This window comes from Pogoniulus pusillus, chromosome Z (genome assembly GCF_015220805.1).
Source record: "Pogoniulus pusillus isolate bPogPus1 chromosome Z, bPogPus1.pri, whole genome shotgun sequence".
Classification (NCBI taxonomy): Eukaryota; Metazoa; Chordata; class Aves; order Piciformes; family Lybiidae; genus Pogoniulus; species Pogoniulus pusillus.
Window position 1 is genome coordinate 11523918 of NC_087309.1, and position 58348 is coordinate 11582265.

At 42.1% G+C, this 58348-nt stretch overlaps 1 protein-coding gene and 1 long non-coding RNA gene across 4 annotated transcripts; both read left to right on the forward strand.

Annotated features, from left to right (window-relative positions):
* The first annotated feature begins 307 nt into the window (after nt 1–307).
* On the forward strand, nt 308–1586 carry LOC135173576 (uncharacterized). The gene is made up of 3 exons (XR_010301381.1): nt 308–359; nt 570–599; nt 1386–1586. It is a non-coding gene; the product is annotated as an uncharacterized LOC135173576 (long non-coding RNA).
* Nucleotides 1587–3530: 1944 nt separating this feature from the next.
* On the forward strand, nt 3531–38976 carry MTMR12 (myotubularin related protein 12). Of its 3 annotated transcripts, none has more exons than XM_064139949.1 (17): nt 3531–3777; nt 11626–11680; nt 14094–14233; nt 16005–16077; nt 17600–17730; nt 18395–18488; nt 21572–21695; nt 22802–22877; nt 25760–25866; nt 27933–28057; nt 29995–30073; nt 31631–31701; nt 33088–33260; nt 33931–34098; nt 34984–35145; nt 36094–36472; nt 36556–38976. In XM_064139949.1, exons 1-17 carry the CDS (start codon nt 3718–3720, stop codon nt 36585–36587), a joined length of 2049 nt encoding a protein of 682 aa, XP_063996019.1. In that variant the 5' UTR covers nt 3531–3717; the 3' UTR covers nt 36588–38976. The 3 variants fall into 3 exon arrangements, with proteins under 3 accessions (XP_063996019.1, XP_063996018.1, XP_063996017.1); XM_064139948.1 differs by having other exon boundaries at nt 36094–36444; XM_064139947.1 differs by having other exon boundaries at nt 3533–3777; nt 36094–38976.
* Nucleotides 38977–58348: the final 19372 nt, after the last annotated feature.

Consider the following 58348-nt stretch of genomic DNA (forward strand, 5'->3'; position numbering starts at 1 on the left):
AGGCTATGATCAGTGATCTTTGCCAACTTTGCCAGATATTGTGTAGGATAATGCCTTATCCAGGCTATTCACTTCCCAGAACCAAGACAACCCTGATAAGGGGAACTGCCATAAATGAAAATATGATTTACATTTTGTAGTTAAGAGGGCCCCTGAAAGAAAAGTGATAAGAAAACTGCAAACAGCTCTTTCGTGGCTCCCCTTCCTCAGCTGTTCACACCAAGCCTGGGCACAGCTGACTATTCAACCCAAAGAATTACTCAAATTAATGGCATGTAAGTTTTTTAAACAAAGCAGACTCTGTTCACGAGAAGAGCAAAGCTGGTCTGTGAGTTTCCCTCCTGCAGATATCTTTAAAGGTAAATACTGTGACTATATTTTTAGAACAAATGCAAAATACCAGGATAAAATGGGAGCAGTGAAATGACTTAAGTTCTGCACCCACCACAGGCAAGCTAAGAAGTTTTACTGCTCTCACATTTGTATGACTGCCATTGACATACATGTAAAATTGGGGGAAAAAAAATTGAACTACATGATTTTATATGGTCACTTTTTTTCTTTTTTAGGACAAGAAGTCTTTTTCAGCATGGAATCAGGTCACTTCTCCCCCCTTTTTTACTCCTTTCCTTTTCTCCTTTCTTTTCTTTGATGAAAAGTGTTTTTCAGCATGGAACAAGACTTCCCATTTAGAAGTAACATGGGGAGACAGATCCTGTTAAGACACCACCCCAGGAACTGAAACTTCTTGTAGAAACTTTTTATTTAAAACCTCTTCACAAGTGATGAGAACAATCTCAAATGAAACAACACTGACTCATTTCTTCATGGAGAGGGGCTGATTCAGAAAAACACTACGGAGTAGAAATGCTGGAGGAGAGGGCACATTAAAAATACAGGAAAGTTACCACAAACACAAAAATGAAAGGTAGTAGATGTCTACAGGGGGAGTGTAAAGATGCAGTGGGGGTGGAGAACACTCAGCAAAGCCAGCTTCAGCCTAGCCAAGGTGATTTTCCCATATGTGCTTAGCACAGAGAGTCTCTCAAAGCTACTTCTGAACAAAGAGTTTATTTGGGTGCCCCCATTACCTTCAGGAGTCTATTTCCTTCAACTGTCTGTAGGGAGAATCTACGGAGGTTATGTGGCTGGGATGAAGATGCCTTTGGTCAGTACTCTTCACAGAAGAGTTTAAAAGAGATCTTAAACGGGAAATGGAGAAGAATTGCACAGAAATCTTTCTGGGGAAAGTCAACGAAATCCCCGGTGCAGAGTAAACTATTAGGGTTCAGTGTCTGGGTAGCAGCTTGCCTTTTCAAATGCAAATGTACTTTTGTGAGGTAAATTAACTTGCATGTGTGGTAGCTTTATTTTGTCCGTTCCAGAAAAAACGAACACACTGATGAAGTGGAGATCCAAATCCAGCCCTCAAATTCCAGGAAAAAGTCTTCAAATTCCTTCTGCAACGGTTTCAGCCCAACACATTTGGCAGCTCGGAGAGCAAACCCTATGAAGTATTCCCTGTTCGTTACCAGGAACAGAACAAGAGACACTGGTTACATTCTGAGCTTTTGGATGTAGGGTTTGGGGGGTTGAGGTTTTTTTGTTGTTGTTTTTGTTGTGTGTTTGTGTGTTTGTTTGTTTAATGAGATGTTGAAGAATGAATTCCCATGTGCTATGTGGGAATTAGAGCTCCGTTTGCATTTCCCACCAGAGTTAAGACTTTGGCTTGGTGTCAAAACATCCCTTCCTCTCTGTTACGTGCTGTGTCAGTAAGTAGCTGCTTTTTGCTTTAGCCTGATGTGAACTTCAGAGCTTGCTTGGAGGTAAACCTGTTGCTGCCACTGTAAAATCAGATGCCTTGAAATGTTTAATCTCTGTAGTGCTATTATCTTTCTTTGTGTATTTTAAAGCACTGGAAATCGTGGAGGCAGTGTACCAATTTCCCCCTCACCCTAGATTTATCCCAGTGTAATCTCATGGGCTGTATTTTCGACCTGCACAGCTGAGGTCAAATGCAATGGTAAAGGATTCATGTGGAAGCAGCTGTGGAGCGAAACGTGAGAGCTCTTCTGCATGGGATCCCACAGTAATGCAGCCTTTGTTATAAAACTACTACTGAAACCAAATTTCTGATGTTTTTTGGTGTCTTTGTGGTTGGATTTTTTTTCCAAACAAAAGGTGATTAAAAAAAATAATTTCTTGAGCTTCAGACTGAAAATAGGGTAATTTCTTTATTTCTAGAATAAGACAGTCACTCAATTTTACTTTTATAAATTCTGTCTTGTGTCTCTAAGTACCCCTTTTTCTTTCTCCTTCAGTTTTTCTAGTTCTGAGTCTGGAGCAAGTAAAATAAAGCATTGCAACAAACAAAGAGGGAGCAATAAGAAAAGTGCTTATCGTTAGAATTTGAAGGAGCTGTTGGTTTTCATGTCCTCTGGTGCATTAAAGTCTGAAGAAAGTGGGTGTGGGTTTGTTTTTTTTCTTGCGAAAATAAAGTCTACTCTGTATGCAAATTGTTTCCTGGGATACCATTCCTCATTAAAATTGCTGTGTAGCCCTGCTGCATTGCCACAGGCTGCTCACAGTATTTGCATTGTTCTGTATCCGCATAAAAGCTAAGCTTTTAAAAGTAGCCTAGGTACCTGGTAAACCTGGTGTTTATTTACAGCTCTTGATTATACAGTGTCCAAAGACGACATTCCAGGGAGGCCACTGCTGTAACACTTTAATAGACAGTGGGCAGAGAGGATTTCTTGCGGTTTAGCAGCAGTGAGATTTTGGAAGATTTAAAGGTTCATTTCATGGAGCGCTTCTTTTGTGACATTTTCCTTGCACCCCTCCTGCCATAAGTGAACTCAATACTTTGTCTAGATTTTACTGGAAGCTGAATTTTCTCCTGAGCGTGCAAGGACACAATGCAGACATTTTTTGCCGCCGACTAAGACAGAGTGTGGTGGTCGAGTTAGAGAGACAAGCAGCTTGACCAAAGAACAGAGAAAAATGGGCTAAATGGGCTGTATTTGCAATTGATATAAAAAAGACATGTTTACCCTGAAGTGGAAAAGTTCATAGGGACCTCAGTTAGCTCAAGCTGCGCGTCACCCACTGAAAGGCAAGCCATTCCGGAGCACACACTTGCATCCAGCAGAGCGCAAAGTGGCGGACATGCTGGGGGATGTGGCTGCATCCGCATCGACACCGACACCTGTGTGCTGCCGCCACCCTGCGTGGGTACGAAGTACTGAAAAGCAAGTGGTCGTCACCGGCACGGCCACGGACATGGGCGCAGCAGCAGCACCCCTGCATCACAGTCCCTGTCCTTGGGCCGGGCTGGGCGTGACACGCCGCCTGCTGGGCACAGGGAACAGCGCCCCCCACCGGCCGGGGCCGCTCCAACATCGGCCTCCCGCTCCTCCCGCCACCGCCCCGCCCTCTCTAGTCACGCCCCCTGGCGGCCGAAAAGAGGAGGTGCGCCGCTGAGTGAAGGCGGCCGTGCCCAGTGAGGGGGGCGCGGCGGGGAGGCGGCACTCCAGAAATGGCCGGCGGCGGGGCGGAGTCAATTGCGTGCGCCGGATACTGGGTCCCGCGCTGCAGCTGTTGCCGCCGCCGGCAACCCCTAGCCGCCGCCCACCTGAGGAGGAGCCCCGGGAAGTGTTGCTGTTGCCGGTCGCTGCAGCCGCGGGCTCCAGGTGCAGACGGGAGCCGGCCAGAACCATGTTGGGCAGCGGCGCCAAGGCGACCAAGCCCTCCTTCGTGTCCTACATCAGCCCGGAGGTGCGGGTCTGGCGGGGCGGGCGCGGCCGCCCGGTGAGAGGGGGCGGTGGCGGCCCCGGAGGGGACCTGTGGGGGACGTAGGCGGGGGAGCTGTCAGGCTGCCGTAGCCCTGGACCTTAGGGTGGCGGGGAGCCCTCCGGCGGGCCCGGTTTGAAGTCTCGTCAAGGTGGCGGGGAGCCCTTCGGCGGGCCCAGTTGGACATCTCAACAGGGCGGCGGGAGCCGCCAGGCTCGACGAGGAGAGGATGTACGGGTTTCTCCCCTGCTGCCTTTTTCCTTGTCCCTCTCTCGGGTTTCGCAGCAGTTCTCCGCGGGGAGTTGTGAGGAGCTTCGTGGCGCGGCAGTGGGACGGGGTCGAATTGGTGGCTGCAGCAGGGCTGGTGCGAGTGTTGCTAGGTGCACTGTGTTGCGGACATGTCTGGTGTCTCGGAAGGTGCATCTCTACAAACGAGAAATGCGTCTTGCTTGTTGCTTCTCGAGAAAGCTTTTAAAATGTGGTTGGCTGGTCAGTTTTAAGCTCTTTCTTTCCCTGGTAATTCATTGGAAATGTGTTTGGGGGTTGTTGTCGTTTGCGGGTTTCTTGGTTTGGTTGGCTGGTTTGAGGTGTTTTGTTGGGCTTTGGTTGTTTGGGGGTTTTTTTTGTTGTTGTTGTTGTAAGCGACGACCAGGTAGTGACTGTGACTCTTCATCTTGTTAGTCAGAACCTTCCGAACTTGTTTTTCTTAATGTCCCTTATTATCGCTCCACTTTCAGCGTGTGTGCTCTGCCTTTGTAAGCTCTGCCTTGAGAGAGCTCGAACTCTGGTTTGAGTTCTGTCGCTGTGAATCCCTGGTTCGATTTCATTAGCGGCTAGATGTGTGTTTCTTTCCTATTGTTCTTCCTCTTGTCCTTTTACTTATTTATTGATACTTACATTGGCATTTTGAAGGGGCTTTAGACTCAGTTTAGGTCGTGTTGTTAGCAGATGGTACTAGGTCAGTATTGTTATTCAGTATTCCTTCATTCTTATTCCTTGTATTACATTGGGTTTCTAGGAAGACCAGTCTTGAAAGCTAGCCACTTGTTTTTTACTTCTCCATAGTTCTTGGCAATCTGTGTCAAACTACTTCTTATTTGTTTAGCTTTCCTGAGAGCTTCTTAAGGAAGAGATTCCTCCCCCCCCCCCCCCCCCCCCCCCCCCATCTTGCTAATTAGTACAGAGTTCATCACTGATGGGACTGGAGAGCCTGCTGGTTTTACCCTTCACTGAATTTGAAACAACGATGCAGCGTTATCGTGGCTTGTAGCAAGTTTGATTTTATGTGTTCTTCAGACCTGGTGACTTATTTCATGAGTTTACTTTAACTTTTGTTTTTCTTCTTCCTTGTATTTCACAGTGAAAATGGATGTAAATGGTAGATGCAAATGTTTCTTGTTCAGCAAGCTTAACACTGTGTGCAGTCAGCCTTTCACCTTATGAAAGTTTGTTGCACAAATACATAAAAAAGGGTGTGTTCAAGGGACTGAAATTTGTGAAGGTAAGAACTTCACTTGTTGAACTTAGTGAAAGGTACTTCACCACTTAAATGAGGACACTGGATGATTAAAACTCACTAGGAAAAGATGGCCAGTGGGAGGAGGTACAATATATGTAGTGCAGATATCAAATAATGAGGAATACTTTGAAGAGTTATATTATTGTAGGTATAATAATGTCATTGTGAAGGCTGCAGGGGCATTTAATATTGGAAAATGAGGCTCATAATAAAGTATCCTGATGCAATAGTTTGAAGTCATTCACTCTTTATGCATTCATCCTGCTTTTAACTATCTCCTTTGTGCACTTAAATTTGAGAATTTAATGGACTCTTCGAAGAAGCTCCAGAATGTAGACCTGACTTCTGCCATGGAATTGATGTCTCTTTTACACCTTCAAAAGCTCAGTGAAACAGAGCTGATTCCAGTAACAAGTAAAGCAAGTGTATCTCCTTGCTCTGATGGACGTTGCTCTCCTTTTGACAGACTCTGATTGCCTTAATAGGATGATTGCATGGAAAGATGAAGACTTTTGTGGGTTTCATGAGAATTTAAAAAAAAAAAAAAAAAAAAAAAACAAAAAACTTTAGAAATATGTTGAAACCTGTGAGGCTGTTTGGGGATCTGGAAGGAGCATGTTGATTAAATATCCTAAAATAAACAGAAGTGAGCATCTCCCAGGGAAACACATTCTGCATAAAACTGAGAAAAACAGCTTTCTGAGCACAAATTTCCTGTACATGTTAACTCCTATGTAGCTGAGTTTTATAATTTGAGCTAGAGAGGCAGACCGGTAGAAGTACTTCATGCCTTTTACGCAGGACTTAGTTTGGTCAACCACAGCAATGTGCTCTTGTGGCCAAGAGTGCCAATGCAGTTCTGGGATGTATTAAAAGGGTTATGGCCAGCAGATCTAGAGAGGTTCTCCTGATCCTCTACTTGGTATTGCAGATGCATCCTCACTGGGACAATGTCCAGCTCTGGGCTGCAGAGTTCAAGAAGGACATAGACTTGCCTGAGAGAGTCCAGTGCAGCACCACGAAGATGATTAAGGGAATGGAACATCTCTCTTACAAGGAGAGACTGAAGGAGTTGGGGCTCTCTAGCTTGGAGGGAGGAGACTGAGGGGACACCATATTCATGTTTATAAATATGTAAAGGGTGAATGCCAGAAGGATGAAGCCAGGCTCTGCTTGGATGCCCAATGGCAGGACAAGGGACAATGAATGGAAGTTGACATATAGGAAGTCTCATGTATACTTGAGGATGAATTTTTTCCCTATGAGGGTGGCATAACACTGGCACAGGCTGCCCAGGGAGGTTGTGAAGTCTCCCTCTCTGTAGATATTCAAAACCTGCCTTGGTGCGTTCCTGTGTGATCTGGTATAGGTGATCCTGTTCTGGTAGGGTGTTGGACTGGATGAGCTTTTGAGGTCCCTTTCATCCCCTAACATTCTATGGTCCTGTGACTCTTTCATCAAGACAGTGTACCTACCAAATACTTTGGGAAGTGTGCAGGTGATGGGTATGTTTGGTGTGATCTCAAAAGATTGCAAAGGGTCACTTAAGGACTTCATAGGCTCAGTGTTACATTTAGATAGCTCTTGAGTTAATGGTGGACTTGCTGGTGAGCTTACAGAGCCTTGCCTTCTATCAGTTTATGCTTATGAATTGCAGCAAGATTTTCTGTCAGTCACTGCCATACAGTGCACTATAGTGGTTGTCCTTCTCACTTGCAGTCTCCAGATTCCTTGGGCTTGTCTTTGTTAACCTGGAAAATTGTTTGCTGCTGCTACTTCTAGGTTAGGGAAACCTTATAATAAGAAAACACAAGCTCCAGAGTTGAGTTTTGTTTAGCCCATCCTCAGATACCTAGGTGATACAGTAGATAATGTTCAGCACATGAAATGCAGTTACCTTTAAACTGCTCTTGGGGTTTGTTTGAATATGAAAGGAAACAGGAACTCTATTCATGTTAATATATGGTAAGATGAAAGTAAGGAATGAACAGAAAATCCTGTTTATTAAAGGGTGAGAAGTATTTTCTGCTGTGAAACCCCAGAATATCTGGAGAAGCAGTGTTTTTGACATCTGACTAAATATAACTCTGTTATGCTCTGGTATATGGAACCATAGATCAATCAGTGGTCTGTTGAGAGCAAGACTGTAGGATGTTGATATTAATGACACACATCCCTTCAGGACAGACTTGGCTACCCTGCAGGAAGTGGGGTGAATACAAGGGTATAAAGTCAATGTTTTGACATGTCTCATCTTAGATGAGGGATATTTGTCTGTGGAAACCTAGAAACCAGAATTGGTGAATTACTTCATGATTTCTAATGCTAGCATTTAAAAACTGAAAACATGTACAAGGTTAACAAGCTGAATCATGTCTTCCTTTAAAAATCCTAATTTAAAAAAAAGTCACTATGAGACTTGCTTTTTGTGTGTGCATTCTTGAAAGTTAAATCCTTACTTGTAATTCTTGGAGGATATCAGTTCTTGTACTAGCTCTTGAAATAATTTGTTCTGCTTTATGATGTTCCTTCCTTAAATCTAGAGTGCATGTCAGGCTGCTGGGCAGTAAGTGTAACTTTCATACTTCTTGTTCTTTTTCTGTCAGATAGTGCACTGCTGTTAGCTCATAACCAGTATATGTGTTGCTTTTATATCTTGTAACAGTGTTCTGTTTTCTGTGGTGATGGCTTTTAAAATAGCATGCCACTCCTAAACCAGAGTGGTGACACTGAAGGGGGGTATAAGCAATAGGAGTTATCAAAGCAGACAGCTGGGCTCTGGACTGACAAGGGGGAAGCAGAGTGGTGATGTCAGAGGACATGGGGAGGACAATGTAAGGAAAGAGGAAAGGATAAAAGATGAAACGGACATGGGAAACATGCACTATAATCTAATGGGCTATTGGATAAATGGAGCCATGAAAGGAAGGAAAATGAGTAGTTGGAGATTTTCAGCACTTTTTAAAGCTAAGTACTAAGTATCTCCTAGATTTTGTGGCATACACCATGGGGTTAGGCTACATTTGACCACAAAATAGTCTTTCAGAACATACCAAATATGTATTGTGATTAATTTCTGAGTACAAAGTATATGCTAAGCATGTGCACAGGTGTTTCCTCTTCTGCATGAAATTCCAGTGAAACTGTTAAGTTTGATGTACTTAGGAATATTGCTGAAGTGCACAACTAACTTGAAAGTATTTCAGAGCACAGTCTGACTTTTACAACTGATAAAGATAAATGTGCAGTTAAGAAAGCCCTCTCAGCTGTTGCTTAATCTTCTAGTAAAGTGTAAGTAAATTAGGGAAAAACAATATTTTCACAGCAGGCCTCACCTTGATGTAAAGCTTCCCTGTGCAGAGATTACTTGTGGAAAACTACCTACCGACGTTAAAATACCCGATGTTCTCACAGCACTATTTGCTGTCAGCTTTTAAAGAACATATGTATCAGCCAGTGCTCTTGAATCTAACTAACAATGTTTTCCTTTGTTGGAATTGCCTCTAGCACAAATGTCCAGCTATGGAACATTACTACGGGCTGAAATGGGTTCAGAGTTTACAGGATATCATTACACCAGCAGTCTGTGTGTGTGGCTTCTCTGCTGAGAACGATGAGCAACATCTAGTACTGATAGACTTAAATACATAATTTGTAAAACTGATTTTAAAAAATCCAAATTATCTGAAATCTGGCATGCAGGGAATGTTACTGACTTTTTACTTTTCTCTCTGGAGTTCTTTGCTTGTAGTAAGAGGCAAGGAATTACTGTCAGTTGAGGTGAGCTGGTGGAAAGGGACAGACTTGCTGCTGCTACTTTTCCTCTGTTTCTGTGCTCACCTGACCTGTTGATGATCCGGTTCTGCTAACAACAGGCAAAACCAGGAACAAAACCAAAGCATCACAAGTGCAGACTTCCCAGCTAATCTTATGAACCAAATTATTTCAGCAGGTACTTTGACAAGCCCAGGGATAAAAGGGGTGGGTAGGTGAGTATGAACTGTGATTGATTAATGAGGTATTCTGGAGCGTGCATTTCAGTGTCAGCACACTCCTAAGTTATTCCCAAGATCTGTGTTGCCCCAAAATTGGAAGTTGCAATGATGTGGAGAGCTTAGCAAAACTTAGAGATTCCTATACAACTCGAGCTGACTGAGAGAAGAACCTTTTCTTTGTGAAGATCTTTGACTTCTCTCTTAAAAATGGAGGTACAAGATGTGGCATTAGTAAAATCTAATGTGTTTTGTTTCCTCTCTTTGCAAATTAGCATAGCAGCACAGATTCTTCAACAATATTCACATCTTACGTTCTAGATATAACTTGTATCTGTGTGTATGATGTATCTTTAAACTGTTTGTTATTTTATTATGGAAATATGGAAGGTTTCAAATAGACTTCTCCTACTCCTCTGGAGGCTCAGCTCTTGGAAGGTGTTGTATGTTAAAGTAATTATGCCTGTATTTCATGTCTGTGGGTTTTTGTCAACAAAGTGAAACTAAGTTTTACAAGCTGATCTCGGTGTTTAACTGGGGACTCTGTTCTGATGTGATGTTATTAAATTAAAATCATAACTCCTTTCAGAATAGATCCAATTTTACTTTTAACCAGACCACTATTTCAAAATTATTTGCCTCTGTGAGTACTGTTATAAAAGCTTCATTGCTTTTTTAATAAATGAGTGTAAATTCCAAGAACTTCTTTAGGCTCAAATATGGTTTGGTTTGTTCAGCTCATTTTGGGGTTGTTTTTTTCAGGGGAAGGGGGCAGGGTGGTGGTGTTTGGTTGGTTTTGTTAGGGTTTTTTGGCTGGTGTAGGGATGTTTTTTTCTGTTTTGGTTTGGAGTTTTTGGTTGGATTCTTTTTTTTTTCCTTTTCTTGGGTATTGCCTGCCAGCATTTGCAGCAACTAATACTCCTGCCAATAAGTACAAACATTCAAGCAGTCTGTATATGTAGATAATAGTTATTACATGCCTTATGTCTCCCAAAGTAAGCTACTGGAAAAAGCACCTAGTTTGTGTACTTCAGCAGTGATGGCTGAAGAAGCAACATTGGGAAAAAAGTATTTATTTCTTTGAATCATGTTTATACACTAACAATTTAGCTGACAAATGTGAAATTCAGTTTAAAATTGGTTTGTACAAGTCCACAATTGCACAAAGACAGCAAACAGTTTTGTTTTCTGCATTAGCTGCCAGCTATTCTTAGAGATTTCTTTCCTCACACCAGCTCCACGTGTATTTTGTAACCTTTGCCACTTTTCACCCTGTCTAGAATATCTCTGTTGTTCTCATGGCATGGTTTCCTAGTGGTTTTAGTTTTGCTGTGCAGCCTTCAAGCTGTGTTTTCGGTCTTCTGAGTGCTGAGAGCAAGCGTTTAAATAAATGGCAGAAGGGAGTTATTTTTATGTTCTCAAAGGCTTTTGTTCCTCTGTATTTACTCCAGAAAAACAGTTGTTGCTTATTTCTCCTTTTGATTGCTTGCCTTGATTTGCAATATCTGACTGTGGATGCTGATGACAAACTAAAATTAGCTTGCATGCTGCTGTTGCCACGGAAGGGGGGGGGTGTTTCCAGTTAACTAATAGTTTTCCAGAAAGATTCCAATGCATGCAGAGTGGTTCAGACTTCGAGGAGGAAGTGGTGAACTGGCTGAGCAGGAAGGGTGTAGCATGTCCTCTTAGTTCAGGCTTTGACTGGAGATTTAGTGCAACTATCAGTGCCTCAAGGCTAGGACAAGCAACACTGAGAATTTAACGGGTTTGTTTTGTGCAATTTGTGTCCAAACTAAAGGATATCCTGTGACTGGTTTTACCTTTTGGCTGAGATTCTGAAGTCCTGTGTAAGTCACTCTGGCATTCTGATTGCTGTAATGCGTGTAAGAAAATTAGAAACAGACAGTGAAGGATGAAGCTTGAAAAACTGAAGAGAACATTAGAAACAAATATTAAATCCTGTGTGGAAATGCTTGTGAATGAACTGTGGAAGATGGTGTTGTAATACTAAGCTTGTGCTTAACTATTTATATGTGCTCAGATAACGTAGTCTTTATTTGTACTATGTCTCTCTGTTTCGTGTTCACAAATGCATATAACTAACCTTGTGACTGTCAAAGCACTGACAGTTATTTAGGCAGTGGACTACTGAGCTTTGGCAGAAGCACATTGCAAGCGTGGTCACCTTAATTTAGGATTTTTTTTTCTTTAATTTGCCTCTCTGCTAGAACTTGAGGAATTTAAGAGGGAGGATGTTATTATTTACTTCATGTGTTGAAGGTGTGATCTTTGCAAAGTAGTAATTGCTCTTTCTCTCTTTAGGAAATACACATAAAGAAACCCACAGAAAAGGAAGTAAATCTACACTTATTGCCAGGTAACTGTTGTGTATCATTTTGTTGAAATTAAATAATAAACAATTAGTCATGTAAACAATATTTAAATATTCACATCTGTAACATGCACTCATGTGACATCAGTGTCCCAAGCAGTAAGATAGAAGGGTTGGTGTAATAACCAAATCTAGTTGAAATACTTAAAATATCTGTCTGCATGGGTTGTTGAAAAACTCTACAGAAAAAAATGTTTTCAAAGAATTAAGTATCTTCAGGTAAGCTGCATCTGAAGAACTGTCTGTACTTCAGTTTTGCCCTTTTACCTTTTAAAGATAAAATTGGGTTGTGTTGGAAATGAAACTAACTTGATCTCCTTTTATGATCAGGTTACCTGCCTGGTGAATGTGGGGCAGGCTGTGGATGTAGTCTACCTGGACTTCAGCAAAGCCTTTGACACTGTCTGCCACAACAGGCTCCTAGCCAAGCTGGCAGCTCGTGGCTTAGACAGATTCACTCTGTGCTGGGTCAAGAACTGGCTGGATGGCAGAGCCCAGAGAGTGGTGGTGAATGGTGCCACATCCAGTTGGCAGCTGTCACTAGTGGTGTTCCCCAGGGATCAGTGCTGGGCCCAGTCCTGTTCAATATCTTTATTGATGATCTGGGTGAGGGGATTGAGTCCAGCATCAGTAAGTTTGCAGATGACACCAAGCTAGGAGCAGGTGTTGATCTGTTGGAAGGTAGGGGAGCCCTGCAGAGGGACCTGGACAGGCTGGATGGGTGGGCAGAGGCCAATGGGATGAGATTTAACAAGGCCAAGTGCAGGGTTCTGCACTTTGGCCACAACAACCCCAAGCAGCGCTACAGGCTGGGGACTGAGTGGCTGGAGAGCAGCCAGGCAGAAAGGAACCTGGGGATAATGGTAGATAGAAGCTGAAGATGAGGCAGCAGTGTGCCCAGGTGGCCAAGAGAGCCAATGGCATCCTGGCCTGCATCAGGAACAGTGTGGCCAGTAGGATGAGGGAGGTTATTCCCCTGTACTCAGCACTGGTCAGGCCACACCTTGAGTGCTGTGTCCAGTTCTGAGCTCCTCAATTCAAGAGAGATGTTGAGGTACTGGAATGTGTCCAGAGAAGGGCAACAAGGCTGGTGAGGGTCCTTGAACACAAACCCTATGAGGAGAGGCAGAGGGAGCTGGGGTTGTTTAGCCTGGAGAAGAGGAGGCTCAGGGGTGACCTCATTGCTGTCTACAACTACCTGAAGGGACATTGTAGCCAGGTGTGGGTTGGTCTCTTCTGCCTGGCAACCAGCAATAGAACAAGGGGACACAGTCTCAAGTTGTGCCGGGATAGGTCTAGGCTGGATGTTAGGAGGAAGTTGTTGGCAGAGAGATTGATTGGCATTGGAATGGTCTGCCCAGGGAGGTCTTGGAGGCACCATCCCTGGAGGTGTTCAAGCAAAGTCTGGCTGAAGCACTTAGTGGCATGGTCTAGTTGATTGGCTAGGGCTGGGTGCTAGGTTGGACTGGCTGAGCTTGGAGGTCTCTTCCAACTTTTTTGATTCTATGATTGCAGACTAAAGTCCAAGAACTAGTGGATACCTACTATTTAGTTGTTTTGCATTTACTATGAGTTACTAAGGCCTTTTGATGCCTCATTCATGTTAAGATTTTTCTTCTTATTATTTGCTATTCTTTATGAATCTTGGGGGAGATTTTTTTAAGGTGATGTTACTGAAATAAAATATGAGAATCAAGTTTAGAATAAACTACTGTTCTGTTCCTTTTTTTCTACCTTATAGGGAAGGCCAAGGAGCTGGCTAGTTATGCCTCTTAAAACCTCTTCTTACTTTCTCAAACTCAAAGTTCAATTCCTCCTAATTTTAGGATTAAATCTTCATTATTATTTATACAAACTTGTGTTTGAGAGTTTTAAAATAGCCCTGGAACCTGTGAAATAAGAAGCATCTCCAGCCAAAGCTATGGAAGATTGGTGAATTTGCAATAGTCACTTCAAAGGTTTCAATACTCCTAGAGTTTAGCAGGAAGGAAAATTGGAAGTTTTCAGGTTGCCTATTTAATGTGTAAACTATTCTTCTCTAGACTTTGGTTTTTTTTTTTCCTAGTACATGCTTCAATAACTGCTCCTTGTGATGCTGTACATTGTTGTTCGGTCACCTGGAGTAGGTCATGGTATGAGTGCATCTGCTTACAGAAGTCCTAAGTGACTGTGGTTGAATAGTGTTCATCCATCTTAAGTAATGTTAGTAACCTGCAAGGTACTCAATGTATCAGTTCCAGGAACTTCCCCTAAGTCTTTTTGCATATCAATAGTAATATATCTTCAAGCATACACTTGAACAAACTCTTGGGAAGTTAATGCTGTCTTTAATGTAACAGCTGAAATAATTCAGTTATGAATGTCAGTTATGTTGCAAGTCAGTGTTTCTTTTACACAGGTGAACTGCTGCTTTGTGAGGCAAGCACGGTATACAAATACATACAAGAAGATGGGTCAGATCGTGGCACCTATGGGAAACTTGTATGCACAAACTTCAAGATTGCTTTCCTTGATGATGATTCTGCTACAAATGAAAATGTAGGACGATAAATTTTCTCATTATGACCAAACAGACTCTGAAGACATGTAGTACTGTCTCTAAGTAATCCTGTCTTTCCCTTTATATAAGGATACAGAATGAATATGGATTTATACAAGTTTTTATGGGTGAAGACTAGCTTAAATCAGTCTTCATATGGTCTCTGTAGATCTGTCCTCATGCTCTAATGATTAAGTGAAAAAACCATGTAAATCTCTCTGTGGATACATGCATTAGACATAATTTATCTCTTCTGAGCTAGTAATTTTGTGAAAAATGTATTGTTTTGAAAATTAAATCAGCAGTTTTCTTTAAACCTCATTTGTGAGTGCTTCTCTAGTAGCACTTGCAGAAGTACAAATGTCAAATGTACTTCTAATGTTGAGTAACACGTGTCTGACCTACCTTTGGGCTTCATCTGCAGAACTGCTTCAGGGCTGCACAAGACTGATCTAGATAATTGTTTGTGTGGCTTAGTAGTGCTCTGAATTATATAATTTGAAATCAGGTGTTGACTACAAAGATTTAAAAATTTGGTTTAAAAGATTTTTAAAACTGGCAAATGTTAAAAAAAGCTTAGAAGTCCCCAAATCCTACAAATTATTTAAATCTTGTTTCCTTTGCTCAAAGTGAGCTGTCAGAGGGAAATGGTAATGCCACACTTTTTGAATATGCTTAAATATCCAAAACAGTCTGGTCTATTTAGGTGATAAAAAGGAAGTAGTCTAGTGTATATGGCTCTTAAATTCAAGCTGATCTCGACAGTGGAGAAGAATAGGATTTGACACATGTTCATTGTATTTAGAAGTTCCTTTAGCTAAAATTTTAGGGAGTTCAGATGTTCAGCTAAGGCTTCTGCAGCCAAATATGGGTGTTTGGGCCTTCTAGAATTAACTGAGACAAAACTGTGGAGCCCTTTCTACAGATCACTTAAGGTTTATGCTGAAGTTGATAGTGATCAAGCTAACTTTTGTTCCACCACTAACTTTAAATCTTGGGTTTATGGCATGCCAAGTCATCTGTATTTCTCTTAACAAAAGTTCAGTATCAGCCACCTGATTCAGACAGCTGCAAATCTGGAAATAATTTGAATGAGGTTAACTGTCCATAGCTGTCTTCATGTAGAATTTGATTTGTTTGTGTAGTGTACATCAGCCTTCTATTAATATTTAATGTAACAATGTTTAGTTGTTGCATCACTCAGATGTCATTTCTAACTCAAATCATGGAATGATAAAACTGGAGAGAGCCCAAAATCACTTCAACTTTGGCAGAACAGCAGATAAGCGAATTGGATTGCGTGTCTTTATTTTACCCAGAGATAAATCTGGCTCTTCATGCTGGAATATTCTTGAGATACTTACTGTTTTAAGAGACCTTCTATTTCTTGCCAGGTTCCCATAGCAAGGAAACTTGTCATAAAAAGGCTTGGATTACACCAAGTTGCTGTATTTCCTGTTTACTGTGATGATTCTCGTTTGAAAAGTGACTGTAAACAGAAGTGCATGCTTTGAAGCTATCTGAAAAGTAAAACTCTGTTTCAAGCTTGGCAGAGACTTACTTAAAACTGTACTTGCAGTTTGTATGCTGTGCATGTTTGATTTGCATTGATCCAGTTTGCTAACTGTTCTTTTTGTGTTTTGCCTTACACAGCTTATGAAAAGTAATGCTGATATTAGAATATGTCCCAAATACATTCTTCACTTGTGAGAAGGTGCTGCTGCTTAGCAGTGTGACTTTTCTAAATTGGGTTTTTTTTCCTTCTTTCAGGAGCCACAATTTAAGAATAAGATTGTAGGAGAAAATGACATAACCCTGCAATGTGTAGATCAAATCTATGGAGGTAGGTCAGCTTCCTCCTCTTGGTTTGACATGCCTCATGCTTCTAATCATGCTATACTGCTGGTGCTCTTTGTATGCATAATCCCTTTCAGAAAACTGAGAGTTGGCACTTGCAGACTTCTTTTTTTCCTGGGCTATTTTAACCCTAGTTTCCAGTTATATTTAAAGATAAAATAAGAGATCTATCAGAACTGAGTCCACAGAACCACAGAATTGTTTGAGTTGGAAGAGACCTCTGAGATCATCCAGTCCAACCATCAGCTCAACACCGTGATGGCCACTAAACCATGGCCCCAAGTACCATGGGCACAGGTTTCTTGAGCACCTCCAGGGATGGGGACTCCACCACCTCCCTGGGCAGCCTGTGCCAATCTCTGACCACTCTCCAACCTAACCCTACCCTGGCACAGTTTCAGGCCATTTCCTCTTCTCCTATTACCCGATGCTGTAGAGAGGAGCCCAACCCCCAGTTCACTGCAGCCTCCTCTCAGGGAGCTGTAGAGAGAAATGAGGTCTCCAACCCCCAACTCACTGCAGCCTCCTCTTATCCCTCAAGTTCACCAAAGCTACATACTAGTTATTTGTCTTTCTTGGACAAACAAAACAATTCCATCAGAATGGATTTAAAACACAGAAGTGTACTGTGAAAAGTTTGATTGCTGCACAGGGTTCTTCCAGTGTATCAACTATTTCTGTAAATATCCATGTATTTGCTTCATTTCAGCAATAGCACTGCAGAGCAGTACACGTGTCAAATTCCTTAACAGTAGCTTTTTGTCTAAGGAAACTTTGGTTTCTGAGATGTGTGGTGTCTTCAAAATGTGAAAGGAGATAGAAAACAAGGTTTTAATTTACAAGGAAATCAGTAAGTGTGTTGCAAAGGGCATTACAGCTATACCTGAGTTACTGAAAACAAGTAAACAAGAACGAGGCTGGTAATTTGTAAATAGTAGGAAAGGCTTTATTTGCAATCCTCACTTTGGTCTGCTGTTAATGTATTCAGAACACTTATGAATGGTGATGTGGGTTCATGAAGGAGTGGATGAGGGGCAGGTTATGAGACGCTATTTTGTTTCATGTAAAATGGCGTAGCTAGCAGTACTTGAAGTTGTAAAATGATATGTCCTCAAACAGAAGTGAACAAGGACTCTCTTGGGGAACTTTTGGTGATTAAAAATTGAGGTGTGTTATTTTTAGAAACTTAGAATGATCTCAGTTGTTTGGGGGCTTTCCCTCAGGCAAAATTACTGAAGTATTTTCTATGTCCTCCTCAAAACTTTTAAGTAACTATGCAGTCAGACTGCAAACAGAAACAATCACTGATTAGCTGGCTTCAAGTTTGATTTCCACTTTGCAGGAAGTAGTTGTGCTTGCCAGTCTGTTGCAGAATGCTTGTTCTGAGTTGCTAAAACTTCAACTTGAATGAGCTTCTTGATAATTTTCTGAAGTCAGGAAGGCATAGCTTTTAACTGTGATGGCAAAGTTCTTTGTGATATGTACTTAAAATGTTTTAAATTCTGCAGTTTATGATGAGAAAAAGAAGCTTCTAACTGGACAACTGAGAAAATACCCAGAAAAGCTAATTATCTACTGTAAAGATCTTAGAGTATTTCATTTCTGCCTGAGGTACACAAAAGAAGAGGAAGTGAAGAGAGTAAGTATAGTAACTTAATTTTCTTTTTTTAACTTAGTGTTGAGTGTTTGGTTGTGGGCATGAGGAAAGAATGAAACTGATCCTGAGAGACCTCTTAAACTTGAAGCGTTTCATGATCATTCCAAATGATCAGAAGCAGACAACTTGATTTCTAGCTAAACTTACTCATTCAACCTGAGTTATTTGTAGCAGTTCAAAGATCCAGTGCATTTGCACTTCTTTAGAAACTGGGGCTTTAGAGTACTAAATGAAATTGCCTTCAGGAAAACTTGTAAAGCTTTTCAGTTTGCAGTATATAATTTTATTACATTTTAGAGCCCTGCCTTTTTCATATGGAAGCAGTTATTTTCCTGGTTATGTGAGTTCTCTTGACAGGTTAATCTGAACTCCAAACTCCAAGTCTGTTACTTTTGCTTAAATAATAAGAGTAATTTTTAAAGGTGAACAACTGTAATATTTCTCATTAAGCCAAATAGGTACAGTATCTTGCAGGCAATAGATAAAGCTTTCTAAAAATCAGTTTTTATCTGCTGGGAACTCATTGAGCAGTTCTGTTTAAAGCATGAGTGGAGGGTTTAAAATAATATGTGAGGTGGTTTGGTTTTTTTTTTTGCACTGACAGTTTTAAGCTGTGTCTGAGTGTTGATTTTTGGTCCTTTCCTAGATCGTCAGTGGTATAGTCCATCACAGCCAGACTCCTAAGCTGCTTAAACGCTTGTTTCTGTTTTCTTATGCATCAGCTGCCCCAAACAACACAGGTAAGTATTTTTCTACTTTTCATTTGCAGTTGTTGCCTATTGTTAGTTCCTTAAGCAGTTTGGCATGCATAGTAGCTGAGTTCATGCTCTGCATATGACTCTGCACCACTAGCAGAGAGCATCAGAGGATCATTGTTTTTGCTTGCTATACATTGTTAAGATTTGTTACTGAAAGCCTCCGAATTGTCTGCTTTTGGTCTGTGTTCTTCAATATAGTTGCAGAGACACTTTCCAAGCAAGAGTGGGATCACCACATTGAAAACTTGCTGTGATCAAGATGTGCAAACACTTTTTTTTCATAGGAAAACTAAAGAGGGTAGATTAAGACTATGTAAAAGGAGGATATTTTTTACAATGAGAGTTGTGAAACACTGCCCCAGATTGCCCAGAGAGGTGATAAATGCCATTCCAGGACAGGCTGGACAGGGTGTTGAGCAATCTGGTCTAGTTGAAAGTGTCCCCACTAACTGCAAGGGGATTTGACTGGATGACCACTAAAGGTCCTTTCCAAGCTAAATCACTTCATGATTCTGTGAGCTTCTGACTAGAGTGCTTTCATCTAGAAGATATTTGGCTTATTTTTATAAATGTATTTTTTTCTGTACCATTGCAGTGAACCACACTTCCTGCTCTTAATTCTTTAATTATCACATTTTCAGTGGCCTCTGACAAACTATTTCCCTTTTTGCTCTTCCTTGCAAGCCATCTGCTTCTCCTAGGCAACTGCATAGGTTTGCATAGTGAAACTCCCATAGACATGTGACTTCCTCTTATAGCTAATTTTTAACATAATCTTCCCATTCAGTCAAACCTGGCTGAATAATATAGTGAGATGCAAATTAAAGATGAAGTTGTCAGTGCACTTTCTTGCGGTTCAGACTTCAACTGAAGTAACAACACTGTTCTGAATTGGGAACTTGATTCTTAGTGCACCAGGAAGTCCTGTTCCTTCTATGAAAGGAAGTTTTGATGTACCAAAGGTATTGATTGGACTCTTATGAAAATGTCAAGGAATTGCACAGTCATTAAGTTTAAAAGAAATCTCTGGATATCTACTTATGTTCCTATCCATCTTTCCTTGTTTAGAGTAGAGTTAACTGCAGCAAGTTTACTAGGGTCATGTCCACATGGATTTTTAATATTGTTGATATCTTAGACTCCACATCCTTTTGGACAGCCTGTTGTGTTATTTGACCATCCTTCTAGTGAAAAAAGTGAAAATTTTACATGGGGATTTCTGTGCCTTTTGTCATGTTCCTGGGTACCACTGAGTCTGGATTTATCTTGTTTGCTTCTCCATCATCTTCTGCCAGTCAGCTGTTTATATACTCAAGAAAGATGTCTTACCCCTCTGCACCCATGCCAAGCCTTCTTCAAACTGAATGACCCTAGCTCTCAGGCTCTTCTCATACCAGGAGCTTGCTTCAAGCCCTTTAATGATCTTAATGGTCCTTTGCTGGACTTGGTCCAGCAAGCCAGTGCCTGTCTTGTATTGCAAAGCCCACCACTGGATTCAGCACTCCAGGCATGGCCTCTTTGCAGTGCTGAGATAAGAATACCTCACAATGATTTGTTCAACTTGTAGGCAATAGCTTTTCCTCACATAGTCCAAGAATACCTTGACCACTCACTACAAAGATACAGGCTGTTCCTGCAGCCTGCATTTGTAGCTGGTGTTCAGTTTGAACTATAAACATCAGAAAGACTAAAGTTTTCCAGGTAGGCACTAAGCAAATACTGTAGGATCTATGTCTTCATAGCATCATTGAAATGTTGTGCCAGAATTCTTTTAATATTTAATAGCAATCTTCTATAATTAATGCCTAGGTTTCATTGTTTGGTATACTGCTTACAGGACAGATCAAGTAGTCTTCAGAAACTGGAGTTTATGCCTCATGGTCCAATACTCCTAAAATCTTAACTTGTCCCTTTGAGCTTGCTAATAATGTTCCATTTCCAGGTGTAAATTTTTCATCTGCCACGTTTTCTTACAGTGGAGAGTTTCAGCTTGCCATTGTATCTTCTGTGAAAATTGTCTGTTTGGTGTTCCAGTGTTAGCTCATGTTGCATGGTGCTTAATTATAATGGATGCCCCAAATGGTTGTCATTACTCCATAAATTGTATGATTGCTAGCCAGAATCTGAGGCTAAATCAGCCTGCTCTCATAACTGTTGCTGAGGTGGCTAAATAGAAATATGGGAAGAGTTCCCACCTGAAACAATTGAGACTGAATAGCTGCAATCAGGTTCCTGCTGTAATCTTGTGCTTGAAATGTTCTACTCAGTGCAAAATTCCTGTCTATGATAAAAGAATGAACTTTAATATCTGAATTGCAGAAAGGCTTTGGGTAAGATTGTTAATTGTACATTTTAGGCCTGTATTGACAGATTTGCAGAATGGTTTGGGTTGGAAAGGGCCTTAAAGATCATTCAGTTCCAACCCCCAGGCAGGGACACCTCTGATTAGAACAGGTTACTCAAGGCCTCATCCAAGCTGGCCTTGGGCACCTCCAGGGAGGGGGCATCCACAACCTTCCTGGGCATCCTGTTCCAGTGTCTCACTGCAAAGAATTTCTTCCTAAGCTCTAGTCTCAATCTGCTCTCTTCCAGCTTCAATCCATTGCCCCTCATCATGTCACTCCAAGTGCTTGGGAAAAGTCCCTCCTAGATGCCAGTCAGCTACACTAGTATCAAATGGAAGTTCCATAAGAGCTGCTTAGTTTCTGTAGGAGAAACTATTCTTAAAGTGGAGGTGGTGGAGGCACCGTCCCTGGGGGTCTTCAAGAAAAGACTGGATGAGGCACTTAGTGCCATGGTCTAGTTGACTGGATAGGGCTGGGTGATAGGTTGGACTGGATGATCTTGGAGGTCTCTTCCAACCTGGTTGATTCTATGATTCTAAAGCAATATTTGGCAGAAGTTGTGCTGTTAAATATCAGATGGAAACAGTGTGGTATACAACAGCATTTTATTTTCTACTTGGGACTTTGCTTGCTTACCTCTAATGAAAAGTAACCACTTTTCCATGCTTTCATGTTAGAGTTTCTCTGTCTTTAAGTTCAGTATTTATTCATATCTGACAGATGGAAGAAACCAAACTGTGATGTTTGATACTCTTGAAGACTGGCGTTATGAATTGGAGCGGACCAAAGGGAATGTGAAATACAAAGCAGTGACTACCAATGAAGGTTACAGAGTGTCTGAAAAGTAAGCTTGCCCTGATTAATAGTGAACTTCAGTAGGAGTCTCGCTAAGATTTGCAGAAATCAGTGCAACCTTTTATTGGTCAGTATTTTTCAGTTGTAACATACTAGGGTGTTTTAGGATCTGGCTTCCACTTTGATGTATCAGGTACTTTGGTAATCTTACACAACCCTTTTTTAAGCAGGGTAACTTCAGCATTGTGTCGGACTACTTGGGACCTTGGTTAGTCAAGCTTTGACTATAGGGGTAGAAATGGAATAGAAAGTATGTAGGTCTGGTACCTAACACATTTGTCAGACTTTCTGGTTAGGATGACACTTTTTCAATCCTGTACCTTTATTTGATGATGTTACAAGCTTTGGAGATGTTCTGTTTTAGCTGGTGGACTGAGTGGAGAGAGTAGTTGGTTTAAAGTGTTATCTGCAAAACGTGCTGATTAAAATTTAATCTGTTGCCTTCAGTGGAAGGTTAGAGATCTGTAGTTGTGCCAGTCTAAGTAGCATCTGTTGGTGAATCCTTTATGATGTACGTAAGGCCTCGTGTTCTGCTATTATTTAATGGTCAAATCCCAACATGCTTCACAAACCTTAGGAACAAAGATGAATTTTCTGTGGAGTCTTAACTATTTTTCTACAACTTTACTGAGAGACCCAAGCTGAGGTTGCTTGCCTTTGTTGTTTCTGTGGGACCTGAACATAAATGGTGTTGGTTGATTCTGGAGATTCTTAACATATTAAACTACTAGTCCGATTCCAGAATGTAATTTAATACTACAAGGATATTTTCTGGAACAGTATGAGAGCCATGACAATCTTAATCAGCCTTAAATGTTACAGTCAAATATAGGACTTGGTTAAACACTTGGGGAGGCAGGAGAATGTTGCAATGAAAATAATAGAGAGCTCAACACTGGAAGAAAATACCTTAGGCAGCTGAAAATAAAGGGATAGTGTGGAGGACAATGTAACTCAGTAGGAAAAGTTATTGTAGCGGTAAGAGTGAATATATTATTAGCATGTGGTCTAAAACTCTTGCCATGATGAAAAGTTGCTGGGAGATTGATCTTTGTTAGGGTTTTAAGTGCAAGATTTTTTTTTTTATTATCCTAGGCTGCCTCTGTATTTCGTTGTTCCCATATGCATTTCTGAAGAGAGCATCTTGAAGTATGAAGGCAGAGGCATTCCTGTAAGTATATGTGCATGGCTGAGGGTGAGGAATCTTATTGCAAAAACAATTTCAACTAGCATTTCAGGTGTTACTGCATATTATTTTTTTAGAACCTTTTTAATGGTTCATGTGTATACCTAGTTATCTACAGAAGAGGAAACAGATGTTGGAAGCAGTGCTTACAGCATTCCGTGTTCCCTAAACAGTGTAGAGCAAAAGCAAACTGTTTGTGTATGGGTCACAGTCTCCATTTACTTAATATTGGAAATCTAATGTCCTGCAGTCTACATATATTACTAGTCATCTACCCAGCCTGTTTTCTATCTGTTGGCCTGTTTTTGATGCCAGCCTGTACTGATTGGCATCTAGCTGGAGCAGGATGTAGCGCTTGAAACACTGTTTTGATACAGAGGTGAAGACAGGTGTAGAGGTGTACAGGTACAGCTCAGTATCTCCATTTACTTAGCATGACTGCTGGTAAATAGTATGGCTGTGATGGTGCAGTGATTTTACAAAGCCACGTAGCCTAGCTGGAAAAACTAGTTCCACCAGTTTCAACAGAAATTGGAGTTAAATGTATTGGATTGTGCTTTGTAGGAAACCTGGCTTTGGCTTCCTACTTCATACCAGAGTTTATGAACCTCTAATGCAGAGTAGATTAAAAACAAGTAGCAAAAAACTCACTTACAAGGTCTTAGTTGCTGCGATTCCATCAGTTTACCAAGGAAAATCATGTTCATTTCATGGTCCTAAATTAAACACTCTGTAGGAAAGATAATGCTCTACCGTCCTGCCTAACTTCACAGTCCAAAAGGACAAATTAAAAATAGTTCACTTTTTTCTCAGCCAGACAAACAATTTGCAGTGGCTGTTACACAAAATAAACATCCTGTTTCTGTTGCTTTTAATTGCGTCTTCCATTCATAGAACACTTTGGATTGGAAAGGACCTTTAAAGTTTGTCACCTGAAGTGAGCAGGGACATCTTTGACTAGACCAAGTTGTTCTGAGCTGTATCCAAACTGGCCTGGAATGCTTCCAGGGGTGGGGCTTCTACCACTTCTTTGGACACCCTCATAGTAAAGTACCTGTTCTTAATATCCAATCCAAATCTGCTCTTCTCCACTTTCCAGCATTGCCCCTTGTCCTGTCACCACAGGCCTTTATAATCAGTCTCTCTCCACCCTTCTTGGGAGGTGCTGGAAGGCTATTAGGTCTACCTAGAGCCTCCTCTTCTCCAGGCTGAACAACCCCAGCTGCCTCAGCTTGTCAAAGCAGAGATACTTCAACCCCCTGACCACTCTGATATGAATCAAGAACTGTCTGGAGGACTGGGCCCAGAGAGTGGTGGTGAATGGTGCCACATCCAGTTGGCAGCCAGTCACTAGTGGTGTTCCCCAAGGATCAGTGCTGGGCCCAGTCCTGTTCAATATCTTTATTGATGACCTGGACAAGGGCATTGAGTCCAGCATCAGTAAGTTTGCAGATGACACCAAGCTAGGAGCAGGTGTGGATCTGTTGGAAGGTAGGAGAGCCCTGCAGAGGGACCTGGACAGGCTGGATGGGTGGGCAGAGGCCAATGGGATGAGATTTAACAAGGCCAAGTGCAGAGTTCTGCACTTTGGCCACAACAACCCCAAGCAGTGCTACAGGCTGGGGACTGAGTGGCTGGAGAGCAGCCAGGAGGAAAGGGACCTGGGGGTACTGATAGATAGTAGGCTAAAGATGAGGCAGCAGTGTGCCCAGGTGGCCAAGAGAGCCAATGGCATCCTGGCCTGCATCAGGAACAGTGTGGCCAGTAGGACAAGGGAGGTTATTCTTCCCCTGTACTCAGCACTGGTCAGACCACACCTTGAGTCCTGTGTCCAGTTCTGGGCCCTTCAATTCAAGAAGGATGTTGAGGTGCTGGAGCATGTCCAGAGAAGGGCAACAAAGCTGGTGAGGGGCCTGGAGCACAAACCCTATGAGGAGAGGCTGAGGGAGCTGGGCCTGTTTAGCCTGGAGAAGAGGAGGCTCAGGGGTGATCTTATTACTGTCTACAACTACCTGAAGGGGCATTGTAGCCAGGTGGGGGGTGGCCTCTTCTCCCAGGCAACCAGCAGTAGAACAAGGGGACACAGTCTCAAGTTGTGCCAGGGTAGGTATAGGCTGGATATTAGGAGGAAGTTCTTCCCAGAGAGAGTGATTGGCATTGGAATGGTCTGCCCAGGGAGGTGGTGGAGGCACCATCCCTGGAGGTGTTCAAGCAAAGCCTGGCTGAGGCACTTAGTGCCATGGTCTAGTTGATTGGCTAGGGCTGGGTGCTAGGTTGGACTGGATGATCTTGGAGGTCTCTTCCAACCTGGTTGATTCTATGGTTTTTGTTGCCCTCCTCTCAACCTGCTCTATCTAGTCCATGTCCTTCCTGTATTGAGGGCTCCAGACCTGAACACAGTACTCCAGTTGAGGTCTTGCCCGAGCAGACTCTGCTGTGAGATCTTAGGGCTGAACTGCAAGAAACACTGCTGTATTTGTATAGAGAAACTGATGGCCAATATGTAGGAGCTCTCTTACAAGAGCTGTGTTGTTGTGGATTATCTTTTGACATAATTTAACCATAATTTTGATCAATTTGGTTTTTTTTAACATATGAGTGCAGTCAAGAAAGCAGTGTTCTGATGCAATCTGAAATTTTGTTTCTTTGTACCTGTAGAGAGCTTAACCTGAAACTTGCAAGTGATAATACAGTGTACATGTGGTTTTGGTGAAGATGAAGGTTTTTGCATCTACTGGTGGGTTTGAGTACACCAAAAATTCAGTGAAGCACAGCATACAGCAATTTCTTGTAATTGTTCAGTCACTTAAGCACTTCATGTGGGGCTGTTTAATAATTTTTATCCCCTGATAAATGTCTTTTTGCAGATCTGGTGTTGGTCTTGCCACAGTGGTGCTGCTCTTCTCAAAATGTCTGCATTTCCCAAAGAACAGGATGACAGCACTTCACAAATGCAAAAAGCCTTCTTGGATGGGTCAGTAATAGCTATTCTGTCCACAACACTTTGCTTGGTATGGACCTTGCTTCTCTTTTTCCATATATGCTATATCTTTAAGCTTGCACGCCTCAGGAAACAAGTTCTAGATCTAAAAGTAGTTTTCTGTAGCGAAATGGGGTTAAGCCTTTGGCCTGCATTGGTATGTTGTGCAGGACTCAACATTGCTAAAGGCTTATGTGTAGAAGTACGTCCATATAAGATAAATCTCTCTACAAACTGTTAGGTAAAGCAGCACCAAAGCCTCCAGGTCTTAAGTACGGTTGAAGTATCATTAGCAATTAGCGATGGACTCAGTCATTTCAGTGAATGAGAGAGATCTAGGATCCATCTCTAAATATGGATTTGCAAGCTGAACCCTGCCATCTGAGAATTAGTTTTGTGTTCTTCAGTAGTTCTATGTAGAATTATTTAAGATGAGTGAGACAGTCTGGCAGTTCACTATGGCCATTGTCAGGTTGTCTCAGCTGAGATAGTGAGAATTATTAGCTCGGCAGTGTGAAAAATGCCAAAGTTAATCTAAAAGGAAGACCACAGCTCTCTGGCTGAGAGTTACAGCAATGACTGACTTCTTGTTCTTTTTTTCTAGCTTTTTTAACGTGTTGGGTCACCTGGAGAGAACATCTCTCTTAGTAACAAGATATTAGATCAGTCTAGTACGTACAGTTTGTACTGCTTTGCTGCAAGCTCTTATCTCCTCATAGATGGAGAACCTGTTAACCATACAGAACTAACAGAAAGTATCTCAATTAGGTTCTTAAAGCCTCTTTTATGTATAAAATTAATTATACCTTCTTGAGGAAGGCTTTTGACCGTACCTGCAGGTTCTTTAATGCTTCTCCCCTGAAATGGGGAAGTGTACATGACTTACAATTCTTCTTCATGCTATTTCATAATGTGAAAGCAAAACTAACAGCAAGTGCTAACAAGGCATCAAATGACATTTTGGTGCCTTCTGTGGGGCAGTCTGGACTTGGTGCATTGTTGGTTTTCTTTGGTATGCAGTGCTGGTGATTAACCACTAATACTGAAAAAAATACTACTACTGTTTGTCCATAAGGGTGTGTTAAGGTGCCATTGTAATAGTCTGAACATAACCACACAGCAGATGTGTACAGTTAAGATCATTTACTGAAAAAAAATGTTCCTAGCCAGATCTTCTAGCATTAGCTACATCAGTTTAGAAGATATATGATAATTGACAAATGATTGCCTTCCCTCAGCTCTTGTATCTGATACACCTTCTGGTAGGCCTAGTAACCTGCATTTCTGATGTGGATGCCAGTACTTCTCTTTAAAGCAAGCTTATGTGCTGCAATGTGCAGGAAACAAAGCACTCTGTGTCTGGACAAGTGCCTGCAACGCTTCACTTTTGAAGTAGCTAGAGCACATTTTCCCAGATATTGACAATAAAATGGCAGCATGACAACAGAGGTACTTACTAAGCTGTTGTTTCTCAGAGCTCTGAAGCCTGAATGAGAGGATGTTCTGGATCCAAGCCAAATCTTCATCTAGCCTGGTATTTTTTCCTTTTCTCCAAGGGGGAAAAAATCATGTAGATGAGACAGGTATACTGTCTTGTTGGAGTGCAAATTGTTTCCTCTTTCTTTTACCTGTGTTCCATTAGCAGACCTGGCAGTTAAAGTATCAGGATGTAATCTGGTACAAGTCAAGAAAAGTTGTAAGTGCTTGCTGGGAGATTTGTGTGCTTCTATCCATCTCTTCTTTCTGGATTCACATCTATGTAGCCCACTGGTAAAGTAATTTTGTTGTCTAATGAAACAATACTAAAGAAGCAATAGTAAACTCGAGTAATACTTGTAATGTAATTGTGGAAGTGCATGAGTATAATTTTATCCAGCAGTGAAGAGCAGCCAAGCTTCCAGCCTGTACTTAAAATGCATGGAGGCCACTAGCTTTCTAGGGTCTTTCAGTATTACAGCTGTTTCCTAAACCATGCCTCTTAACTGTCTTCAGTGATAATACCTGGTGTGTCATTTGACTTGAGAGGCAAAAGCCATTAATCTCTTAATGGTTTGATTTAGAATCTATAAGACAATTAGCAAACCTCCTTATGAACTTCTGAAGACAGAGGACTTGTCAAGCAGCCTTCCATCTTTGCAAGATATTCAGACTGCATATACAAGATTTAAACAGCTGTTTTTGATAGGTAAGTTAAACTTGTTAAAGTAGACTTTATCTTCATAGTAACTGATGCAAAGCATAACAATGCTGTCTGATGAATGTGGTCCTTGTCTTATTAGGTGTCTTGCTTCTGAAAGTGGTTAAAAGCAGACTTTCAAATGTGCAACTGAAGAGCGTTTATGACTGACACATTAACAGTCTTTTATATTTCTTAGGCCTACTGCCTCTTGCCAAGCAGTCACAGATTAAAGAGTGACTATGGAGTTTCAGTATTAGTTTGAATCTGCTGGCTGGGTTGAAATTCATTGGAGAGATTTCAGTTTTCCATGGTCTATTGAAATTCAATAGAAAATATTAACCTTTTAAGCCTTTGTGCTATATCAAGAGCTGAGTCTAAATGCTGATTAATTTCTTCCCTAGATTTTGCTACAAGATAGTCCCATCTCAAAATAGTGAGATTGTTAAAAATTGAGTCACTGTAGCTGTGGGGCTGAACGTGGTTACTGTCCACTTGAAAGGAGTAAAAGGGAGTCACGTGACAGTATAGACTTTCAGACATCTTCCTATACTGTTTTGCTACCATGAAACACAGGAGATGTCTGATGGCATGAAAAACCTCACACTGCAATATTCCATTGAACCATTTCAGACAGTCATTCCTCAAGATAATGAGGGTAAATGTTGCAATAACCTCTGTCTAGTGACATGCTGATCACTAGGGCAGCTCACCTGTGACACTGGATGTTGGGCATAGTCCAACTGATCGTCAGTGAGGAGCTGTATAGTTTAAGTGAATGTGAAGATGTTAAAGAAGGTTGGAGAAAACTGCATCTAATGAGAACAGAACTGACTTGGGAGCTTTGAAGATACTTTCTAATACTTTTATGGAGAACCAGTTTCTATGGGCAGGAGGAACTGAATCAGGAAAAGACATTTGATGTTGCTTTTAACATACAGTGAGCAGAATAAGGGGCATGAGCAGGCATGGAGGGAGAATAGCTGCAGGAATAAAACGGATCTGTCTGTGCACTTGAGAATCTGCTGCATGCAGCAGAAAACAAGACACAAGTGAGTATGTGTTGGAATTAAATGTTGGAAGCATATGGAGAGACTTTGAGAAAAGTTACAGAAAAATGAAGAACTGAAGCTATTTGGGGGAGGATAGAGGAGGAAATTATGATTTTCTCAGTTGTTGTGTTGTTTTTCAGTAGTAGAACTGTTAGATATCCTAGGCTCCAAGGTTTGCCTTTTGCAGGAAGGGTAGTCTGTTCTAGTTTTAAGTGACTGTATTAGCTTATGAGACCTTTCCAGCTTCTGAATACTGTCTTTGTTGGAAGTAAAAGCAGTAGAGATTTAGGTTCCGTTTTAAAAAGCTACAGAAAGCCAAGTGAAATTCCTGAAAGTTTAATGACTTTGTGGTATTGTATATGGCTTCCCTCTTTATCTTAGCTATGTGTCTTTGGTTGTGGTGAAAACTGTTTTTGAAACCTTTCAGGCAGTCTTAATTAACATTCCATAAATATGTGTAACTGTGAAAACCCATTCCTGTTTTCTAGCTGTAATGGTAGTGGCTATCAAAATCAGTCTACTTCTGTTAAGCTTTATATAGAATATGCTTTGGAGTGCAGGCAACTGGAGCTCGAAAGAACATCACCTCAAATTAAAATTATTTTCCATTTTTGTCAACAGATTTACTATTTAGTTTGGTTGCTGTTAACCTACAGCATACTTTTGCTACGAGCCTATGGTGCTATAAAACTTTACTGGTGTGTGTAGGACTATTTCACTTCCTCATTCAGGTACAGGGTGTTGACTTTCTAACAGTGCTTAGGATTTACTGACTCCATACTGTTGGCTGTTTTATAACAGCTCATAACTGAAAAGTAATACAATGGATGGCTGTTAATTAGCAAATAGCACAAATATGTGAACAAAAATCTTTTTGTGTGTGTGTTTTTGCAGATAACAGCACAGACTTCTGGGCAACCGATGTGAAATGGTTTTCATTACTGGAGAGCACAAACTGGCTAGAGATAATCAGGTTTGGTATATCTGTAACTATCTGAGTTTCAAATTGTTAAATGTTTGTAGTAGGTTTTCTAGCTGGTTTCTTGAAATGTGGCATTTGTCACCTACAGTAAGTAGCCAAGAAAGTTCAGAAAGATTTGTTGTCCCACTTGTGTATCCACTTGTGTTTCAACAACTTGAGACCAGTGTTTCTACAGTGCAGGCTTGTGTTCAGCTTCCCATGTTAAAGGATATGAGAAGCAGCAGATGATTCCAATTAGAACTCTTCCAGCAAACCCATTAAAACTGTAGATTCAGTAATTTCCCTCCTGCACTTAGTCACCTTCTTCACGAACTGGAGAGTCTTACTTGTTTGTTGCATGAAACTTTAATTCCATACTTCTGAGTAGTCTTGCCATTCTTCTCTACTTCTGTGCTATGTGTTAGGATGGGATGAACTACAGTAATGGAGATGTTATCCCACCATAGATTTATAAAATCACATTTATTCTCAATTTTGTGCCCTCCCGCTCCTGATTGTTCCTGAGACTTTTTTCTTCCTTCAGTAGTCCACAGTAAGTGTCAGAGTAGTGTTGACTAACTTTAGTGGAATGTTGAGGAGTTTTGGTTTTAGTGTTCCTTTGTGCTATCTCTGTTTGCCAGTTTATTCTGCGATCAGCTTGTCACCATGAAGGTCATCTCTATTCTTTCCAGTATTAACAATCAAGAATTCAAATATATGTTGAATGACAGGTTCTAGTGAAGATCATACGCTGAGAAATGCTTTGACATAACCAAGATCACAAGCACTTTAAAGTAAATGCCAGCGCAAGTTCCTATCCTTTGTTCTGAGACTGATCATTTCCATGCTTGCTTCCTGGATCAGTCTGTACTTGGCATTCCTATTAACTGAAAGAGCCATCTCAGCTATTCCAGATGCAAGAACAATGAATCTGACAACTCCACACTCAGGAAATAAACTGTCAGATTCTGTTAGTGACCTGAGTAGTTGCAAGAATCATAATTTGCATGGCAACTTCTGCTGAAAATAACCAGCTTTATGAAGAGAGGTCTAGAAACCAGCAATGTTACATCTGGTCTTATGTGAACTCTTAATTCCACTACATTTTTCTTGTACAATGAAAAGTTCATAGTAAAATTTGTCTGCGTATTTACAAGGTCTGATTGCTGATTCTTCCCTCATCCTAAGAACAGATTATAAGAGAAATGTGGTGTGCAGTAGATTAGAACATGTGTGGCAATTTTGACACTTTCTGGGATAAACATTTGGCTCTTAGCAATTGTAATACTTCACTGTGGGTGTGGTGGCTCCTGTTGATCCAGAATAAAGTACTGTGTTGCAAGTGCACAAAGACAAAAACTGGAAATGCATGACCAGTGGCCAAGTAAAAATGTCTTGAACATTTGCTCTTTAGGTTAAGCACTTCTTCATTTATACAATGAGTGTGACTGTTGTTTTAAAGGACCAGTCAAGTTTCAGTAGTAGGATATTCTAACCCCTTTTAGAAGAAACTCATGTAAGAAACTTCATAGTAAAAATGGTCTCTTATCGTTTTGTGTACCACAACAGGCGAGTCTTGAAGAAAGCAATAGAAGTTGCAGAGTGTCTGGAAAGACAGCATACAAATGTTCTCCTTATAGGTAAGGATTTAGTGAGATTATCCTCTACGTTTTAAATAACTTCTGAACATCTCTAGATGTAGTTTGTGTTGTAAGTCTATGCTGAAGGCTGGTAGTTTATATAGAGTACTCAAAGTACCCATCAGTCTTACCTTCCTGGAATGACAGGACAAGGGGCAATGGGTGGAAATTGAGGGATAGGAAGCTTCATGTACACATGAGGAAAAAATTTCGTCACCGTGAGGGTGCCAGAACACTGGCACAGGCTGCCAAGGGAGACTGTGGAGTCTCCCTCTCTGGAAATATTCAAGACCCACCTGGATGCAGTCCAATGTGATCTGATATAGGTTGTCCTGACTTGGCAGGGGGGTTGGACTAGATGATCTGTTGAGGTCCCTTGTAGCCCATAACATTCTTTGTTTCTGTGAAATGCTTCCTGTAGTTAAAAAAAAAACTAACAATAACAACAGCAAAGACCACAACAACAAAAACCCAAACACACACACACACACACACACACACACACACACACACACCAAACAAAACCCTCACAAAACTAAACAAATACCAACTGACCAACCGACATCCCAATCAAAACATAGCATAATTCTGGGCCAAGAGAAGTATTTTGTGAATGAGAAAGCTGCTGACCAGCAGGAGAATCATGCTACCTCTTGTTTGTTCATTCTTGTTTTCTAACTTATTAAAGGTCTTGCAGATCTATTGTTGTACTTCAAGGGGACGGGAGGCACACCTGCACAAAGGACATGGAGCATAAAACTTTCTGAAAGGCCTTTTTTGTGGTCTAGATACACACTATGTGTTCTCTTAAATACATGAAAGCATATGCTTGTGTACATTTTGAGCAGTATGGTTTCCTAGTCTGAGCAATCACATGGAAAACCAAACTCGGTGGTAACCATTAAGCTACTTTTGGAGTAGTAATTTAGCTGCATTTTTTTCACACACATATTTGAGAGGTGTTTGTAGAAGGCATCTGAAGGGTGAAGAGAGCATGCTGCATGAAGAGGCAATTTTACCCTGTGAAAAGATGCATGCAAGATAGGTGAGGTAAGGGCAGATTAGCTGGCCTGATACCATAAGGCAATATGTGCATTGCAGGAACCTGAAGGACAAGGACATCAAAGTTACAGTAATAAAAGGCTAGCTTTTGCAAGCTTGATTGTGAAAGTATTAGTATAGAAGAAGCCTTAACCTTTTTTTACTAAAAATCCATATTATAAATATGGATTAATTTCTCTCTGATGCCATAACACCTGCAAGAGATTGTGTGCTTTTCTGCTCTTGCAATACTACTTGTTTGTGAAGCTAGCAATATTTTGCCTTTTTTTAACCTATATTTTAAGAATGACTTAGCAGATGAATTTATTCTGTTCTCTTCTGTAGAAGAGAGTGCTACTGATCTGTGCTGTGTAATCTCTAGCCTGGTTCAAGTGATGATGGATTCATACAGCAGAACAAAATCAGGGTTTCAGAGCCTTATTCAGAAGGAGTGGGTGATTGGAGGACACAGCTTTTTGGATCGTTGTAACCACTTACATAAAAGTGACAAAGATGAGGTATGATTGGTTTGGTGGTTTTTTTTTTTTTATTGCTTCACTTCCCTTACTATTTAAAAGATTATGCAGGTTAAGGAGGGATTTAGACATCAGTCCAGAGGTTTCAGTTCAAAAATGTCTTCAAAGAGAACTGTAAAATTTCCTGTTCAGTCTTGGTGTCTCTTGCGTGATGTGTATCTCATGTCCTTTGAAGCTGTGTTATAAATGGCAGTAGTGTCCTCAGAGCTCAAATGAACTGCCTATTCTTGTCGCAGCTGGAGCTTAACTTTATTGTTATGCTAAATGTTTCAGTCTCACCTGTCCCTTTTTGCTTATGTTTTGGGAGTAGATGAGATTGCTATACAGAACAGAAATCATAAGCTGACTAGTTCTGATCAAAAACTGCTGTAAACTAGCTTTGCTTTGCCACTTTTAAAAGGCTGCTTAGCAGCACTTCGATAATAAGTGAATGTGTGTAAATTCACATTAAGAAGTGTTTATCTTATTTGTCAACAATTGGCCTGGGGTAGTTTTGATACTTCTCGAGAGTTTGGCCAAAGTTAAGCAGCAGTTCTGTAGTGGCTTAACTTGTGTAAGATTTGTATCTGCAGACACTAAGTAGCACTGAAAAAAAACCTGCACAGTGAAATGTATTTTTTCTGAAACTGATGCAATGTTTTCTTTTACTTAGGCTCCTGTTTTTCTGCTCCTGCTAAATTGTGTTTGGCAGTTGGTACAACAGTATCCTCCAGCATTTGAGTTCACAGAAACTTACTTAACTGTTTTGTCAGACAGCCTCTATGTGCCTATTTTTAGCACTTTCTTCTTCAATTCACAACATCAGAAAGACATTAATACGGTAAGAATTTGTTATTTTGTGAATGCAATGTGTTGGAGAACAAGTTTTGCCAACAAGCAGGAAACACTCAAAATTTCCCTAGCAAGCATTTTTTTTCCCATGCTTAATTGAAGGGTGGTCCCTTGAGGGGCAAATGAATGCAATTTTGAGCATAAAGAGTCAAATTCAGGAGTTATGAATATATTACTTCTAATGTGTGGCTATAGGTTCATGTTTATTGCTTTTTCAATGAAAATGAAGCTTCTTAAGCTAAGAGGAATATTCTGCAGGGCAGCAGGATGTCTACTGGATTCCAGTATATTGTGTTGTATTCCGAAATCAGCAATTCCTGGGTGTTCATTTATGTTTGGTTCATGCTTTCCTTTTAGCGTAAGCTGGAAGCAATGAGGATATCTTGTGCGAGTCTGCAAAGAGTCTGAAAAAAAAAACTGAAGAGAAGAATAGCATGGTCTTGCTTATAAATAGTGTTGATTATAAAATTTTAACTGGCAGCACTGCCTAACTGCACTTAATTTCTGCAGTTCAGAAATGCCCCTTCTGTTTGAAGAATTGAAGTGCTAACTTTGTCCTGCCAATTTTTCAAAGGTGTTTTTTTTCTTATTCTTCAGAATATATAATCTTGTTTTCAACTGTGAAAGGCATTCATGCTGCTAATTGCACTGTTAAAATGAAATACTGTCTGAGGTTACAGAAAGTAGTATACAGACAGCCTTTGTGCCTGGACTCAACGTCTAATAATGCTGTTCAGCTTTCAAACATGTAGGAATTGTAAGAGTTGTTGCAAGTCTGTGGCCTCTTCTATGAAAAGCCAGTTTCTCAATTTCACCTTGACTTGGCCAGAATTCCTTTCTAGCAGTATTAGTTCTAACCTGTTTGTTTTGGCAGAGTGGTGAAAGCCTCAAGATACAAAGCGGTCCTTTCAGATTTCTTACTGTGTGGGACTGGTCTGTGCAGTTTGACCCCAAGGCCCAGGCTTTCCTGAACAACCCTCTTTATGCAGAGAAACCAAAGCCAGATAAAAGTCAACGGAAAACTGCACGTTTCAAAGTAAGATATGTGCTGCTTCTTTCTGTTTTTCAATTATGAAAATGTATGGCACTACTGGTTTTTCAAATACGCTCACAGTGGAAGTGTTGGTGCAGAGGTTTTTAGCTGACAGAATATATGTACACCTCAGACATACCTGACTATTAAGAATATAGTTTGCATCCACCTCAGTTACAAATTGCTGTAAAATACTTACTGTGCAGTACTATGATATTAGGGTGGTTTTCTTCATACTTTTGTGCAAGCGTAAAGAACTTATGAGGCTTAACACTCGGGTGATTTGCACAGGCATGTTTGAAGTGCCTTTTATTTTGTTGTTCCATAACAGGTTTATAATTGCCTCTCTGACTTTGTGTGTAACTGGACTATGTGGGTGCACTCAGAGAGGGACCAACAACAACAGGGTATGGAAGATCATGGGGTGGACTACCTCATTACTGGAAAGTAGTACAAATTCAGTAATAACAGTTTGTTTTGATTTGGTTTTGATTGTAGTACCCTTGTTGGTTAAATTCTGTTCTGTGCAAAGCAGCCTTGAGTGAGATACTCAGCATGATCTACAGGATTAATCAGAGAACTCTTTACACAGGATGCAATGAAGAACCACTGGATAAAAGCTTCTGCTCTTTGGTTTCTGTGGCTAGCTTAAACTAAGCATGGAAGTCTGTAATACTTGAACATATGCAAAGAATTCTCCTTTCTCAAAGCAAAATACTTTATTCAGTGTGACTTCGTTGCTGTAGTTACAGTGCAGAGGAGATACCAAGGAATACCAAGAGTATGCTGTGTGAAGCATTTAGTGTATTGGCCATCAAAGAGTAGCAATTGTAGACTACATAGGAAAGCAGTGGCCCTTTAAAAGTGTTTTCTGAATGGGTGTTACGATTTTCTTTTAAGATGTTTTCTGAAGTCACATCAATAACAATGTATTTTTCTTTTCTCTTTAAGCATCAACGGCAACTTTCTTTGCCATTGACACAAACAAAGTCTTCCACGAAGAGAGGATTTTTTAGGGAGGAAACAGATTACTTAATTAAAAACATTCTTGGTAAAAGAATTGGCAAGTTCATAAATTCTTCAGATGAATCTCCTAACAGCTTCAGGGAATTTTATGATAGCTGGCATAGCAAACCTGTTGACTATCATGGCCTTCTGTTACCTCGCATCGATGGCCCTGAAATCAAAGTCTGGGCACAACGGTATTTACGATGGATTCCTGAAGCTCAGCTTCCTGGAGGTGGTACAATAGCTACAACTGCCAAGATTTTGGAGTTGATGGAGGAAGTGCAAAGCCTGCAGGTAAAAATGGATGAAGAACATAGCCAAGGTACTTTTGGAGATGTACATTCTGTTCCTATGCTGAGAAATTCTGCCCGTTTGTCATCCTTGTTTCCATTTGCTTTACTTCAGAGACAATCTGTCAAACCAGCTTTGCCAACTAGTACCTGGAAAGACTTGGAAGATGAAGATGATTTGGTCAAGAGGGATGATGAATTTGTTGATCTAGGTGGTGAAATGTTATAAAGTCTATACAAATGCACGTATGAATTGTGTGGTTAAGCTCTGAGCTTTAAATTTTATGCTGTATCAACGTATAAGGAACTCACTCAAGCATCTGCAGCCTTTTTAATGGGTTTGTGGGTTAAAAAAGAATTGGTTGGAAAGAACTAACTGCCGTGATATAACTGAGCATATTTTGAACTTGGATTTCACTCTAACAGTATTTGTTGTAGAAACACATTTTTAGCATAAGTGTAATAAAAGAAATAATCTAGGCTGGAGTAGCCATATGGCCACATTGTTTCGAAACAAAGAGAAAAGAACCCCAGAAAATACGAAACAACCATCCACAACAAACACCTATTATTTTCTTAGGTAAAGGTGGAGTACTAAACAAATACAGCAACAGCCACTCTCAACACAAACCTCTTTCCTTTGTGCTAAAAGTACTAGGACTGGCAGTGCTGTGACTAGGAACATATACCCCTGCATTGCTCCCTCACGTGAAATAAGCAGGGAAAGGTGCAACTAAATGTGCATTCACAAGTAAGCTTTTTACAGCTGAGGAATAAACATGGGGATATCAGAGGTTTTCTGTCTACTGTGGCATCAGTTGGAGTTGTATGCTTGTCAAACTCATCTTTTCTAACAGTGTTCATCTTTGACTTGCAGCACTTCACCCTGTGAAGTATTATCATCACAGCTTGGCTGCTCTAAGCCTGTGCATGCACTTAGCTTACTGATCAGATGCAAGTGCTTAACTACACATTTCAAGTCTTACTGTGTGGCTGCTGTGCTATATGCCTTTGCTGCCTTGGAATAGTAAATCCCAAATGTTTGCTTTTCATTGTAAGAAATGACTTGACTGTGGGATTGTGATTTGCCCATGAGTTGTTTTTTTTGTTGTTTTTTTCCCCCCTCCCTTTTAACAGAGTTAGACTTTTTGACTTCCCTGTTTATGCCAGTTGCCTTTGAGGCTGTCTGTAGCTTGCACTGAGACCCTCTATCTAGAAGGGAAGACTCCTTTTTTTGTAATCCTGCAGTGAAAGCTGGGTTTGCCATCTGTTGCCACTTCTCATGAGTTGGTGGTACAGCTCATGAATGTGGTGTTCGTACCATATGAACACTTGCATCCTGTTCTTGGATGTTACAACAGTACCTCTGAATAAAGCCATAAAGAAATGCCTGTTGACTTTGATCTACTGTGTGTATGTTTATATATAAAGTATTTTTACTGCAGATAATTGTCCTTTGTAAAGCTAGATTTTATTTGACTGTCAGATCTATTTTGAACCTTTAAATTCTAGAATATCCCAAGAATGCATACAAGTCATAATCAGTTAGACTGATAGGGTGAACACTGAATGTTTTTGCTGTTCTCATACCAGTTTAGACATCCATGCTGGAAAACTTACCTGGTGGAGAAACTGTTGCTTTAAATGGAAACAGCTCAGTGTAATCGGGGATATTAAACTGGGTTACTGGTTAATCACACTGAGCTGTATTACTGTGTATAGCAAAAATTTATCAGCTCTCTAAAGACAACTTTCAGTATGTTAAAACAAATGTATTAATGGGGAGAGTGGGAGAGGTTAATGCAACTATGCCAAACTGAAGCTTCTCAACAGTTGATTGCCTTAAGTCTTAGTAGTGGGAGGGCAATACTTGAGTTTGTAGCATTTAATTTAAAAATACACTAGTACTTATGCTTTATTCCGTGATACATAACGGTTTTGTAGCTGCACTTGCTAGAATGGACTGTCCAGCACACATCTTTCAGACTTTATTACTGTAGTTCAAGTGACTCATATGCAATAATACCTTGCATGTTGATTGAGAAATGCCTTTTTGTGGAGAAGAAATCTGTCATTCAAACTCAAGATATTAAGATTTTTTTTTTAACACTGCCATTAGCAAAAAAAATTAAATGGATATTTCTATACTTTTGATCAAACTGTTGTAATGTTTCAGTTACTACATATTTATATTAAAGAACAGATGTTGGACATCTTTGTACATACATTATAAGGAGTTTATACAGAAAAGAAACATATGTGGAATTGAACATACAAAAACTTCTAATGTAGAATAAATATCATTGTTACTGTTTTTTTCTGCACTGTGGGATTGAAAATGTACTTTAATATTTGTACTCCAGGCTTCTGTTTATACCTCTCAAGTTTCTACACTGAATGCAAGCTACAAGATTTACGGTTTTGTTTGGGTCTTTGGGGAGGGTGGTTAGACTTTTTTGTTTGTTTTAATACTGTTACTTCTCTAAAAGGATGTTCAGAGACCAATAAAATGTACTTTGGTATACTTGTCTTGAAATGAGACTATGTTTAACATTGTTTTGCAAATGATGCTTTAAATGATAGCAATCTTTGCAATCTCCAATGACAAGGCTTTTTAAAATATTTATTTATATTCTGAGTCTTCATAGAATCAACCAAATTGGAAGAGACCTCCAAGATCATCCGGTCCAGTCAACTAGGCCGTGGCACTAAGTGCCTCATCCAGGATTTTCTTGAACACCTCCAGGGACAGCAACTTCACCACCTCCCTGGGCAGCCCATTCCAATGCCAATCACTCTCTCTGGGAAGAACTTCCTCCTAACATCCAGCCTATACTATATAACAATATCCTGGGCTCATCTTGTTTCAAGTATAACACACTAGAAAGAAGCAAATTTCCAAAACAACCTTCTAAGCAGATTGCTGCTTGGACATCAGTTAGTGGATGGTAATTGTATTGTGCATCGCTTGTCTTCATATTTTTCTTACTATTACATTTCTCTCTTTTTTTTTTTTTTTGCTATTATTTTAGCTGTTAAACTGTTCTTATCTCAATCCATTCAATTGTACTCTTCTTTTGTCCTTCTGTGATTCTCCTCCTGGTGGGAGGAGGAAAGAGCAAGCAAGCAGCTGTGTGGTGGTTAGATAGTGGCTGGAGTTAAACCATGGCATCACCATAAGCTGTAGAAACTGAAAGGTTTTCCCAGAAATAACAGATTAGTAGCTTCTGTACAAAAATGGCACTAGCACAAATCATGCACTCAATCATGCCACTTGGCGTATTTCCTACAGAGAAGGTCACAAGCCTGCAGCGTACTTGTTCTGGAAGTCTTATACAGCACTAGTTTATGCAGTAGAAGTGCTAGGTCATCACAGGATCTTCGAGGTTGGAAGGGACATCCACAGATTGAGTCTAACCCCCCTGTCACAGCAGGACAGTGCAATCTAGCTCAGGTCATGCTGCGACGAAGGGACGGGGAGGCAGCTTGATGCAAGCTAAGTTCCAACTTTATTAGGCAGCATACAGGACTTATATACTTTGTCAGAAGGCTTAACATTTTTACATATTGATTAGTCATTTTATCACATGCAAAACCGTTTCTTCTTCCAATCTAAATTCTTGTCTGCCACATCTGCTTCCCGTGGAGCAGCAGTCTTAGCATATTCATCAGATAAGGACAGGCATATTCATCAGATGGCAGGACAGTCTCCTTGCTTCTCTTAATCAGATCACTCTGACTCCAATAGTTTGTGCCCAAGGCTTGTATTGCTACTGATCCACTGATTGATCACTGTTACATCAATCCCACAAGGTCAGACAGGAATGCATCCAGATAGGTCTTGAAAATGTACAGAGGAGATTCAACAACCTCTCTGGGCAGCCTATTCAAGTGCTCTGTGACCATTACAGTAAACTTCTTCCTCATATTGAGGTGGAACTTCCTGTGATGTAGTTTACATCCACTGCCCCTTATCCTATCACAGGGCACAACTGAGAAGAGTTTGTTCATTCCCTCTTGACCTCCAGCCCTCAGATATTTATAAACATTGATTTGACCCCCTTTAAGTATTATCTTCACCAGACCAAAATGTTGTAGGTCCCTCAGCCTCTCCTCAGAGGGCTGCACTCCAGCCCCTTAATCATCTTTATAGCCTTCTATTGGACTCTTTCAAGTAGATCTCTGTCCCTCCTTAACTGGGGAGCCAAAAATGAAACTCAATACTCCAGGTGAGGTCTCACCAGGGCAAACTAGAGTGGGAGGAGACACCCCCCCCTTTGATCTGCTGGCCACACTGCTCTTAATACACCCCAGATTCATAGAAGCAACTGGGTTGGAAGAGAACTCCAAGATCATCCAGTCCAATCTATCACCTAACCCTGTCCAGTCAACAAGACCATGGCACCAAGTGCCTCATCCAGTCCTTTCTTGAACACCCCCAGGGATGGTGACTCCACCACCTCCCTGGGCAGCCCATTCCAATGCCAATCACTCTCCTAACATCCAGCCTATACTTCCCCCAGCACAACTTGAGACTGTGTCCCCTTGTTCTATTGCTGGTTGCCTGGCAGAAGAGACCAACCTCCATCTGGCTGCAACCTCCCTTCAGGTAGTTGTAGGCAGCAATGAGGTCACCCCTGAGCCTACTCTTCTCCAGGCTAAACACCCCCAGCTCCCTCAGCCTATCCTCATAGGGTTTGTGTTCCAGGCCACTCACCAGCTTTGTTGCCCTTCTCTGGACACCTTCCAGCACCTCAACATCTCTCTTGAATTGAGGGGCCCAGAACTGGACATTTGCCATTTGCAATTTGCCATTGCCTTCTTGGCTTCAAGGGCAATTGCTGTCACATGTTGTAACAGAAGGTGTGCCTCTGCCTCACCCGCATCTTCTGAGGATCAGCGAGTGTACTTTGACTGCGGCACTTCTAGACTGCATTGATTAGTGAAAATGTTCAGCTATCGATGTGTGCTCTCTGGGAATGCAAATGTACTTTAGAAAGGTACTTAAGCCAGCTTAGCCTCCTGATCTTTCTCCAATTAAAACGTTTTCTCCTCATGGAGGCCTAACTTCTTCAGGATGTAGTAGAATAGTTTCCATTGTGCCTGTCTTCTGATGGACTAGTTTTCATCACACCAGGTTACCTTCATTCTAACAGCTGGAAACTTCATATGCAGCATTTTAATGTCAGGTACTCTCCTGAAAACAGTTTGCATAAATCTCTATTTAGAAACTATGCAGGATGGATGCCATTTTCTGGGACAGGGGTGAGATGGATCAGTCAACTCTTTTGAGCCTCAAAAATGTCATTATATATACAGAACTATAGATGCTCTTCCAGGATTAATTTATTGGTTGGGGTAGGAGGTGGGTGGGAGGGGGAAACTCATCTTCTTATGGTCTCAGGTCTTTTATTATGGTTTATGGTAAAGTAAACTTGTGACAAATGCTTTCTGTCAGCATTTGCAGGTTGGCAGAGCTCTTACCTGGCCAGACAGCAGAGCTGTCTTGGAAAAGAATGGACACAAGGTGAGGATAGCTGTTGTTTGAGCAGAAGAAACAATCTCATGGAAAGGGCACACACACTTTTGAATACAAAGGGAGTAGAAAAGGCCATTCAGCCTTTGTTAGAAGACTGTGGTAGAAACTGTAAAGAGTTCTGAGACCCGGAAAAGCTTGCTTGGGAGGTAAGGTAGACACTGAAGAGTACTGGCTTGTCTCCTGTTTGAGGCCATGAGCTACTGAGGACCAGAGGGCAGCAGTGACTCTTAGTCCTGTTGAAGAGTAAGAATGAAGATGCTGCACACTGATTTGAAGTCTAAAGGGAGATTCCATCCTCTTTAACATCTTCATAGGTGACCTGGATAAGGGAATGGAGTCAGTCATCAGCAAGTTTACAGATGACACTAAGCTGGGGGCAGATGTGGCTGGGTTGGAGGGCAGAAGGGCTCTGCAGCGGGACCTTGACCGCCTGCACAGATGGGCAGAGTCCAATGGGATGGAGTTCAATAGCTCCAAGTGCAGGGTGCTGCACTTTGGCCACAGCAACCCCATGCAGAGATACAGGCTGGGGTTGGAGTGGCTGGAGAGCAGCCAGACAGAGAGGGATCTGGGGGTACTGATTGATACTCGCCTGAACATGAGCCAGCAGTGTGCCCAGGTGGCCAAGAGAGCCAATGGCATCCTGGCCTGCATCAGGAATGGTGTGTTCAGCAGGAGCAGGGAGGTCATTCTGCCCCTGTACTCTGCACTGGTTAGACCTCACCTTGAGTCCTGTGTTCAGTTCTGGGCCCCCCAGTTTAGGAAGGACATTGAGATGCTTGAGCGTGTCCAGAGAAGGGCAACGAGGCTGGGGAGAGGCCTTGAGCACAGCCCTACGAGGAGAGGCTGAGGGAGCTGGGGTTGTTAGAGGAGGCTCAGGGGTGACCTTATTGCTGTCTACAACTACCTGATGGGAGGTTGTGGCCAGGGGGAGGTTGCTCTCTTCTCTCAGGTGGCCAGCACCAGAACAAGAGGACACAGCCACAGGCTGCGCCAGGGGAGATTTAGGCTGGAGGTGAGGAGAAAGTTCTTCACTGAGAGAGTCATTGGACACTGGAATGGGCTGCCCGGGGAGGTGGTGGAGTCGCCGTCTCTGGAGCTGTTCAAGGCAGGATTGGACGTGGCACTTGGTGCCATGGTCTAGCCTTGAGCTCTGTGGTAAAGGGTTGGACTTGATGATCTGTGAGGTCTCTTCCAACCCTGATGATACTGTGATAGCTGCATAGCTGCGAAAGGCAGTCAGGCAGAATGGACACATCCACAAGCTAGGCCAGGTCTGTCAGATTAAACCTTGTAGAGCTCTGCAGCCTTCCACCCTTGGCAGGCCTGAGAGCAGGCCATAACTGCCCGCCCTGATCTTAGGCCTACACAGCCTCAGCAGGCCACATGACACAGCTCAAAATTCCCTGCCAGCTGGGAGCCTTCTCCAACACACACCCCATGAGATAAGGAGGGATGTGTGCTATTTCCTGAGAAAAGAAATGAAGAGAGGAAAGGCAGGGAGGGACTGATAGCAGCCAGGTACTGCCTTATAAGATGTGATACCAGAAAGTGAAACAGAATAACGTTATTACAACATCCTGGGATGACCTGGGATGGGTCTTGGTCTCTGTAGTTTTCTTAAGAGAACCTGGGGTCACCCCCAGCTACCACAGCTTACGGAGGTTAACAGAAGAAGAGGTTAACAAGGGACTCTTAACACCTTGGCAAGCGTTTCCATGGGCAAGGGATGATTGATGCTGCTGTGTTTTGGACTGCTGCGAAGCCTTGTCCTCACGTGGAAAACCTGTGGGAAAGCAAATGATGCTTGATCACAGCATTTTACTCCACTTCCAGTAGGCATTTGATTTCTGTTACTTCAGGGAACCAGTAAAATGGAATAGGTACTTTCCCCGTGGTTGTGCCTGGATGCTTAAAGCAGGCAGGTACCATACATAGGAGGTGCATTTGCTAATATACTTTACAAACAGCAGAACCACGAAGATTGGTTTCCCTTTGCATTGCTTTGTCTGGCAGTGTCCTTCAGCTTTATCCTCACACACACACAACTTTAGAGGTTGGAAGGGTCTTGCGGAGAGCAGGAATTAATTCGTGGCCGAGTCGGGAATTTATCACAAATAGTTATTTTTTTTATTTTCCCAAAAACCCGCCCCCACAACTATATATACAAAGATTAATTTAGTTTAATTAGCAGATTCAGTTGCATGAGAATTAACCTACAAGGATACCATCAATAATCTGACCATATTGGAAGTCAGAAGTTGGAAAAGGCCTCAGCTATTAATTAATAGCAGTTTCTTACTAAATTAAGCTAAGCCAAATAACTCACTCAGGCTGGCTCGTGCGGTCTGTCTTCGTCTCCTTTTCCAGCAGCTGCAGGTGAATCGTTAAGGGTCGTTAAGGGTCGTTAGGCACACAAAGGTGTCAGTAGGAAAGCGAATCCTTGGTCACTCTGCAGTCCAGGCACAGGGGAGTGTGTGAGCTCAGGCAGAGACATACGTCCAGGCACAGGCAAACTCCAAAGCGGGAACCCCAAAGGCGGGAAGACCCCCAATAGTTATAACCTTCGCTAGACAAAGGGCAGAGTTACCACACCTTAGGCGCGACAGCGCACGGCCAATCCCAGCCTGGCTCCAGCGCGGGAACTCACGGGGCAGTACCCGCCCCTTCACGGCTGCAGGGCAGGCAAGGGGGGGGGGAAACCAGGCGGCTTTTCCCCTTTCCCCCCGAAGTCTGGGCAGGAGAGGAATTTAGGGGTACAGGACTCCAGGACAAAGGGATCTCCAAACATCATCGAGTCCAACTCTCTGCCAAGGCAGGATCCCCTAGGGTAGTTCACACAGGAATGCATCCAGGCAGGTCTTGAAAGCCTCCAGAGAAGGAGACTCCACAACCTCTCTGGGCAGCCTGCTCCAGGGCTCTGACACCTTCACTATAAAGAAGTTTCTCATGTTGAGGTGAAACCTTCTGTGTTCCAGTTTGTAACAGTTGCTCCTTGTGTTATTGCTGCTGACCACCAAAAAGAAATTGGCCCCATCCACCTGACACTCGCCCCTCAGATATTTGCGTATACTGATAAGATTTCATCTCAGTCTTCTTCTCTTGTCCAGACTAAACAGCCTCAGGTTTTTCAGTCTCTCAGGTCCTTCAGCTGGTGAAGCTCAGAGGCTGGCAAGTTCACTTGGAGACTTGGTGAAAAAGCACCATGCTGCTCTGGGTGGGCAACAATTTCCTTGCACACACTCAGTGCATTAAGAAGCCTTTGGTTTTACAGCACTGGAGATGGTCACCTCTGTCTTATAATATCCTTACATCATGGATGAAGCTCCCTGCAGATAGCTGTTTTGTGGGATGCTTATATCTAGGTTGACAACTCTCACCATTTCTGAAGAAGCCTAGAAGCAAAACCAGCTTTCACTTCAGGCCTAGGCTACACAAACACCATCGCACCATCTACACAACACCCACGTTTATCATGCCAGATAAACAGACCTTCTCTCCTAACTTACATCTAAGATTTCTTACCCTTGCTCATACTACAGCAACTTCAATCTTTCCTCCATCCATCTCCTCTCCATTCTGAAGTTGCATGCTGAATCAGCAATTATTAGGTTTTTAATTGTTTCTAACTTGCTGCACAAGCCAAAACCACTATCTCAGTTCCCGAGGGGCATATAGTCTCCAGCCTCTCTGCTGCAATCTAGACACTTTTGAAATCTATTTCTTCATAATACAATCAAAACTGTCTTCCACTTTCCAAAACCTTGGTGCAGGTGAGTGGAAAGGAAACTGGTCAAAAGAAATGTGACCAGCAGGTCGAGAGAGGTGATTCTGCCTGTGCTCTAGTGAGATCTCATCTGGCATAGTGTGGCCATCTCTGGGGCTGCCAGCACAAAAGAGACATGAACCTGCTGGAGTTGGTCCAGGAAAGGGCCACCAAAATGAAGACAGGGCCACCTGTGAATACAGACTGAACAAATTGGGGCTGTTCAGCCTGGAGAGGAGAAGGCTTCATGGAGACCTTAAAGCTACATTTCAGTATCTGAAGAGACTTACAGGAAAGCTGGAGGAGAACTGTTTAGAATGGCTTGTAGTGATAGAATGAGAGGCAATGGTTTTAAACCGAAGCAGGGCAGACTTAGGTTTGACTTAAAGAGGAACTTCTTTACAATGTGAGTGGTAAAATACTGGAACAGGTCGCCCAGGGATGTGGTTGAGGCTCCATCCCTGCAGACATTCAAGATCAGACTTGATGTGACCCTGGGCAGCCTGATCTAGTTGGAAGTGTCCATGTTCACTGCAGGGGGGGTTGGACAAGATGACCTTCATGGGTGCCTTCCAACTTGATGCCATCTGTGAATCTATAGTCAGTTTTCCTGTGTGGTGACTAAGAAAATCAGGGTGAGAGAATTAAACAAACCTCTGTACCTGCAGCTTGGGCATGAACCAGATGCGCAGTTTTCAGGCTAAAAAGCAATGCTACTCCTAGATAGGAAAATCTGATCATTTACAATCAGATCAGGTATCTCAGGTTTTATTTAATTCAGCTTTTAAATTTTTATTTATTTATTGTGTTCTAAAGTAAACTTTTCATTCTACTGTAGAAGCTAAAATTCAGGCTAGGGAACTGTTGAGCCATCTGGAAATGAACTCACTTGGGTAAGACTTCTGAAATGTCACTTATAATCCTTATCATTATTATTCCCATCAGAATAAAAATGTAGAATTAAGGACAGCTAACACAGCTAGAATTAACATATGGTTTTGATAATCAAATGTGTAAATCCTGAAGTATTTTGGAACCAACTAATAAGATGTCAGAGCTTTGTGATCTCACTTTGTAGTCAGTGGGATTCATTTCCTTTTGTATTTCTACTGGCAATGATGTAAAGTATGTTTGTGCATGAATGTGATGACAGAAGCAAAGTTTAGGCAGAGGGCATGAGCTCACATTGCTTCATGTTTTGATGATGAAGCAATAAGGTACTTCACCTTTCACTATGGCTCCAGCTTAGAAATCAAAACAAGATGCTCCTTACTAAGCTCCTGAAGTTCCCTACACAGATTAATCCAGTTTTACCTACAAGCCACTTCCTGCTTTTTCCACTTTCCAGTATCAGACTTTCCACTGTGAGTTCAATGTTAAAAACTCGTTTTTCCCTTTATTTCATTTTTTCCCTTTTTCCCCCCTTCTTCTTTGTTTTCTTCTATTTTTTCTTCTTTTTTCTTTCTTCTTTTTAATTTTTTTCTGTCTTCTTCTTTTCTTCTTTCCTTCTTTCTTTTTTATTTTTTTCTTCTTTTCCTTTTTTCCTTTTTTCTTCTTTTTTTTCCTTCTTTTTTCTTCTTTCTTTTTTTCCTTTTTTTCTTCTTTCTTTTATTCCTTTTTTCTTCTTTTTTTCCTTTTTCTTCCTTCTTTTCTTTTTTCCTTTTTTCCTCTTTTAAAAAATTTTCTTTCTTCTTTCTTCCCCTTTTCTTCTTTTTTCCTTCTTTTTCTTTTTCCTTCTTTTTTTTATTTTTCCTTCCTTTTTTCTTTTTTTCTTCTTTTTTTCTTCTTTTTTCTTCTTTTTTTCTTCTTGTTTTCTTCTTGGTTTTTTTTTCTTTTTTCTCTTTTTGTGTGTGTGTGTGCTTTTCTGATAGGTGTTCTTTTACATCTGGAATAAAAAGACTGATTTCATACCTGACATTTAAAATCAGTGTTTCCTGTTGCATTCTCCTGAGGAGATGGAAGTATCTGAAAGCCAGACAAGAAGTACCCCAGATGATTTCACCCATCTTTTAAAAGCACAAGGTCCCTCACTTCCCTGCCAGTGTGCAGCAGAAAGCTGACCTGTAATAGTAGTCTTTCAAAAATAAAAATGCAGAACATGTAAAACGTTCTGGTTTGGCCCAGGTCCCCTTAAAACAGCCACAGAGTTCCCCAAGGTGACCAAAGAGGTCCAGAAGGTGGAACCTGGGAACTGTAATTTTTGTTATTCAATCCCATAATTCTGCTATCACTTTGTAAGTGGGCATTAAAGCAGAATCTTTTCTCTCCCTTCCTCTGGCTTTTCAGAGGGAGTCTTATCTGGTAACTGATGGAGGAGTAACCTGCCTGTGGCCTCCAAGGCCATGGTGAATTTCTTACTGCACAATCAAGCCTGCTTGGCCTAACAGGAGACAATGGGGGGGTGGGAGAAAACGGGCACTGGGGTTTAGTGGTGTAGCTTGGTTGGGGGGAAGGTTTTGGGGGAATTCTCACATATCCTGTATCTGTATTAGGTGTTAACAATTCCTGTGTTCTGTATTTTTTCCTCTGCACAACTTTAAATACAATTTTCTGTACTCCAATTCAGCACAAGTGTTTTTATTGTATTGCCTTTGAGAGTAAAACAATTTCACAGGATTTCAGGACATTAGGGGTTGGAAGGCACCCAAGGAGATCAGTGAGTCCAGCCCCCCTGCCAGAGCAGGACCACACAATCTAGCACAGATCACAAAGGAACACATCCAGACAGGCCTTGAAATTCTCCAGAGAAGGAGACTCCACACCCTCTCAGGGGAGCCTGTTCCAATGCTCTGTGACCCTTACAGTCAAGAAGTTGTGAACCTCCTGTGCTGCAGCTTACTCCATTGCTACTTGTCCTATCAAAGGGAAAAAATGAGCAGAGCCTGTCCCCCATTCCTGACCCCCAGCCCTCAGATATTTATAGACATTGGTTAAATCCCCTCTCAGTCTTCTCTTCTCCAGACAAAACAGCCCCAGCTCCCTCAGCCTCTCCTCATCAGGCAGTGCTCCAGTGCCCTAATCACCCTTGTAGCCCTCTCCCGGACCCTCTCCAGCAGGTCCCTGTCCCTCTTCAACTGGGGAGCCCAAACCTGAATGCAGTATTCATGATGAGGTCTCACCAGAGCAGAGTAGAAGGGAAGGAGAACCTCCCTTGATCTGCTGGACACACTCTTCTTAATACACCCCAGGATCCCATTGGCCTTCTTGGCCACAAGGGCACATTGCTGTGCCATGGGTAACTTGTTAGCCACCAGCACCTTCAGGTCCCTCTCCACAGGGCTGCTCTCCAGCAGATCACCTCCTAGCCTGTACTGGTGCAGGTTATTATTGCTCTCCACGTGTAGGACTCTGCACTTGTCCTTGTTGAACCTCATGTGGTTCCTCTGTGCCCAGTTCTCAGTCTGTCCAGGTCTCTCTGGATGGCCACACAGCCTTCAGCTGTATCAGCCAAGCCTCCCAGTTTGGTGTCATCAACAAACCTGCTGAGCAGACTCTGTCTGTCTGTTCCCTCATCAACGTCATTGATGAAAATGTTGACCAGGACTAGCCCCAGCACTAATCCCTGGGGGAGTCCACTGGTTACAGATCTCCAGCTGGACCTGGTACCATTGATCACCACTCTTTGAACTCTATCTTGTAACCAGTCCCTAATCCATCTCACTGTCTGCTCTTCCATCCCACACTTCCTGAGCTTGCTTACTAGAATATAATAGAAATTTCATTTCTGTCTGCTCTCTAAACCAGATACAGCAACATTTTTCACAAACAAAAACTGTATCAATACCAAGCAAGGTGATTGCCTGGGGCTGTGTCTTCTAATGCAGCATATCTCTTGTAGCTTTCAGTATTTTGCTGTACTGATGCATGCAGTGGAGGGTCAGGGGTGATTATAGAACTCTTCCAGCAAGGTTTGGGTATAAGACACAACTGACAGTGGAGCAGCCACATATGGTTCTCAAAGATCTGTCCTGCTGTGCAAGAGCCAGTGGTGTTCTCCCACTACTTTTGCTATTTAACCTCATGTAGCTGCCAGCTGATCTCATGGAAATGGTCCTGAGTAAAAGGATCTGGAGGTCTTGGTTGACAAAAAGGTCAACATGAGGTGACAGCACAGATAGCAACTGTGTGCTGGGCTGCAGCAAGAGAAGTGTTGCAAGCAGAGCAAGGGAGGGGATTCTCCCCTTTTACTCTGCTCTCATCAGACCCCACTTGGAGTACTGTGTAGAGTTCTGGAGCCCCCAACACAAGAAGGACATGGAACTGCTGGAGTGAGTCCAGAGGAGGGCCACGGAGATGCTCAGAGGGCTGCAGCAGCTCTGCTATGAGGAAAAGGTGCAAGAATTGGGAGTCTTCAACCTGAAGAAGAGAAGGCTTCAAGTAGACCTTCATCCTTCCAGTATCTGAAGGTGACTTACAGAAAGGCTGGGGAGGGACTATTGACAAGGTCTTGTAATTACAGGACAAGGAGTAATGGGTTTAAACTGGCAGAGGGGAGATTATAATAGGCGTTAGGAAGAAGTTCTTTACAGTGAGGGTGGTGAGACACTGGCACAGGTTGCCCAGGGAGGTTGTGGATGCTCCTTGCCTGGAGGTGTTCAAAGCCAGGTTGGATGAGACCTTGAGCAACCTGTTCTAGTGGGAGGTGTCTCTTCCTATAGTGGGGGGTTGGAACTAGATGATCTTTGAGGTCCCTTCCAACCTAAATCATTCTATGATTCTGTGAAATACATATTTTGCTTTTATGGATTAGGTTTCAATCAGAAACCTAATTATTGATCCAAATCATCCTACAGGGGTTGCAAGGGAAAACAACAGGAGCAGATTGTTCAAGGAAGCCCTTTTCAAGAGGGAACCCCCAGTTGGAGCAGATCAGGTGAAAGGTGGAACCACAAGAGCAGTAAATGTAGCTCTGAAGCTGTCATATTGCAAAACAGGAACCCCATCAACCCTAAGAACCACGTCTGAGGCACAGCCAGCTGAAATTCTGTAGGTGGCTAAGTCCAGCTGTTTAACCAATCTGAGGGGGAGAGGAGGGGAAAAAAAGACAAACCACAAACCAAAACAGCTTTGGTTCGGCATTGTCTTTAGAAGCTTACAAGGCAAATTAAAGTATAATTGTATTGGATCTGACCTGTTTGGTAGAGTGAGGAGGTAAAAAAAAACAAAATTAATTCAATCTATGGCCATTAAACACACTCTGATACTCTTCAGGCCTGTAGTTCTTAGCCTGTGGTGTGGTTTAAAAACTTCCAGAGTTTTAAAACCAAACATACCATCATGCTGTCCAGACTGTGATTAAGCAGGGATTGAGTGTGGCTGTTGAAAAGCAAGACACAAGTTTTGATTTGTAATCTGAAAACAACTGTCTTTCAGGTGATTTTAGATTCCTAGTGCACTCCTGCTTTTCTCTGCTTCAGCCACACATAGGTAAGCTGACTATCTGCACACACACACACACACACACACCTTTTAGCACATTTTATTTAGTTAGTTTTTGGGGGTTTTATTTACATTTAAGCAAATTATGTGATTTTTCCCCATGTGCAGCCCATTACCTGTCTCAGGTGTAGGATGGAGTTCTCTCCATTCTGATTGAGAGGCCCTGATTTCCCAGGGAAATATATCCATCTAATGTAATTTCTAGGGCAGAGGTCCTTTTCATGATTCAGATTGCAGCAGAATAACTCTCTGGCAGAAATGATGATAAAAAGGGCCAGTTAGCAAAATGAAATGCAGTAACAGTAATGCCATTATTTAATATCTTGGTACTAAGTAGAGGCTGCATACATATGTATTACCTCTAGAGTTCTGCAGGTAATAATGGATGCTATAAACAGCTGAAACACAATTACCAGGGGCCCACTCAGGCAGCAGGAAATGACCAAGCATAAATTTTTCTTTGCAATTTTTTTTGTTTCATTAAAGTAATAGTCACAGCCCTACTGGTGCTAGCTGCTGACACTGATAACTCTGTTTAGGCTGTTAGACATCCTTCTCCTTGTTGAGTGTTTCCTTCCCAGTCACTAATATACAACCTGCCTAGCAGCTGCACTCTCACAAGGCAAATATCTCCCCAGCTGGAATGCACACGGAGAGGACAAAGCTGGCTTACATTTTGCGTTTGTCAGAGCAGCATTGTGTATCACTGTTCCCCTGCCAAGAAACTCCTTGGAAAGTTACTGCAACGGTTTGGGTGTTACCTGTCCCCTTCCCCCCTTATGAAAGTCACCCAGACTAGGCTCAGCTGGATGGAAATTAAGAAATGAAGCTTTTTATTTACAGCTTAGCACAGTATACAAGCAGGTATTTACAATATATATATAACCATATATGTAAGTATACAAGTTAAAGGTTATACAGAAACACAATAGCCCTCCCAGAAACCAGAGCCCCCAGGAGGGGTTCCAATCATCCTTCCACTTCTTTCTACCCCTCTACCTTATCCCAGGCTTTGCCTTATGTGCAAGGTGAGTTTGGAGGATCAGCCAGGGGGGTTATAAAGCAGAAGGATTAGTTACACAGACAGCAGGGTAGGGAGAAAAGTACAGGCACCAGCTGCAACAGAGAGCCACTGTGCTGTCTGTGTTTTGCATTCTTGTTCTTATACATCTCAGGAAGACTACGAGTGAAGTAGACATCACCACTGTTTCCTTTGCACAGCCTATAATCTAATTCTTCTCACCAAAATACTCCAGCTAGTCTCAAACCAGCACAGTTACATTCAATCAGTTAAACAGTAACAGAGTGCAACAAGCTGGAGATGAAAAGGTAATTTTCACTGGACTGGTTTGTTGTTTGGGTTTTTTCAGTACATCTGAACTAAAAAATGAGCATTAGATACTCATTTCATGGACATCTCAGGGAAGAGAAGCACTGTACTGCATCTAGCAGGCTCTCTCTATCCAGCCTAGAGAGGTTGCAGTGAAGCAATGCATGAATCATAGCACCATAAGATCACAGAACACTAGGCAGGGAGGGACCACAAGAATCACTTGGTCCAGGCTTTCATGGCAAAAGTATGTATGGTATAGGTAAGGTGGCCCAGCACCTTGTTCAGCTGTGCAGCAAGGTCTAATGTTGGAGATCCCATGACTTTCCCAGAGAGATTACTCTGAAGACTGCTCATTCTCATTCATAGAATAAACCAGGTTGGAAGAGACCTCCAAGATCATCCAGTCCAACCTAGCACCCAGCCCTAGCCAATCAATTAGACCATGGCACTAAGTGCCTCATCCAGGCTTTTCCTGAACACCTCCAGGGATGGTGACTCCACCACCTCCCTGGGCAGCCCATTCCAATGCCAATCACTCTCTCTGCCAACAACTTCCTCCTAACATCCAGCTCAGACCTCCCCTGGCACAACTTGAGACTGTGTCCCCTTGTTCTATTGCTGGTTGCCAGGCAGAAGAGACCAACCCCCACCTGGCTACAACCTCCCTTCAGGTAGTTGTAGGCAGCAATGAGGTCCCCCCTGAGCCTCCTCTTCTCCAGGCTAAACAGGCCCAGCTCCCTCAGCCTCTCCTCATAGGGTTTGTGTTCCAGGCCCCTCACCAGCTTTGTTGCCCTTCTCTGGACACCTTCCAGCACCTCAACATCTCTCTTGAATTGAGAGGCCCAGAACTGGACACAGCACTCAAGGTGTGGCCTGACCAGTGCTGAGTACAGGGGAAGAATAACCTCCCTTGTCCTACTGGCCACACTGTTCCTGATGCAGGCCAGGATGCCATTGGCTCTCTTGGCTACCTGGGGTCCTGGAGACAACCTGTCCCACTCTTGAAGATTGAGGCAAAGAATGTCTAAAGCACCTCTGCCTTTTCCTCATCCTTTGCCATTATATTCCCCTCTCTATCTAATAAGGACTGGAGGTTGTCCTTGCCTCTTGCCATTAATCTATTTGTAGAAACATATTTTATTCTCCTTAACAGCAGTGGCCTGAGTTCTAAATGGGCTTTTGCTTCTCTAATTTTTTCCTACAAGACCTAGCAACATCCTCGAACTCTTCCTTGGAAACCTCCCCTTTTTTCCAAAGGTGACACACTCTCTTTTTTTATCTTCAATACCTTTAGCAGCTCCTTGCCCATCCAGTCTGGCTGCCTCCCTCATCAGTTGTGACTCTAAAGGGATCTGTGCTGGAGCATTCTGCTCCTGAAAAGACTGCATCCATTGGAGTTCACCTGTGCTGGAGCAGTTTGTGTAGAACTGGAGACCAGGGAAGGACTCATGTTGAAGAGGTTCAAGGAGGACTGTCTCCCATGGGAAGGATCTTTCCCTAGAGCAGGGGAAGTGTGAGGAGTCGTCACCCTAAGAAGGATTGGCAGAGGCAACGTATGAAGAACTGGCCACAACCTCCATTCTCTGTCCCACTGTACAACACAGGGATGACATAGAGAAATTGGGAGTGAGGTTGAGCTTAGGAAGAAGGGAAGGGTAGGAGGAAGGTGTTTTAAGGTTCATTATTTTTAAGGTTCATTAAGGTTTCCTGTTCTGATGCTGATTTGCAATATTTTTTTTTCCCATGTCGAGCCTGTTTTGCCCACAACAGTAACAAGTGAATGACCTCTCATTGTCCTTACCTTCATAAGCCTTTCCTTGTATTTTTCTCTCCTTGCCCTGCTGAGGAGTAGAAGTGACAGAGTGGCTTTGATGGCCATGTAGCAGCCAGACAAGATCAACCTACCATGAACACTTTGTTGTATGTTTTAACAGCATCTGTTTGTCTCTCAATTTTTTGAAAGCTTTTACAGTGGGATTTTTCAGTCCCTTCAGGTACAGTTGAGTTTAATGGTGTAGAAAATGTATTTCTTGCATCTAAGTTAGCTGCTGTTCAAGTTTAACTGTCGGTTTGCCGGTAGGTATCACCAGACAGCAACCCTGGTAGGAGGACCTTGCTTATTTAACATCACCCACTAATTGGTGTTTCCAAGGTGTTCTGAATGTCTGCCTGGACCTGCTATCTGAAAGTGTGCATTGCATGGGCAAGAGCAAGTAATCTTGATATGCCTACCACTAAATCTTCACTGCTAAGCTATGGAGGCCTGAGTCTGTCCCAAATTGAGATAGACAACAGGTCTGTAATCATGTATAAGTGATTTTGGTGTGCCAAGGAGGTCAGATTTCTGAGATGTATTTGGTGGTGGTGAGTGATGAGTAAGGAATATCTTGATTTAAGGGGAACTGGTAGGAGAAGCCTTGCAAAACTAGCTTTCGGGTTTGCCGCTTGGCCGGAAGAAGTCTGTTTCAAAGAAACTGTCCACAGATGTTTGATTTATATTGTGCTGAAAGAAAGAGGGATATTTATTTTTTGTAAATAAACCAAACTTTATCAAAGATGTTTTATGCCTAAGTGGAGTGACCTACTGGACTCTGAGATGGCCATTTGCCCAGATCAAGAAAGATCTCTTCCTGCAGAAGGACAAGTGACAGAATTTGGAATCTTGATACTTTGATTGATTTTTGTAAGCTATGTTGATAAGCTATAGTAAAAATTCTACTTTGAAGTAGTTTAATCCAGGTATTTTCAGAATTAATTCTGTGCAGCAGTGATCTTTCAGGTAAGGCCTTAACAATGGAAATGTGGTAAAATGGCATCTTCCCCCTTACACAGTTATGGTCCTCCTATATATTCCATGCAGTACTTCCTAATATTAACAGTAAATTAAAGTCCCTGCTGCTGTCACCTTGAAGAACATCTTCATAGAGATTATTTGGTGGGGTTTTTAGCTCTGTTGCAGCTAAGAGCAACGTGGCCCTGTGAAGCATGAGAAGTAGCTCCTGTTGCAAAACAGGCTGCTAGGAACACTTAGCACTTTGTGTTAAGCTTACACTAACAATGACTAGTGAGCACGTATTCAAACATGGCATTCGCCTCTGAGGCAAATTTACACTCCTGGGCTTGTGTAGATGAAAGTAATGGTTTGGTTTTTGGCTGCAGGATGTTTATGACTGATGGTGGAGTGCCAAGTTGGTTCTCAGTTCCCAGCTGAGGGAGCAGCAGCTAGGGAAACAGAGACCAATTGATTTAAAGAGGAGGAGAAGTCTTAAACTGTTGTTTTTTGGTTTTGGGTTTTTTTTTTTTTTTTTTTTTTTTACAAAAATGTGTTTACAGAGGGACTATGCTTCCAGGATAGGGAGTGCTTTGTTTGCTTTGGAATAGTGCCTGGTCCTGGTCTCCTACTGTAAGCAGTGAGGGAGCACCTTGCTGGATTTCAGTCAGGCGTGCATTTGACACAAGGATAAATAAAAGCTTAAGTGTCTTCTCATGTGTTGGTTCTACAGAAACACAAGAGTTTCATTTGTTGCCTCATAACTTGTGAACAATGAGAGTAGTTTCAAGGGATTTTTGAAGGATTAAAAAAAAAAAAAAATTCTTTTCCCTGTTGTGGTGGAAGGTCCAAATTATGCCTAGAACACTGTGGCCATTCGAGCTGATTTTCTAGCTCAGGCATAAAGGAGAGGTGAACATTCCAGGGATAGGCCATATAACAGCAACAATAGATAAGTTAATATCATTTCATTGAAGCATCAAGAGCTGTGTGTCCAGAAGCACAGCTTGTTCTTTCCCATTGCTGGCTTCTGCTGCTTGATCTGCTCCTGCCTGCCATCTTCCCCGGCTGCTGTTTCGGCTGCTGCTGCTTTTGCTGCTTTGATGCCGCTTGACTTCTTTCCCATCTCCCTTAAGGTTATTAATTTTTTTTCTCTAATAGCTTATTTCTCTTTATACTGTTATGCTGTAAGAAATACCATTTCATCTTTCCCTGACTTTCAAACCAACAAAAAAAAAAAATCACCAAAACAAAAACGTGCTGTGGTGAGTTTATTCTACTGAGGGAGGAATCCACCCTAACTCAGGACAAACACAAATCCATCACATGCCCTAAACACCTGCCCAAATACCCACCTTGCCCTCACCTTCTCACTTCTTCTTCCCAGGTGGAAGAAGCAGGAAAGCAGACAAAAGCTTTGGCACCTCTCAGTCTATCACAGACCCCATATTTGGCCTTGTTTTGTGGCTTGCTTTGTTTTGTGATAAACACAGGTCAGGGTCCTAGGGCTGTGCATCTGCCTTGTTTGGAGCAACAACTCAGGACTGGTTCTAGGGCTGGTTTTACCTGTTGCTGTTGGTCAAAGATGCTCACCAAAATGCTTCAAACCCTGGCAAACTGCTTGTTTGCCGCTGCTGCTTTTGTTTTGTTTGCTACCTGTTTGCCTGACTTGCTGCTGTGTGCCACCACACTTTGCACCATGTCTAAGTGGGGACTGGCAGCCCGACCCTGCTGGATCGAGCCTGAATATAGGCAATGACCCAGCAACCACCTAGCAATGAGTTTCGACACTGGGACTTGCCAGCCCGCTGTACCAGCCCAAGGGCCGACTCCTTGCTATACACAGCTCTCAGTGGGACTGCTCCAGCCCGCAAACCTGGACCTTACTTTGCCCAGGTGGCTGTTGATCACCCGATGACTTCCTGAGAGCCACAGAAGACCTCTCTGGTGTCTGTGGGCCTTCTCAGACGGTGTGCTCAATCTGGACTGAACCTGCAGCCCCATTGCACCATCACCACGTGAAGTCCACCACCTGGCTTTCACTATCTATACTTTCGCGTTTATGCCTTTGAGTGCAAATATTGAGACTTTCGTCCAGTGAGTACCCAAACTCTCTTTACTCAAGTTTGTAAAGGTTTATGCTTAACCTTTCAGCAGCAGTTCGTGCTGCAAGGCTCTCTAGTTACAAACCTTTCTCAAGACTTTTCCTAAATCATTTAGTTTGACTGTATATATGTATATATACATGTTGCAACGCTGCAGGCTGCTCTGCCCACTATCTCTGCTTGCTGGCAGGACCATGGTAAACAAGCCCATAGACCAGTGTGGTGGTGGGCTAGCCGTGAGGGTCTCCAGATGATTCAACATGAATTATGCAGAAGCCAATTTTATTCATGTAACAGCCCAAATATATATGCTCAGCCAGTAGAGCACACGCCTACACATTAGCACAATTAGTCAGGGACAACCCACCACATCTGCATACATGCACACCTTGTTATTGTCGTTAGTGAAGGTCCATTATCTACCTCTTCTGAGATAAGGTGGCCAGTTGCCTGTGAGAACCAAGGCCTGTTATTGTAAGAATCTGCCTGTTGTCATTTCTCTTCACTCCGTTCTCACAGCTGTCCTGCACCTGCACCCCACAACTCTTCTGCACTCTGCATTCCCACACTGCAAGAACAGTTTTACCAACCGCATCACAGAATCTAATTGTAAATAAGTTTGGGGAGGTTTTCTCCCTACAATTTTAATAAACTATTTAATAATTTTTTACATCGGCCTCATTACAATTCACTCCTAACCCAGATTCAGACCCCTGCTTAACCCCTGTGAAGGGTTGAACTGTGCAGTAAATAGCTGTTAAGTAAAATCACTGGTTTGTGCTTTGGCAAAGATAATTAACTGGCGCCTAAGTAAAGATTAAGGAGAACATCTAGTGAGAAAAGACTGTATATACCAGAGCAGGACACCTTGGTACAGGTAGCTGATTCATCAGTGTGACATATTCTGTGTTAGCTATGGAAAGCTTATTTCTCATTTGTTGTATCTCAGCAAAAGC

Excerpts from the sequence above, each read along its gene's own strand:
- MTMR12 (XM_064139947.1), top strand. The coding sequence starts at position 3,718 with ATGTTGGGCAGCGGCGCCAAGGCGACCAAGCCCTCCTTCGTGTCCTAC. Across the intron at positions 3,778-11,625 it reads TGTCCTACATCAGCCCGGAG|GAAATACACATAAAGAAACC; the intron begins GTGCGGGTCTGG and ends TTCTCTCTTTAG. Across the intron at positions 28,058-29,994 it reads TAAACAGCTGTTTTTGATAG|ATAACAGCACAGACTTCTGG; the intron begins GTAAGTTAAACT and ends GTGTTTTTGCAG.